Here is a 72,089-nt window from a genome sequence, read left to right on the forward strand (position 1 = left end):
CATTTATATTACAGAGCTCGATGGTGCATGATTTCCACAGATTTGTCAGAGATTCCATCTGTTGCAGTAAACTCGCGCATTGCTGGACTAGCATCAAAAAATGATACTACTCCAGCAATGCCAGAAGGCCTCTTTTGAGAAAAGCCCTCCCTCAGTTTAATGCCTGCTCTGAGTGGGCAGTAAAATTCTGACACAGTGAAGTCGCAGAATGACGCAGCGAAATTTTGAATATTTCACTGTGTCAGTTCTGCATGGCTTTTCCCATGGGAATGCCTAACTTTCAAACATTGTACACGGTGCAGGTATAATGTGACACAAGGCTTTACAAACTGGTGCATTGGGCCCAATACATCAGTTTGTAAATTTGGAGCTGTGTAGAGCACTGCTTGCGCAACCGTTGCATAAAAAAGTAACACAATGGTTGCACTAAGGTCTTGTAAATGAGGCGCCTAATGTGGCTTGGGTGCCTGGAGAAAGTCAGCTTCTGTTGTGCAGAGGGCGAACATGGTGTGCATCAGGGGCTTGCCCACCAGTGCCTGGATGAATGCCCACATGAGGTGATCTATCCACGAAGTATTCAATACAGGCCCAAGACAGTACACAGGAAGAGCTTGATTCTTATTAGGAGGTTTGCATGCCTGAAGGTTCATTTATGACTTATATGATTCTGATGCTGTACTGAATTATGGATTAATATAAACAGCACTAGTTTGGTTGATTTCATTAGTGATGTAATCAATAATGTCATTTGAGATGTCATCAGCAATCTTACGTTTGACAACCAGATATCCAAACCAGCAGGGGAATGTTTTGGCGGTCTTAAAATGCTACACAAGATCTTTGATCTCCTTCCAGAACCACCTAGGAAAACAATAATCCAAGCACTCATGTTCTCCAGATTGGACTACTGTAATGTAGTATACCTGGGTGCTACCCAAGGTAGAATGAAAATACACCAGAGAGTATAAAATGCAGCAGCCAGCTGCAGCTGAATAGCCTTAGATGCTCTCCTCAAGTACCAACGCTTATGAAATTGCACTGGCTCCCTATTAAGAAAAGAGTGTCATTCAAAGCCCTTTGTTTCTGCCATAAAATCCTGACCACCCAAGGCCCTCTCTACCTTCATACTCTGATTAAGGCTTGCAGTCGTAATAGGTGCCTCAGCTCTTCAGAAGCCAGGCTAGCGGTTGTGCCAAGGGTGAAAAGAGCTCAGATAGGTGGCTGCTCTTTCAGTCTTCAGGCCCCCAAATTGTGGCACTCCCTCCTTCTTGACCTGAGGCAGAAAAAATCACAACTAACCTTCCTCAAAAAAAGGTCAAAACTAGGCTCTTTAAAGCATCTTAATAGTCTATTCCTTTGTAGTTCTGGAAGCCTGACTAACCAGCGAGGGGACACAATGTTTTGAAGTAACCAAGTGCTTTATAAACACTATAACATAGCACATAACATAACATCAGTTATGTCATCAATGATATCATTAAACATGTCATGGGTGTTTTAATATGTGAAGTCATGAGCATTGCATATTGGGGCGCAAGTTATAGCTAGCATAGTAAACTATATTTGGTGAATTTCTGTGGGGTTTTTTAAACAATGATTTTTGTAATTTTGAAAGGCCTAACTATAACACACTTTAACCTTTGTTTTTTCAGTGAACGTCTAGGATTTTGTAATGTATTCTAAATTCCTGTTACCTCAACTAACTATAACATAGCTTTAACCTCTTTGTTTCTGTGAATTTCTGAGGTTTTTTTTTAGCATAAATTAAGATATTGCTTTAAGACTTACCTATAAACTCACTTTAACTTTTTTTTTTTCAGTGAATTTCCAGCTTATTTTTAGCATAAAGTAAGATCCTATTGCATTACTAATTATAACGTGACTTTAACCTTTTTTCAGTGCTTTCCAAGGATATTTTGATCATATTTTCCCAACTCCTTTACTGAGCATACCTTTTGACTGTGCGCAGTAGAGAGTTGAGAGTTGGATGGAGCACCTACAAGGAGGGTCTGGCCCAAAGCCCCCACAGATGGCCAACACCCCACCGCACAATGGAGCTGGGGGCAGGACCATTTTTAAAATCATGTTTTCAAGGCCTGCTGTACTCCTTGCATTTCTAATTATAACGTGACTTTAACCTTTTTTCAGTGCTTTTCTAGGATATTTTGATCATATTTTCCCAACTCCTTTACTGAGCATACCTTTTGACTGTGCGCAGTAGAGAGTTGAGAGTTGGATGGAGCACCTACAAGGAGGGTCTGGCCCAAAGCCCCCACAGATGGCCAACACCCCACCGCACAATGGAGCTGGGGGCAGGACCATTTTTAAGATCATGTTTTCAAGGCCTGCTGTACTCCTGAGGCACTCCTTGGGTACTCCAAAGGGTGTACCTGGGGGGGGCGCATTGGCTCCTGTGGGCTACCCACTGAACATTGACAGTGTGTCTCTTAACAATGCCGTGGGACCAGCAGGCCTTATTAATTTTAACTCAGTGCAGATGTGCTTCCCAATATTCTTTTTTGTACTCAAATTCAGGAGGTGGGGACAGAGTCCTGATGTCATGCAACGGCATATAAAATATTTCTTGCTCAATGTTGTGGCTAGCTAATAAGATTTCTTGTCTGCATTACCAGGTGGCCTTCAGGAAAAAGGGTCCTTTTGGCCAATCAGAATGATCTATTTTTTAATTTGCTGACTCTGGAGTCCCAATTCGCCTGTGGGACCATCCATCCAGAGATCTCTAGCTTTTGAACTTTAAATTCCTCAAAACATAAATCCATTAAGTAGCTTTTGAGAAGACAGGCATCAAAAATATTTTCATTTCTGGATGGTTGGGTTCGAGAGGCTCTTGCTAGGGTCCCTTAAAATCAATTTAAAGAAATAGCGTGTTCTGGCATAGGGGGCTTTTTTCCCTTGGCCATCCTGCTTTTGCAGGACTTAGGCTCTTGTGGGAGCGAGCACTCTGATTGGTTGGCTGCCAAATGAGATAAAATGTTGTAGGCTGCCATTACATGAATCCGGACTTGTCGGGGTGGGGGAGAAGGGGCTCTCCCAGGTCCTAAAAAAAGAAACTTGATTTTATATGTCACAAAAACAAATGTTAAAGAGATGTTATAGTTAGGTGAAAATTTCATTTCAAATATACATTTTAAATTAGGAAAACCACAGAAATTCAGTTATATTGATGTCAAGGTGCCTTAAGGTAACTATAGCTCGTGTCTTTGCCATGCACTGTTAATTACCACACATATTATATCACTCATGAAATGTTTTTGACCTCATTGATAATATCACTGCAATATTTGTTATTGCATCATTGATGGCATAACTGTGTATTGCGGGGGCAGTTTAAAGCCAATGGATGCTGCTGTTTTTTGGCACAATTAGGTAATTTTTGATGGATCTATTTGTGTGTTGGTCCTGGTGTGGCGCTGCAGCCACCAAGAGTGGTCCTTTTGGGGGTTCTGGCCTCTTACTTTATGTGATTTCTGGAGCTGATATTTCCACTAATCCCCCTCTGATGATACAGAGCTGAAAGCCTTCCCTTTTGCACATTATCCTTTCACACCCATGACCTGCTCCTCTGTATGGCTCCTGCTACTTCTCTTTGGACTGAGGTCTTCCTCTACAGCACTATGCTGTCCTGTCTCCTCTCTGTGGCCACTCCCCAATTCCACACCCTAATGGCCACTTGCAGGATGCCTGTGCCTCCTTTGGGGGTAACTAACTTACAGGGCCAATCCACAGAATTTCAAGTGATCCATCCCATCCCTTACAAGTTCACACCACTGTCCATCTGCTGAAGGTTGAAGGCCAATGTCAATGATCCTATAGAGGAGTATCAACCAAGTCCAAGTCTGTACCAATCCAGAGTGTCTCGCACTCCAAGCAGGGGTACATTTGCAAGTACTCCACTTCGGTCCCACAGAATCCCCAGTTATCCTGCACAGTATCTTAAGACTTTTAAAAATGGTAACTTCAAGTGACCACCTTTGGCAACTCTTTGAGAAATCTAAGTCCAACCACTAACGGCCACTGACAAACTGCTTTTTTCCGTGGAACACCCGTACACAGAGTTTTGGCTTCTCCCTTATTATTTCTCTGGGATGGGCATGGCCAGGTCCATTAGGCAATTTGGGTGTAATTAACATATGCTGATTATGATTCCCAAATCACTCCTACTACCCTACAAACAAGCATACTCCCTTCCAGAGGAGCCTGTTAAGTGGGGGAAGTCTTTTATCTACCTGCAGTCCAGCAGAGCAAATACCTTGGCTCAACAGGGTAGTTTGATTCCTTAATCTATTGAAGAGCTGACTCAATGAAATACAAACCAACATAAACTCCGTGAAGAAGTGCACATATAATTACAACAATATTATTTTACACTAGTCCTGGGAGGAGGTCTGTGAAGTTACCTAAAATCTCTGTGAGATTCTGAAGAGTTCAGCTACCTGCAGAATTCTAGTATGCTATGCTCATACTTATTTTTAGCACAGGGAGTTTGTCCACACTGTAAAATCATGATGAAGGACACCACGCTGCATGCCAGAAGGCACTACTTCTATCTGCCACCCAAGTGTATTTTCTACTCGAGCAGCAGCTTTCTCAACATGAGCAGTAGATTTTCAATGAAAGCTGAAGCGACCTGTCGTGACCACCTACTTTGAGAAATCATGCCAGGAAATGGTCTACCTCTTGATTTTCCCACTTACCAACTTAACATTGGTGAACCTTACACAAGAATAAACTCCACCACGTGGCAGTTGGTGGAATTTTTCAGAAACTCAACCCTCCAAGTGGAGCATGGAATGGGCAAAACACTGCGAACTCTGCCGGAGGAGCAGAATTTATCACCAACCTCTACTCTGGTCCCATGTTTAACCAGGTGGGCACTTGTTGCACAATCTCTAGATGCTGATAATGTGCAGATGTAGTTCCATGCAGCTTTTGCCTGTCATGTAAATACAGTTAAACACTAGAGACTCACACTATAGTTGAAGAGAAATGGGAACATTACTTACATTTTGAATGCAAAATTCAACTATGAATTATAAAAAAAAGTGATGGATGCAATGCTTGAATTAATCTCAGCCACTGGTAATCGCTCAGGCCACATCCCAATCCATTGTTATTTTGCCCACCATGCCACCTCAGTTTGGACCCAGCAATATGCAAATCAGTCTTGACCCTGCTCCTGTAGTAACAGTCCAGCCTGGATTCCATTAGAGGCCAAGAGTAAGCCCACACATGTGTCCCTTGCTCACGGATCCACTGGAACTAAGCTACACTCAACTGAATAGCCCCAACCAGGGCTAAACTAGGCTTGGATTGCTTGTGTTTTGGTTTAGAGAGGACCCGGCTTGGCAGTTCAGGCTGGATTGTTCCTATTGGAGCAGAGTCAAGATTGATTTAGACATAGCTGGACTAACCTGAGGTGGCATGGTGGTCAAAAGTACAACACGTTGGAAAGATACTCCAAGTGATTGCAAGCGGTTAGACTTATTGCAAGCATCTTTCCATCATCACCTTTTGTGTGTATGATTTTAATGCCTTAAGTGACCAAGGATATGCCCATATGTGGTTCCTTTGCTCACTGTGGCACAGGAACAAAGTTACACTCAACTGAAGAGCCCCAATTAGGACAAAACCAGTCTTGGTTGGCTTGTGTCCTGTTACAGGGAGGACCTGTCTTGGCAGTGTTGGCTGAACTGCTCTTATGGGAGCAGTGTTAAGGCTTATTTACATATAGCTGGGTCTCATCTGAGATGGCAAAAGAACAATAGGTTGTAATGCTACCCTGATTGATTGTCACTGGTTAGATGTGTTGCAAGCATCCTGCAATCATGTTTGTGTTTTATGTAACATACTAGTAGGCTTACGGTATTCCCAGTTTTGGGACCGTTGCTCAATGTGCCACTGGAACCACACCCAACTGAAGAGCCCCAATCAGGGCAAAATTAATCTTGGGTTGCTTGTGTTTGGGTTCATAGAAGACCAGGCTTGGCAGTTTGGCCTGAACTGTTCCCACTGAAGCAGGGTCAAGACTGATTTGCATAGCTGGGTCAAATCTGAGGTGGCATGGTGTTCAAAGAATGATAGCTGCAATGCTATAACACAAGCAATTGCTAGTGGTTCCACTTGTTGCAAGCATCCTCCAATCATTGTTTGTGTGTTTTAATATAACACCCTAAATGGCCAATGGTATGCCCAGACACGGGTCCATTGCTCACTGTGCCACTGGAACAAAGCTACACCCAACTGTAGAGCCCCAATCAGGGTGAAAATGGTCTTGGGTTGCTTGTGGTTTCGTTTAGAGAGGACCTGGTTTGGCAGCTTAGGTTGAACACTTCCTATTGGAGCTTGGTCAAGACCGATCTGCAAGCAGCTGGGTTTAAACTGAGGTGGCATGGTGGACAAAAGAACGTTGGGTTGGAATGCTACCATAAGTGATTGCTAGTGGTTAGACTTATTGTAAGCATCCTTCTATCACCTTTTGTGTGTCTAATTGAACACCCTAATTAGCCAAGGGTATGACCAGGCGTGGGTCCCTTTGCTCACTGTCCCACTGGAACTAAGTTACACCTGACTAGAGAGCCTCAATGAGGGTAAAACTGGTCTTGGGATTCTTGTATTCTGGTTCAGGGATGACCTGGTTTGGCAGTTCAGGCTGGATTGCTCCTGTTGGGCAGAGGCAAGACTAATTTGGATATATGATGGGTTGGAATGCTACCCCAAGTGATTGCTTGTAGTTAGACTTACTACAAGCATACTCCTATTACCTTTTGTGTGTTCAATTTAACTATGAAGCATGCTCAGAACATAAACAATTTATTAATGGACCCATAAGCAACTGGCTCCCTGGGTGTGTAGATATCGGGCTGAGTTAGAAAGTAATGCCACTCGCTTACACACATGTGTGTAAATGCGTGTCTGCACACAATCACTTATGACCAGTCCAGACCTTGTCACCAAAGCAGTGCAGCAGCAGATCTGATTTTAAAAGGCGGGTAGTGGTAGTTAGCTCTCTAAAACCATTTTACCATAGCTTATAGAGTGTGAATCTCAGTTAGTGGGACTCACTCACAGCATAGATCTAAAAACCAGGTGATCCTAAAAGTAAACAATTTGGGGGCTAACTGAGCTGAAATCCATTTCTCACAATCACACAATGACACTTAGGCCCTCATTACAACCCTGGCGGTCGGTGATAAAGCGGCGGTAATGCCACCAACAGGCCGGCGTTTTTAAAAAAAAATTATGACCACAGCGGAAACCGCCAACACAGACAGCCACTTTAACACTCCGACCACCACGGCGGTAGCAACAAGCACCACGCCGGTAACCGCCAACAGCCAGGCGGAAGACAATGTACCGCCCACCCTATCACAACAAACCAATCCCCCACCTTTTCCGGGGCAGTACCAAAGCCATCATAAGCACAGCAGAAACAGTACACAGCAGGGAAAGACTCACCTCTGGACAATCAGGGAACAACCACGACGCCATGGAGCCCGACCTGCAGGTGTTACCCATGCTGGTCTACCTCCTCCTATACCAGGAATACCAACGCCAGCGAAGATGACCACGGTGAGTACCGCACCTAGCACACTGGGGAGATGGGAGGAAAAAGAGAGTGACACACACATGCAGCACGCAACACCCCCACCCCCAATACCATACACACAAACAGATGCAGTAACATTACATATACACCCATACCCCTCAGGAATAATGCAAGGACAAAAGGAAAGGAATAAAGTGAGTGTAATGAGCTACAATAGTAGAAATAAGTGATTCAAAATCAAAACAGTATATACATATATTCAAATGGAGGGACACTGCCTAGTCCATAATGTCCGTGGGCCACAGGGCCATATCACATAGGCCATGGCCCCACTTGACTCCTGCCTCAATACGGAGTGAACACTGCTGGGGCATCAGGTTGAAAATACACAGGCACCTCAGGGGGATGAGGAAGGGGGGCACCTCAGCTGGAAGATGGTACAACGCCACTGCTCCTGGAGGGGGCTACATGCCCACCGCTTGGCCCTGGGGAGTGCAAGGCCACAGTCTCTCAAGTGGGTGGTTTGCCCACTGCCTGGTCCTGGGGAGTGCAAGTCCACAGTCTCTTTAGTGGGTGGTTTGCCCACTGTTTGGTCCTTGGGAGTGCAAGGCCATAGTCTCTCAAGTGGGTGGTTTGCCCACTGCTTGGTGCTGAGGAGTGCAAAGCCACAGTCTCTCAAGTGGGTGGATTGCCCACTGTCTAGTGCTGGGAAGTGCAAGGCCACAGTCTCTGGAGTGGATGGCTTCTCCACTGGTTCTGGAGGGGGCTTTGTGCCCAGTGTGCTTCATCCTGGCAAGGAGGGGGTGAGTGGGTGACTTCTCCACTGGTTCTGGAGGGGGCTTTGTGCCCAGTGTGCTTCATCCTGTCAAGGAGGGGGTGAGTGGATGGCTTCTCCACTGCTTCTGTAGGGGGATTTGTGCCCACTGATGCAGTGTTTGGGGAGTGCCAGGTCACAGTCCCTCACCTGGGTGTCAGACCCACGAGATTTGAAGTGGACAGGATCCATGACACTCCATGGAAGCAGGACTACAGTCCATCTGCCGGTGGCTACGGCTGCACAGTGGTGGTAGTGCCTGTGGAGGTGCTGGCAGTGGTGGGGGTATGCTCCAGCCCTTCGCCTGCAGCCTCGGACGGCTGCCCACTGGGGCTGCTGCTGGCAGTGGTGCTGACAGTTGTGCAGGTGGTGCTGCAGGTGACGATTCAGCTGGCGGTGCTGGTGGCGGCGTAGCTGGCGGTGCTGGTGGCGGTGCTGGCAGTGGTGGGGGGAGGCTCCATCCCTTCCCCTGCAACCTCAGACGGCTGCCCACTGGGGCTGCTGCTGCTGGCAGTGGTGCAGGCGGCGCTGCAGGTGACGGTGCAGCTGGCGGTGCTGCTGGCAGTTCTGGCGGTGGTGGGGGGAGGCTCCAGCCCTTTCCCTGCAGCCTTGTATGGCTGAAGTGCCATGGTTGGTGTTGTGTGCTCAGATCCAGCTCCAGCTCCAGCTTTAGCATCAGCCCCTTATCCATCCTGCCTGCAGTGGCCGGCCCTTTGTCTTTGCCCTTGGCAACTGGTGATCCCTTCTTGCCCTTAGCAGCTGGTGGTGCCTCCTTGCCCTTACCAGCTGGTGTTGCCTCCTTGCCCTTGGTAGCTGGTGGTCCCTTCTTACCCTTGCCAGCCAGTGGTGCCTCCTTGCCCTTGCCAGCTGGTGGTGCCTCCTTGCCCTTGGGTGCTGGGGGTCCCTTCTTGCCCTTGCCAGCTGGTGCAGGCACGCTGCCAGTGCTGACAGGTGTCTCCTTGGAGCCTTTCACACCTACAGTAGCTGCCGAAACTATAGAGGCCGTGGGCTGGGTGGTTGAGGTGCTGGCCTGGGTTCGTCGTACCCTGGCCCAAATTAAAGGATGGGGGAGGGGAAGGGAAGAGGTCAAGGGTGGAGAGGAAAAGCTTTTTAGGGGAACTGGTGCGGGACGAGGGTGAAGGTTTGGGAGTAGAGGAAGAGGGAGTGGTGGTTGGAGGTGTCTGTCTGCTGTGTTTGGGTGCAGGTGCATGGGCTGGATGCTGTTGTGAGGGGGATGGCTGTTGGGTGTCTGAGTGCTTGCGTTTGTGTACTTTGGGAGGGGGGCACACACACAGTGGGAGAGGACACAGGGGACGTGTGAATGGATGTGGGGGTGGTGACTGCCAGTGAGGGGTGTGTAGTGATAGGCGTGATGGTGATGAGGGTAGTGGATGAGGATGTAGTGCATACAGGTGTGAGTGTAAATGCTACTGGGAGGGAGGTGGCCGACGAGGTCGTGGATTCGGCCTCCAGGTCCATGTGGGATGCAGGTCCCTCCGTCTCCGGTGCCTCTGCTCCTCTGCCAGATGATGCTAATGCACAGAAGGACAGGGTGACAAAACAAAAAGGGGGAGAAGAGACAGAGGATACACTTGATCAATGCCAGCAACAACACCACCGTTGGCGTACACAACACACAGGGGACAGCCCAATGCACTAGGCAATGCACTACCAGTCACAATGCTAGTCATCAGGCCATGGTGAATAATGCCTAACGTCAATAGCAGCGTACCTGAGACCCACAGAACCCTGCCCAGTAGTAGATGCCCACTAGAATGTGTGGGGGTGGAGTGCAACAGACCTTGCCCAACATGGAACCTACCCTGCAATGTTCGACCTGGCCTAGGGGCACCCACAGGTCCACATACTCCACCCACATAACACCCCACCACAAGCAATTTGCAGAATTGAAAACTGTACTCACCCCCTTGTGGCTGCTGTGATGCCCTCACGCTCCCATCCAACTCCGGATAGGCCAGCGCCAGTATGTGGAACATCAGGGGGGTCAGGGTTCGACGGGCACCCCTTCCTCTTTGGGAGGCCATCCCCAGCTGGGCCTCCGCCGTCTTACTTGCCCAGTGTCTCAGGTCCTCCCACCATTTGTGACAGTGGGTGTTCAGCCTGTCGTAGACCCCCAGGGTCCGCACATCCTTGGCGATGGAACACTATATACCCTTTTTCTGATGGGCGCTGACCTGCAGGGAAATAAACATAGAATAATGCTATAAGTCATACCGTCCGGCCTGTTACAGTTATGGCCCACCATATCCCTCCCATCCCCTAACGCACATACATTGCCCACCATACATGCAGCACTCTGCCCAGGACCCCTCAACCAGCCCTCCCTTTACACGAGGCCTTCACACACATCACCCCATGCATCGTTCACACATTGCACTCACCTCTTGGTCTGGAGGCCCATATAACAATCGGTACTGGGGTAGGACCCCATCCACCAGTCTCTCCAACTCCTCTGATGTGAAGGCTGGGGCCCTTTCCCCAGAGACTCGAGCCATGGTCACTTCCAGACACAGGTCACAGCAGCACTTGTAGTGTAGGTCCTCTCCTGTTGAAGGTCAGGTAGCAAGTGAGTGAACAGATAATAAATGGCGGTCACGTCAGCTGCGGTGCGTACTGTCACCGCCGGCGTACATCACCATTGGCTACTGGAACCCATAGGGCCCAATGATAACCAATGAGGAGTTGCATGGCGGTTCTTGGCCGCCTCCCACAATGGCGCACAACGTCAGTGGAATTACCTCATTTCCTCCTGTCCCTCCACACAGGACAGGCGTCTGCCATTTCAAAGGGGGCATGCAATGGCACCTAACTGCATCACAGCCGGCATAAGGACATTTTGGGAATGAACATGAACATACTGTTTCTGTCACAACATGCAATGCATTGTACAATGAGGAAATGTTGAAATGTGACCAGATGATTATCGTTTTTACCCCTAGAGTACAACCACTGAGGATGATTAGGAGATGGAGACATCCCCCGTGTACAGGTCCCTGGTGGACTTGGCAACAATGGAGGACAGGCACATTATCCTTACCTACAGACTTGATAGGGCCACAATCCAAGAGCTGTGTAATCATCGGGGAGCAAGACACAGCGCCCCCAACACAAGAATTTACCCAAAAGAACTGTTTTGTTTATAGGTACGTGACCTTTTACTTTTAGAATTATGCCATATTGCTTATGCTTGTCACTACTTCCTTAGTATAGCATTCTTCTCTTCTAGATCGCACCGTAAAAGATTTTGGATCCATACGTGCTGACTTATGAGTACTCCCTCATGAAGACTCGGGGATAATAGTGTTTTGCCACGTCATGTGATTCCCACTACTCTTTCTCTATTGATCGTACATTATCTTGAAGAGTTTTACTTGATTAGGATAAGCCATTTATTCATGTCAACACCTTACTTCTACTTTGCCCTGAGGAAGTCAATGAGATTAATTTCTCGGAGACGAAACACGTGTTGGCTGTTGGATGTTGTTGTGATGACCACATATGGAATCTTTCTGATGTGATGAACATGTATGAAAACCTCGCACAAGAATAAAGACACTGAACTTTAACTCTGTTTGGACTATATATTGATTCTCAGAAGACCAAGAACCTAACTGCACAGACTCTTATCTTATTTCATACGAGTGCCCTGGCCTTTTGAATCAGTTTGGTTTTTCCTATTGGAGAAACACTGGAGGTGCTGGGAGGACCCTCTGTTCGGGAGCACCGTATTTACCATCTATTGTTAAAGAAATGTTTTGGTGATATTCTGTTAGCGCCTATCCCTATAATTTCCCCCCCTTTTCTTCACAACTTTTGAGTTGGTGTATGTGGTGATGTTTTGGGGTTTGTGCTGTGAGGTGCGTGGATGGTGTATGGGTGATGGTGTTCTGTGGCTCTGGTTCTGTGGGTGCTCTTGGTGTGTCTCTCTCTCAGTTGTCTATTTTTTTGAGTCGTAAAGGGTTGTGGGTAATGTGTGTGTGTATTTTATAGTGTTGTGGGTGTGGTGTGTGTATGTATGTCAGGTGTGTGTAGTTTGAATTGTCCAATGTGGTGTTGTTTTGTATGTGTATGTGTATTTTGAGCATGGTGGTATGTACCGCCAATGGTTTAGCGCCATTGAACGTCCGCCGTGGTGATTCGCAGGTCATAATGCTGTGGGCTTAGTTCTGTTGCCGTAACGGTGTGGGTTTTGGTACCGGATATTTTAGCACTGACTTTTGGGGTGGCAGACTTGTGTGTGTGTCTGTATAGTGACGGATTTCTATGTGTGGGTCATAATATGGGTAGCGCTATACTGCTGCGGTCACGGTATGTTGGCGGCAGTTGGCATGGTGGTAAGCGGGACTTACTGCCAATGTCATAATGAGGGCCTTAATTTCTTCCTCTCCTCTAACCGATTTCTCTATGTACATGCAGAACAGGTAATCTTTTCTTATAAAGACTAGCCCATGCCTATGATAGATTTGACAAATGTTTATAGACATTAGATTGTGTATGTACCAACACATATCTACAATGAACAGGTCAACTTTCATCAACACCTGCTCTCATATCTTATTTGAATGTAATTGGCCTTCGTTTGGGCACTATGTTAACTTTTTTACTTAAAATTACACTACTGTATGTTTATTTAATTATAACTATCATTACGAAATTAGACCTGACAATATTGCTGCAACATTAACTAAGGGACGTAGGACCCATCCAGATTGCTTATTTTGGATATTATATTCAGATATGTAGTAATTCTTTAATGGTGCCATCTCCTCTGTTGGTGTTTAATAATACTATATTTGGATCATTTTACAAAGAGGAAAACACACTTGGAGAAATCAAGTCAGCGTTCTTTTTGAGCCTCCATAAAGCTAATGAGGTCATACTTTTTGGGTTTTGCCTACAGCACGCATGTGCTGTCAGCAAAAAGTATTGTTATATAAAAAAAGCTTTAAAATGAGCTAATAGCCCACCCATTAGCAACCAGTACTTACCATTGGTTGCCTTCCACATCACTCTTGTTTGCCTCCTTCTTACTGGTCACACTTCCTGCTTCCTGTAGACAGCTCATATCAGGGTTTCTATCCCTGCTGTGGAGCATGGAGCTAGCTCAGCTTCCTGTTTTCGGCCAGTGTCCTTCCACTGGGTGTGTGCTGCTCCAGGTAGATAAGAGTGTCTTGCCTCTCCACCGACCTCCTCCCGCTGTCTGTTTCCGCCCCATCCCGCCAACTTCCATCTGTCCGTTCTATGTTTTCTCCAACCCTCCCTACTCCCGTTTTGTTTCCTGACGCTCCTCCTGCTGTCTGTAGTTTCCACCGTACCCCGACCTCCTCACTCTGTCTGTTGTTTCCCCACCCCCTGCTTTCCTCCCTTGTGCTGTTTGCCCCATAGTTCCCTGCACTGTTTTTAGACATAATGAACAACAGTGCGGACTGAGGTGCAACATGACTTAAGGTGAAATAAAAGTGCTATGACATGGTCATACTTTTTTTTTTTTACCTAAAGCCATTTTGAACAGCTTGCACTAGTGTGCATCATGTCTAAAAAAACATAGACAAAACCAAAAAATCTTGCATTTGCAAAACCAATTGGCTTTGCCATTGCCTGTTTCACATGGGCACTCTGAACTCCTATTACTGATAGTAATATACTTCAGATCCGTAGTTTTCTCAGTACACGTGGAATTTCATGTGTCGGACATTACCCTCACTATTTAGGTATACATTGTTAGAAGAATGTACATCAATACTGAAGTGTTTTCACCTTTGTCCACTTTGTATGGTCACATCTTGAGCAATATAACACTTCAGCTTGAGCAATTACTTCTTTTACAGTTTATACAGGAGACACTGGACGGAAGAGGGCACAAATCACACTCAGGGGCATATTTATACTCCGTTTGCGCCGGAATTGTGTCGTTTTTTTTTACGCAATTCCGACGCAAAAGTAACTCCATATTTATACTTTGGCGTTAGACGCGTCTAGCGCCAAAGTCCATGGAGTTTGCGTCCTTTTTTAGCGTGGACACCTACTTTGCGTTAATTATATGCAAGGTAGGCGTTCCCGTCTAAAAAAGTGACTCCGCGGCATGTGCACCGTATTTACACTCCCGGGCAAAATTCACGCCCGGGAGTGGGCGGGTCCAAAAAAATGACGTACGGCCGCTTTTGCGCCATTTTTTTGCGCCTGGAAAAGGCAGCCGTTAAGGGACCTGTGGGCTCGGAAGGAGCCCAGAGGTGCCCTCCCATGCCCCCAGGGACACCCCATGTCACCCTTGCCCACCCCAGGAGGACACCCAAGGCTGGAGGGACCCATCGCAGGGACATTAAGGTAAGTTCAGGTAAGTATTATTATTATTATTTTTTTTGTGGCATAGGGGGGCCTGATTTGTGCCCCCCTACATGCCACCATGCCCAGGGGACAGAAGTCCCCTGGGCATGGCCATTGGGCAAGGGGGCATGACTCCTGTCTTTGCTAAGACAGGAGTCATGTCAATGGGGGTTGGGAGTAAAAACAAATGGCGCAAATCGGGTTGCGGCGCAAATTTTGCCTCAGCCTGACTTGCCCCATTTTTTTTTCTCTACGCCGGCGCTGCCTGGTGTACGTAATTTTTTTTAACGCACACCAGACAGCGCCGGCGGCTAACGCCGGCTAGCGTCATTCAATAAATACGGCACCCGCATGGCGCTTCAGAATGGCGTTAGCCGGCGCTAATTTTTTTGACGCAAAACTGCGTTAGCGCAATTTTGCGTCAAAAAGTATAAATATGGCCCTAAGTGACTTGTACCTTAATTGATACTTCCACCTTTGTGCCGCCTTCAATTTTTTTCTTGGATACTGGTGCATGCGTTCCAATAGCCACGTTTCAATTGCTTGGAATTATGAGCCTTGGCGATCCTCTATTTACAGCAATAATTATCTATGCACATATTGCAATTGAGTACTTTAAACTTTTTCATTTCTCACAAACCTATGGCTCTTGGGTCTTGTAGTTAATCTTTAACATACTCTTCTTGTTATTTTGACATATTTAATATTACTTAATTCATAATTAATTATATGAGGTTTGAATTAGCCTGATCACTTGCTGGGAAGTTGGTCTGGCTTTTATGTTTTAGAATATGAAGCCTTTATTGTACATTTCAACAAGCATTTTTAAATATTCAGATTATTCTTAATTTTGACCAACCCTTTTATATTTTTGGTTTGCTTGGCCTTCTTGTGTTTTGATAATGGAGATTTAGCATATGTGTGTGCGCAACATAGGAAATAGGTTTTTGCTGGCGAATGAGCAACGGTGAGGGGCAATTTATTTATGATACTCTATGACCGGACTGTTTAGTGCGTAATTATATATTCACACATTTTCCATTATGTTTAGCACATTACTGGTGTAATCTGCGTTATTTGTAGGCAAGTACGGAATTGAAATCGCATGATTTCTGGTATTTCACGTAACCCTTCTAGTGTAAAGTACCTGACATTTCACCATTACGCTACTTTACACAATTATGCACCACTCATTGTAAACATTTACCACAAAACGTGCCCTTCATGGCAAAAATGTACCCCAAATGTATATGGACAGCGGAACGCATTTTTTGTTCTGAGTTTTGTGCATTCTTGCTCCAAAAATTGATGCAATGATACATGTTGTAATAAAATACAGAGCAAAATGAATAACTTGTATTTGGCATAATTATGTGCAATGTCGCAGACGTTTGCTGAAATTATGAGAAACCAAATTGTACCAATTTGGCTCATCTAGAATTTTTTTCATAGTTCACAAAAATGTTGGTTCAATCTCAAAGGGTTGAAACTAATACTGCCACACAAATTACTTCACATTTCTATTTTTGTCGCATAATTTTAATACCCATTTTACATTATTTGGTCCTTCGTGCCACACATTCCATTAACACTGACTTTAACAATAAAACTCACAGTTCACGTCTGTATATATATATATATATATACACACACACACACACATATATATATATATATATATATATATATATATATATATATAACCCTTTAACCTTCGTTTTTTTTTCAATGATTTTCTAAGGTGTTTTTTAAATACCAAACTATAACTGTCACTTTAGCCTCTGATATATATACCTATATATATCAGAGGCTAAAGTGACAGTTTGGTATTTGAAAACCACCTTAGAAAATCTATGAAAAAAACAAAGGTTAAAGGGACCTTATAGATAGGCGAAAATGTCAGTTAAGAAATAACGGTTTAAATTAAGAAAGACACTGAAATTCATCATTTATAGTTATCTCAGTTAACAATAACGGTCATGCACTGCTGATTATCTCACCTATTACATCACTCATGACATGTTCTATAGCTCTATGACATCACTGATAACATCACTGCAGCATCAGAGAAAATATCATTCATGGCAACACTGTCCATGGAGTGGGGTGTGTGTGTGTGTGTGTGTGTGTGTGAATAGCTATTCACTAAAATAACAAAGGTTACAGGGGACATTATAGTTAGGATCAGAATTTACACACACACACACAGCCTTAGTTATAATTATCTCAAGAAACTATAACCCATGCCCTAAGGTAACTATAACTCATGCCTTCGCCATGCACTGCTAATTACCCCCACATATTACATCAGTAAATGCATCTTCTATGACATCATTGGCTACATCATTGCAGCATTTGCAATAAAAGTATTGATCTGAAAACTGTGAATGATGAGGGTTTAATTTATAGTTACCTTAGAGCACAAGTTATTATTTCTTGAGATATCTATAAATGATGATTTTATATGGTTTTGTGATTGTAAATGCTGTTCGTAACTTTAACAGCCTTGTAACCTGTGCATTTTTAGCCAGTGTTTAAGTTTTTTGAAATGCTAATCACTAACTATAATATCCCTATAACTTTTGCAATTAATTTCTATGTTTTTTTAGTGTAGTGGGGGTTGGCTGCCGGGTCTGGCCTTCAGCCAGGCTTGAGCGTACACTGAGGGGAGTTGGCTGCAGGGCCTGACCGGAGCCAGGCCCTGGGGCCAACCCCCCACATATATCTAACACCATGCCTCTAAGGAAAAGCAAGGAGTAGGAACTCGAGAAATGAGGGAAAAACAAGGAGAAAGCAGTGAGAACTAGGAAAAAGGAAGGCGAAGACACACAAAAAACAAGAAAAATTAATGGGAAAGCAGTGAAAACGGGAAAAGCAAGAAGAAAGCACACAAAAATGGAGGAAAAAGCAGGAAGAAAGCAGTGCAAATTAAGGAAAAACAAGGGGAAGGCACACACATAAAGGCAGAAAAAGCAAGGAAAAAGCAGGGAAAATGAGGGAAAAGCAAGAAGAAGGAACACAAAAACTGGGGGAAACAACAGGGGGAAAGCAGTGAAAATGAGGGAAAAGAAAGGACATGGTACACAAAAATGACAGAAAAGGCAAGGAGAAACAGTGAAAATGGTGGAAAAGCACAAAAATACATGTTAACATTAGCCCCCAGGGCTTGACACACCCTGGGCCTGCAGTATAAGCAAGTGCAGAAGATTTTGCTTGTTTTTTTTCATATTTTTGCATGGATTCACAGATCCTCTATGAATTTGTGGCAAAATCTTTTTTTTTTTTTTTTAATTGTGGCCCCAGCGGCCTAGGGAGTCAGGGTATTCTTACCCATCCCCTTTTATTTTTGTTTTTTTACGTTGTTTTTTGAGTCTCCGCTGAGTCCGTGTCCCAAGATGTCTGCCAACACTTCCTGGTTGAAGTGTTGGCAGCCAATCAGATCTTAGCATGAGATTTGTTGGATCTGGACGTGATTTGCATCCCTAGATATCCATTTTTCTTTTTCCTTTTATATCTCCAAAACTACTGAACTGATTTACACCAATTTACAAAAAGCACCATTTCTGGACAATGATCTAGCTTTCTGCCAAATTTGGGCTAATTCCATTCAGCGGTTCGGTCTGTATTCGTGTCTAAAATACCTATGGGAAAATGCATGGGGAAAATGCGTCTTGATCCCCACCTGACACAGTCCATTATACCCAGGGAAAATATATTTTTTTAAAACAGGAGTCCCTTAGGGACCCCATTTGCCCCTAGGAACACCACCACCTGGGGTTATACTGAATTTGGAGCGGGGGCCCAAGGCATCTATATACATACATGCGGGGGCCCGTGGCCCATCCACACCCCGGGACCACACCCTCTGGACTACCTTAACATTGGAGGGGGACCACGCGGCATCCCTTTTAGAGCCACTGATGGCCCTGGAGACTGCCAGGGTCAGCTCTGGTGTGATAGACAAAATACAAATACTACTATGCCCCCCTCGTTTTCTGAAAAAAACCTTAATTCTTACAATCTGTTAGACTTTTTTTCATCCTTGATGTGGTCTCCCTTAACCTTTAGCCTCTGTTCCCCAGGTTGTTGATGTGTGCTGGACTCTGATTTTGCTGTTTTTTTTACTCTGGGCACTTTACCACTGCTAACCAGTGCTAAAGTGCAAGTGCTCCTTTACAAAATGTGTATGTAATTGGCTTGTCCATGATTGGCATATTTCATTTACTAAGTAAGTCCTTAGTAAAGTGCAATGGAGGTGCCAGGGCCTGGAAATCAAATGCTACTAGTGGGCCTGCGGCACTGATTGTGCCACCCTCATAAGTAGCTCTGTAATCATGTCTCAGACCTGCCACTGCAGTGTCTGTGTGTGCAGTTTTTAACTGTAATTTCGACTTGGCAAGTGTACCCACTTGCCAGGCCTAAACCTTCCCTTTTCTTACATGTCAGACACCCCTAAGGTAGGCCCTTGGTAGCCCCAAGGGCAGGGTGCAGTGTATGGCTAAGGTGGGATATATAGTAATGTGTTTTATATATCCTGACAGTGAAATATTATTAAATTTGTTTTTTTACTGTTGTAAGGCCTGTCCCTCTCATAGGTTAACATGGGCGGTACCTTTTAAATCTGATTAAAGTGTAGATTCCCTTTGGGAGGGGATGGACATGTGAAGTTTGGGGTCTCTGAGCTCACAATTTAAAAATACATCTTTTAGTAAAGTTGATTTTAAGATTGTGTGTTTGAAAATGCCACTTTTAGAAAGTGGGCATTTTCTTGATCATACCATTTCTGTAACTCTGCCTGTTTGTGGATTCCCTGTCTGAGTCAGTTTGACAGTTGGGCTGGTTGCACCTCACACTAGACAGTGACACAAAGGGAGCTGGGGTGTAGCCTGCATATCCTGATGAGCCATCTGTGCTAGGAGGGAGGGGAGGAGTGGTCACTCACACCTGAAAGGGCTGTGCCTGCCCTCACACAATGCAGTCTCCAACCCCCTGGTGAGTGTCTGGGTCCTGGCCTGGGCAAGGCAGGATTTCACATTCAAAGAGACTTTACTTTGAAGTAGGCCTACTTCAAAGGAGAAATTGGGTATACGAAGGACAATTCTGGAAACAAGAGGAACATCTGCCTGGAGAAGAGCTGAAGAGTTGAGGAAGAAGAGCTGCCCTGCCTGTGACTGTGCTTTGTGGAGCTATCCTGCAGTTGCTGCTTCTGCCAGAGTAAGAGGACAAAGACTGGACTTTGTGTGGCTTCCATCTTGAGAAGAACTCTCTAAGGGCTTGATTTAGAGCTTGCCTCCTGTTGTTTGAAATCTCAGGGACAGCAAAGACTTCTCTCTGCCAGCACCTGGAGTCTCTGGAGAGACTCCTACTCTACTCCGTGGTGCCCATCCAGTTCCTGGGACCCTGAAAGGAGAAGCTGGCAGCCTAAAGAAAAGGAAATCCATGCGCCGCCAGCTCCATGGTTAAGAATCGACCCTCGTCGGAAACGTGGCCAAAGAATCGATGCATGGAGCAGGAGAAACCACGCGCAGCATCGCTGACAGAGGCTGGGAGATCGCAACCCTTGCTGCGTGGTTTTCGGATCATCGTGCAACTGGATTTCCGACTCAAGTACTGCTCGGTGTGTAAAAACAATGCAAGGCCTGCCCGGACCCGAGAGTGCTGACCGGATCGACACATTGCTCTCCTGCAGAGGGAAGAAACGATGCGCCCGACCCGGTGAAAGGAGAAACGACACAAGGTCCTGCTCGTGAGTGGAATCAACGTATCGCAAGCCCTTTTTGATGTGCACTCGCCTGTGCAGGGTTATTTTTGACGCACCCAAGGTACATTTTCACGCAAACAGTATTAGTGTGTGTTTGAAACTACTTAAAGACTGTTTTTGATTTTTAATTGATAACTCGACTTGTGTATTGTGTTTTTTGTAATTTTGGTCTTGTTTTGTTTAGATAAATATTTCCTATTTTTCTAAACCTTTGTGGTGTCATTTTGTAGTGTTTTCATTAAGTTACTGTGTGTGTTGGTACAAATACTTTACACCTAGCACTCTGAAGTTAAGCCTACTGCTCTGCCAAGCTACCAAGGGGGTAAGCAGGGGTTAGCTTAGGGTGATACTCTTTTAACCTGACTAGAGTGAGGGTCCTTGCTTGAACAGGGGGGAACCTGACTGTCAACAAAATACCCCATTTCTAACACAATCCCTTCAGTATTAGGAATTGTAATGTTCTGTTTTTTAGACCTGGGATTCAATCCCAGACCCAGTAACCTTTTACATCAAAAATATATTTTTGTGCAAAACATTTATTATCATTGTGACATTTCTCCAAATTAAAGTGTTGTTAACCTGATTTTGCAGCTGACTTTCTTCAGTTTGGAAATTCATCACATTGACAGAATGCCCAAATAACACATGGTTTCTGGTACATATGTATTAATAAAAACACATTTGCTCATTTATTACTATAGTACAAAGGTAAAATTTCTCATTTTTATAAGCTCATGCGACCTCGATAAAACCTGCATTACACACCTTCAAGCGTGAAGATATTTTTTGCAATCAAAATCCATATATCTGTATGAACATACAAAAATCATACTTGAAAGGTTTGCATTTTGCATATGCAACTATATCTTTCTTTACCAGTACACTGTGCACCAGTGACTAAATAGAAACACTGTGGGCACAATCTTTGCCTTTACTTCTGCCATTGTATTCATGGTTTGGTGGGAGAGGCAAGTTGTGTCATCTACTTGCTTTACTGGCTACACTATTGGCTTTTTCTTGTGTTTACAGTACATTGATGATTTGTTGTTGATTTGCAAATATGAGATTAGCAGCAGGAGAGTACAATATTTGGACTTAACAATATTGTTCTGACTAGACTTTTAGAAATGGAGCTTTTCCACAGATTTACAGCTAGAAATTGTGCATTACATGCAAAAACAACAACCTGCTCACCCTCAAATGGAGCAACCCTTCTGGCGAGCTGTTTAAAGGTGACAGAAATTGTAGCAATGATGCCAGGTAAATCAAAAACACAATAAAGGATATTTGCTAGGTTCAGGGAGTGTGGATTTTCCAAACGTGTACTGCTAGAATACACGAACATATCAAGCATGTCAAGAAAGCAAACTTTTTTACACAAATCAATATGTCCACTGAGAAAGTGGCCCTGAGCTTTATCACAGCTTATAATGTACATGCTCAGAGAGTTAGGAACATACTGAAAAAAATTAAACATTTTAAATACAAAAGACACCTGTGACTTCCAGAATGCCTAGAACACCATCATTTAAATTCAGAAAAAGTAGGGTTCTCCTTAATGGGGTTTTGGAGTAGGGCAGTGCAGCAAGTCACCTTGCTGTGTTGCCCTGTGTCAATGTAAAAGGGAAGGAATGCACTGTATTTATGCAATATGATGCATTCCTGTCCTTTCCCCCTGCGCTGGCTATGTTTTGGCACCCTAGCACCAATGCAGGCACCCTTGCACCATGGTGCAAAGGAACTTGTGTTGTTGGTCGGCTGTTTTTGTGCAGGAAGGGGTACCTTTCTTTAATTTTTATGGTCAAGACAGTGTTAACAAATGAGTAGTCTTAACCTCCATTTAGCTTTATTATTTTAAGGAATTTCATTGGTTTGAGGGTTTTTCCTTGTGCCTGTTCACATATGGTGTTGGCAGCATGGACGTATGACAGAGGGTAAATTGACGTATGAAGTAGGTGGAGGGGCAGGTGCCTGTTGCTCACTTGTCCATGGCTTCCACAGTCCTGTAGGTCATTGAGAAACAGGACAACGGGCACTTGCACATGAGCCTCATTTGCAATTGTCGACAGGGTGCAGGAGTAAGTGCTATTAGATCCGTTTCTCTGTGGCCCACAGAGTGCAATCAGTGAAAGAGAAGCAGGCGAGCTGCTAGCTGCCTTAGTATGTAAATCCCTCCTCCTTGGTCTGGACACTCTGGGTTTTCTCAGTCATTTGGGATGTGGCAGTGGTATTAGGCAGGAAGCCGCTTGCTCCTCTTTGACCACTGAGATAACATGCTCAATAGGCAGTTGTGTTTCATGAAGCCTGAAAAAAGAATTGATGTAAATGCCACTATGGTGCTGCTTGCAAATGAATGTGAGTGTTGCTGTGGATTGCACTTATAGCCCTGTGCGCTCAGCACAACATATTTTGGTGATATTCAGGGGCTTCTTGTGCTATGTAAGTCGGTCTTTTTCATTGATGTGTTCACATAGAAAACATTCCGGGGTGAACTGTTAAAAATATATGTGTACTTTGTCGTATACTATTTCCTGACATTTCATTTTCTTAAATAGTCTTTCATTTTTTAAGTGAATTGCAATGATTGACTTCCTGCATTGAGTTGGAGGAGGTTTCCAGGCTTAATTCCCCATGTCCCATAATTGACTAGTTGTAATATAAGGACCCATTCAGATTTTATGAGTGCTATAATTTTGCATGCAAAAATATCGTTCATGCACAAATTCCGGATGTAGTATTTTTAATGTGGTGATATATTATACGTACTCTTGGAATTGTTTGCTACCATTCTTAAATATGCAGTAAAACCTTGTTCACTACACTTTGATTGACTGCAGGGCTGGGAGGGTTCATTCTGCTCCTCTGACATTTTCCTGTGAGTTTGCAGGCTTCGGGATTGCTTTTAGAACAAGAAGTGATGCAATGAACCAACTAAGCCCTCAATACCCCATAGTAGGCTATTTTTCCTGTAAAATGTGGGGCTGGTTTGAAAATTAAATGCTACTAGTGGTCCTGCAACACTGATTGTGACACCCACCTAAGGAGATATATAACCAAGTCTCAGGCCAGATACTGCAGAGCCTGTGTGCAGGTTTAAACTGCCACGTCGACCTGGCAATTTAAATCTCTTGCCAGGCCTAAACCATCCCTTTTTATACACATAAGTCACCCCTAAGGTTGGCCCTATATGACCTACGGGGCAGGGTGCAATGTATGTACAATGCAGGACATGACCATTTATGTTTTACATGTCCTGGTAGTAAAGAAATTGACAATTATTTTTTTCGCTACTGCAAGACCTATCTCTCTAATAGGATCAATCAATCAATCATGGATTTGTAAAGTGCGGCTAATCACCCATAGGGTCTCAAGGCGCTGTTTGTTGGAGTGCTGCTCAGTCAAAGAGTCAGGTCTTGAGGTCCTTCCTGAACTGCATCAGTGATGCGGTCTGTCCAAGCTTGAGTGGTAGCATGTTCCATGTACGGGCTGCTAGGTAGGAGAAGGATCTTCCTCCTGCTGTGCTTTTCCGTATCTTGGGGATGGCTACAAGGGTGAGCTGGGAGGAACGGAGATTTCTGTTGGGTACATAAAAGGCGAGGTGGTGGTTGAGGTATGCTGGTCCTTTGTTGTGCAGTGCCTTGTGGGTGTGGATCAGGAGTTTGTATGCGATGCGCTTATTGACTGGGAGCCAGTGTAGGTCTCTGAGATGGGAGGAGGGTTGGCTGTGTCAGAGGATATCCAGGATGACTCTGGCTGCTGCACTCTGGACTCTTTGAAGTACTGATTGAAGTTACTAGGTGATAACATTGGGATTGCCCTATTACAGCCTAGAAGTGTAATTCACAATCTGAAAGAGATAGGTTTGTCAAGTTTGAAGCCTGAAATCACAATTTAAAATCACAACGTATGGTGAATATAAATTGCAGTTCTGAAAATACCACTTTTAGAAGTTGGCATTTTCTTACTTTAGCCATTTGGTGCCCTCTGCCTGTCTCTGGTGACAGCTGGGCTTGTACAATCCCTCAACATAGCCACACACAAAGGGAGCTTAGATGTGACTGATAGGCCATCAACATCCTGATGGGCCATCCTGGGCAGGATGGGAGGGAGGGGCTCACACTTACACATGAAAGGGCAGTGTCCTGCCACACACGAAGAGGTGCGTAGCCCCCTGTAGTGAGAGTGGAGCCAGGGCAGGAACCTGAGGGCCTCTGTGCACTGCAAAGACCCTTCTTTGAAGTCTCCTCCACTTCAAAGGCCCAACTGGGTATAATTACTGGACCTCTGACATCACCAGCTCAGTGCACTTCTGGACCTGTGGATACCCTGCCAGGAAAAAGGACTACTGTGCTGCTATAAGGACTGCCACTCTGCTGAGCGGCTACTTTGCTGGACTACTGCTTAGCTGAGTTGACCTGCTGTCTGCTGCCCTTCTGCCCTGGGAATGAGAAGGACTGGACCTGCATCTCTCCATTCCAGAACCAAAGTGACTCAAAGGGCTTGCTGGCTTACCACTTGTTTGAAGTCAGAGGGGCATCAAAGACTTCCCTCTCCCAGCTGTGAACAGCACCTGGACTTTACTTGCTGTATGTCTTGCTCTGCCAAGAGGTGCCAACCTACTCCACGACCCTTGGAGGTAAGTGTAAAGTACTGCATCTACCAGAACCTGTGTATCGTCACTGTTGCACCAATCGAATTGAAACCAATGCATCCATCGCCTGCTGCGAGATCAGAATCAAAGCATCACCAATGCTGTAGGGAGTGAACCAGTGCATCACACTCAGAACAGCTGCATCACATCCGGTACCACTGCTTTGGAAACAGCGCATTGCCACCATTGCGTGGGGAAGATTGTTTCATCGCCACTCCGGCTTTGACTGACCCAGTGCATCACATTTGAAACTGCTGCACCCAGATTGTTAGAAATTGGGTTTGTGGTTTTTTGAGTATGCATGCTGTACAAGCAGGAACCACAGTCCTAGTCGGGGTAAGTCTAATACATACTAAGAAATTTTCTGTGCTAACCCTCTGGTAGTCTGGCACAGAGCAGTCAGGCTTATTTAAAGAGGCAATGTGTAAAGTATTTGTGCAACACACACACAGTAACAGAATGGAAGCACCACAAAAAGACTCCACACCAGGTTAGCAAAATGGACAATAATTTGTTTAACGAAATCAAGACCAAAACGTCAAAAATCCAATAAGTATAAGTTGAGTTATGAATTTTAAAGAATAAAAAGATTTCTAGTGCTTAGAAGCAATAAGTTCCAATTATGGTCGCGCTGTACCGGGGCAAAGTCAACAGTTCAATCTGATTGCAATGGAGCACAAGCCGGTGAGAAGAGCTACGCAGACCCGGTGAACAGAGTACATTGATCCAGATCACAACAGTGACATGCGGGGTGCAAATGAGCATTTGTGTCTGGCCCGCAGTCGAGGTGGTGGATTGATTTTCTTCCCGTAGTGGTGGTAATGCTTTGGTTCCAAAGATGAAGCACTGAGTCGAGATACGTCGATCTCTCAAAGCTGCTGCGACAGCGATACATGGCTCAGAGCATTGGGCTCTCAAAGCAATGTGTTGGTTCCAAGAGTGATACATCAGTTCTACTCCAGCAACAGGGTAAATGCGCCAGTTCTACACCAAACAGACTGGAGATGAATTGATTTCTCTGGTGCAAGTATCTCAGTCCCCTTCCAGTGACCAGGCACAGGAGCAGAGGTACAGACATTGATATGCCTGAGTCTCAAGAAACAGGAGACGTGCCAGCAAGCCCTTGGAGATCACTTGAGGTGCAAAGCAAAGTCCAGCTCTCCTTCACTAGGGTCAGAGAGTAGCAGGCAGCAGGACAGCACAGCAGAAAAAGTCCTTCCAGGTAAGAAGTTCAGCAGAGTAACAGTCCTTGATGCAGCACAGCAGTTCTTCTGACAAAGTTGATTTTTAGGTCCAGAAGTGTCTGATTTAGTGGGGTCAGAGACCCAGTACTTATATCCATTTGTGCCTTTGAAGTAGGGGTGACTTCAAAGAATGGTCTTTAAACTCTTTAAACTGCTCAGAGGTCCTTTCTTCCTAGCCCTATCTCCAAACTGTCAGTAGAGGGTAGCCAGTCCTTTGGGATAAGCACTGCCTATTAATTTGTAAGTGTCAGCCCCTTCCATCCTCCCTGCCCAGGAAGATCCATCAGTATGTAACCTTCCTTAGCCTTCCTGTGTTTGTGGCTGTTTAGAGAGAATGCACAAAGTGCAGCTGTCACCCACCCCAGATGTGTATTGGAGACAGGCTGCAGGTACTCAGAACTGTAATAGCAGAGAAATTTCCACTTTCTTAAAAGTGGCATTTCTAAAATAGTAGTGTTAAATCCAACTTTACCAGTAAAGGGGATTTATCATTACCTTTCCAATGATATGAAACATGACATAGCTTTTTCTTTTTAATCAGTAATTAAGGCTTAAAGGTGTAATAAGGAATTCTCAATGTTAACCGATGAGAGGAGTAGGCCTCACAGTAGTTAAAAACAAATTTGAGTGTTTTTCACCACTAGAACATGCAAAACTTAAACGTAGAATCCCTATCATTTTCTTAAACAGCACCCTGCCCTTTGTGCCATATAGGGACTACCCTAGGGGTATAATAAAAGGGGAGTTTTTAGTGCTCAGCAAAGCGTTTTAAATGCCATCGAACTGGCAAGAAAACTGCACACACAGGCTCTGCAGGGGCAGGCCTGAGACATGTTTGAAGTGCTACTTCAGTGAGTGACACAAGCAGTGATGCAAGCCTCGTAGCATTTAATTTACAGTCCCTGGCTACAGGGTATACCACTTTACAAGGGACTTACAGGTAAGTTAAATATGCCAATTGTGTATACACCAATGTTACCATCTTTAGGGGAGAAGGACATGCACTTTAGCACTGGTCAGTAATGGTAAGGAGCTCAGAGTCTTAAGGCCAACAAACACAAGTTTAGAGTAGGAGTAAGGCAAAAAGTTTGAGGTGATCCTTCAGAGAGGGCAATTTCCCAACATGTATTTACTTATGTATTTATATTTATTCATTTGGATTGAAAAACTCTTGCAGTGTGGCCTTTTAGAGAGAGGTTGGGCCCTCTATAAATGTGTTTCATGCTCCTGCTGATGGTGCACTTCACTTTAAGGGCCCTCTCCCCTTTCTGAATGGTAGGCCAATTTTAGTAGTTTCAAGGTGAGACAGGAAAACCTCTTTCTAGAGACTCCTCTACAGGTACCTTTTCATTAAGGCTAAATTTGGTTGGTTTCTGAGGTTTGTGCTAAGCAGGATCAGTGCTGTAGACTCTGGATACAGACCAGGTGCTCAGATACCAAACTAGGCCTGGCTCCAGGACATCAGGAATAAAAGGCCTCAACCACCACGGTTGGGTCCAGTAACTCCTGCTTGCCTGTGGCACTCTTAACAGGGTTCTGACAATTGTAAAGTATTGTGCTTTAAAGCAGTGCATCTTCAACACTTTCTTTGATTGGGTCAGGATTACAGAGGTCCTGATGAATGGGGTGATGCTGTTCCAGATCTTGGATACCTAATTAGATAGGACCTATTGGCTTGTTCTTTTCATTTTCACAATTCTTTTTCACAAGTTTAATGGTGTTGTAGCTGATCTAGAATGTTGTGCTGACTCCTGAACCTATTTAAACTTAAGGCTCTGTCACAGTTTGAAGGTGATGCAAAGAAATTTGAATTTTACATCAGTAACCTGTGAAGTACAGTTAGGGCTGGATAAATATGGGTCAGTGTCTTCAATTTCAAGCAGAGTGTGACTGCTTGATTTTGAGTTTACTAGAGTTTCAACATTTCTTTCTAAAGTTCTTCTTGGTAAACAGTTTTACAGAGATTGACAGGTCAGTGACTCCAAGACTTTTGTAAATTTAATTTGGAATGCTATGGAAGTAGGACAATCCTTGTCTGCATCATGGGACAGTGATTTGTATCATTTGTTACTTCAAAAATTAAGATTGCAAAGGAAACATCCACTAGAACCAGACTCCAGCTCTTTTACCGTTTGAGCTGGACTTATAGTGAGACCTCATTCTTCGGATAAATTGACTGGTGAGTATTCTACCTTAGGTACTCTCACAACAAAATAAACATATTTGTTATTTGAAGTGAGCCTGAAGCTGGCCTGAGTTTGATTATTAGTTAGTTTCCTTATAGCCCTCTGTACATGTCTCATTTAGTCTGCTGTTAAATAGTTGGACGCACATTTTTATAATACCAGTGTGTGAGAATTTGGGTGTACTATATAATATGGCTGGGAGGCCTTATCGTGCAGCACACTCACAAATACCATCTTGATTCCAATCAGGTATGTTTATTTACTTAACCTTAAGCTCAACCCTGGTTACCTGTGCCTGTGAACACTAAGGCTTAGTAAAGGAACAATGTGTAAGGCATTTAACAGTACCAAACAACGAAATAAGAAAGTCACATGACACAAAAGGAACATGACACCAATGTATAAAAATAGATTATATTTTTATAAATTTTTGGAGACCTTAAGCATCAAAGTCCACCAGAGGGTTCTGGAGATGAATATTTTAGAAGCAATAAATAACTTTTATATCAATCGCAAACAAGCATTGGCCAACAAAAAGTTTGGAAACGTTTGAAAAGTTGGAAATAGTCATTTCAGCAATTCCAAACTGAGTTGGGTGACCAGGTTCAGGAGAAAAGAGCTCTAGGGGGCCAGGAAAGATACTTTGGACAGTTAGCTGGCCACCAGAATGTTTTAAAGCAAGATCCAAACTTTACAGGGTGATGCCATAGACATCAATGGAGTAGTCCTGATGCTGAGAGATGCAGGCAAAAAGATGCTCAAAGGATGCCCCAGCTGTGGTGCGGTTGACGGGGTGCCTTTGTGGGTGCTCCTCAGCGCACAGGTGAAGTGGGGCCAACTTAACCACAGAGGTCAGTGTCCTGCGGAGTCCTCCATGTTGCATTAGCAGGCCGGCGGGATGCTGGACTACTGGTCAGTGAGCACCGCAGTTGGGGAAAAATCCATACATGGAGCTAGCGTCCCTTGGGTAGGATTCATCCTGAACTAGATAGCACCTACTTGTCCTCTTAGGTGCCCAGTGACTGATAGTGGCAAAACATCTGCAGTGGCTACCAAATTGTCAGTTTGGGCTCTTTTAGCTCTTGAGTCCCTGAAGCTGGTTCCAGAAGATCAACCAACTGACCCTTGGAGTCAGTGCTATTGTTAGACATTGGGAATCAACTTTTCCCTGAGCCAGGAGCCACAGGCACAGTCCAAACTTTGCTAGCCCAAAGTGCAGCAGATGCAGTCCTTCCGAGTCTGCAGCCTCTCTTTGTGTGGGGCCAAGGGCAGCTGGGCAGTCCTTCTTTGGTCCTTTCTCCAATTCTAGCATTATCTGAGGGTGAGGGTGCCAGAGGTGCCATATGTATCCAGGGAAGGTGATCTGAGGGGATCATGCAGTCACTAGCCAATGGACTACTGGGCCCATTCCTACCTACTGACGAAGTTCCTGTGATGTGTGGCATTTGTCTATCCCAGAGTGCCACATTCTTGTCCCTTTCAAGATGGCACAACCCTTCCTCTGTTGTCAGGAGATTGGTAGCCCACCACAGAAGTGTGGCTACGTAAGGGCTACAAGTCTACGATAAAATCACTTTGGGGCGAGTTTCCCCTCTCTGGCCTTGTCTCTCTGCTGTCCACAGGAAAAAAAGACATCCAGCTCAGGGGTGTTGGGCCAAGCAGCCCATCAAAGGCAGCTTCCCCTTTGAAGCTCACCTCTGGGCTAACCCCTGAGTGGCCATCCTGGCAGAGGAGGTGACACCTCACTGCTGTGGCACTGCCTTTGTTCCTTAGCCTAGGAGTCATTCACATGTCTCCCCAGGTGGTCAGAATGATGTCTGTGTGTGTGTGCCTTTGTGGGGCTACTAAACGAACAGAGCACAGAGTGGCAACTTTCTAAAGTTTCCTACCTTTAATAGTGACATTAATTTTGCCCTGCTCATCAGGTCGCATTTAATGCTATGATTAATTTGATACCTTACATGACCCAGTTAGGCAGTCCCATTGAAAAGTTAGCTGAATTGGGATGTCACCCTGTAGTTCTGTATTGGCCATTGGGGCTACTAACTTTACCCACAGCAAAACGACAATTCAGAAGCATTGCTCGCAAGACATATCAGAAAAAAATGTATTTCTTAACAAAATATGGCTATAGAACTGTGCAGAACTTTCTTAGGGGAGACGTCTATATAATGTTCAGTGAAAGAGTGGCTTTGCCATTGGGTTGAATGGCAAAGTTGAACTGGCAGTGAAAACACTTCCCTTCCAGTCTTCAATGATAGGCTGGGATCCATCTTGTACCTTGTCGCATGAAGGGTGGGACAATCTGCTGCCGCCTTGAGTGGACACTCTGTCTTACATACCCTGGGTACCACATGCTAGGGAATTATAGGTAAATCAGGTTTTGCTGATTGGATGTATCCAATTTGACATGTAATTTGTAGAGTGTTAAAACACTGGCACTGAGGTCTGTTTAGCAGACCTCAGTACACTCTCAAAGTCAAAAAACCACAAACATCAATCCAAAAATGTGGGGAAGAACATGCAAAGAAAGGCATTTCCTTACACAGTGAGTCCCAAGGAAAATGTGTTTTGCAGTTACCAGTTGTAGACTATAAAGTGCAAACTGCAAATCAAATGGTACTTCTTGAAGGGGAAGGAGATGTTTTGAAGGAAGTATATGCTTCAGTTTTGTCTCAGTGGCATGTCATTAACCCCTGCAGACCCCGCGGTGTGGGGAAACTCCAAGCTTCAGGGGGACCCATCTACAGTGAGCCCTGGCCGGCACTGTACACTGTCTCTTGATTGGGTCGGAGGGGCTTAGGGCCCCCCTCCATTGCTTTGCGGGCAGACAGGTATTGTTACATAACTTTGTTGTCTTCCTCTATATTTCCAATTGTTGACATATTTGAAGCTACTGCTCTGCATTACAGAAGTTTAAAAATAAAGAAAAGTCAGTACCTCAGGGCCTCATTTAGTTTAGTGAATGTATTACTCTGCCACAAAGTGGTGGTTATCCCGTTCCACATATTACAAGTCTGTTATACCCTATGCCACTTGTAATAAAGTAGGTGGCATATTCTTCACATCTATATTGGAGTGACCCATCCGACAAACTCTAAATCAAGACCAAATCTCTTTAGCTATTCGCCTCAAATGGTATTTGATGAGCAGAACTTAGATGAGATCAAAACATTATTTCTATTTGAGTGCTGTTTAATACTGTATCTCGGCAAAGAGTGTGCAATTTTGAAATATTTTTCTTTTGCAAACTTCCCTTAATTCTCACAAAGAGGACAGATACTACTCATAGTTTGCAAGGTTTTCCACGTGTGGGTTTTCACACTAAAATCAGGAGTCGCTGTCCATTTTAAGCACACATAAAACGATTGTTTATAGTCACGAGGAAAACAATTGCGAAGTCAACTCACAACAAAATACAACATGAATTTCCAGCACCAGCTAGTACTTTTGCGGGAATATTGCAGGCTGTGTAGAAAAACAGCAGTACATAGAAGTCGGAAGTGGAAAACTTTGCTAGCAATAGGTATACTGATACACACGACTTTGTTACTGCAAGATAAAAAAGTCGTGCACCCTAATTTGAGCCCGTTGGGTTGCACGTACGCTGGAATTTTAAAGTCAAATGTTCACTAAACATAGCCCAAACAATGTACCTATTATCGTGCCTTATTGTGAGGTTTCCTGTAATTTCTCATTACTCTATGGGCCCTTAGGAGTCCCCCATGCGACTCCCCCTATAAGTAACTCTGGGGGCAGAGCTACCAGATTTAAATTTGGGGACCTTTGAATGGGGCTTATTATGCATAGTGGTGAAAATAAAAGCAAAAAAGAAACATGTTTGTAATATACCAATATAAAAAATAATGTTTTTTCAGATCATTGAGTAAACTATTCCCTTCAAGCAGTGCAAATGTTTTATTTTGAGTAATAGTTTTACAGCTGATTCCCTGTTCCTTGACAGCTATCCATTACAAATTCTTGTTTGTTCTCGAGATGACCAAACCTATCCTCCACGCCGTCATCTTGAGGTTTTCCTCCTGCGTACTTTGTGACAGCAGTCGTGTCACTCGTCAACACAACAAGATACACTGGGGTGGCAGTAGTGGAAGGACTAGGGCGTCATTTTTCTATCCCCCAACCTTCTTTCAGTTTGTTCTAACGTCCTTCAGTTAAGTTAATAACCTCCGAATACAGTCAGCATTGCCGGGCAGTTAAACACAAGTGACACGTTTGTACGGTGCTTACAGACGGCAGGACTGATCCGCAAGCCTGGGGTGATGAAGGTTGTCATATTCTCCAGTGAAGCAGCGCACGAACCTGGAATCGATGTCTTAATCAGAAGCAGCTCCGGGCCACTCGGATACATCACGGACTAACGGATCTCTAATTACATTTAAGAAATACATATCATACATATATAAACTGACATAAATATCGCCGTGCCGTTGTGGAGCGTCAAGTGGGATAAGTGTCATTCCCACCGCGGCCGTCAACGGGTTCAATACCTGCTACGGAGGTGCTGCGTGCAGCGTTACACAGCTGATTGAGTTATGACAGCTGCAGCCCAACAGAAGAGGCGGGCGGGAAGGGGCCAGGCCGGGCCGCAGACTAACGATGATGAAGCGATCACTTTAAAGAACCATCTCCATAATATTTCATGCTCACTGCATGGTGCAGCGGCAGCCCTGACTGCGGGGCTAACGGCTCTATCAATGGAGGTGATTCACGGCCTCGGCTACTCCCAGTCCTAATATTTCACACAAATGGATAACGTGGGTAGAAATGATATCTGCATCAATATTAACCCTGAAAGGACTAATGGACGCGAGCTATAATTTCCTGGACATCTTTATAATGCATGTTGACTGTTCTTGGCAGAAGACGATGTTTCTTTTCGTACATTTTAAACACTATATAGTTCATGTGGCCATCTTTTCTGATGGCCAGAGGGATGTTGACTATCTGTCCTGGTATATCAGTCAGTCGCTCAACATCTCATTATCGCGTTCCTGAAATGACGCACATTTTAACGGCTGGTTTCAGCAATAATACAAGTATGAATTGCACACTGGGTTTGATATTAACAATAGTTTAAAACTGAAGAAAGTAGTGACAACTTGGTATCAAAGGCCTAGGTTTTCAGTCCCAGCTTTGGCACATGACACAAGGTTGTGTGATTGTGGCCAAATAGCTTAATTTCCCTATGCTTAAAAAAATAAATATATGACTTGTAAGCAGGTGAAATAGAATTCATTTGTATTATTAAAACGTGCAATTTCTCACTGATGTATATGGTCTTGTAAAGTTTTCCAAATTTTGCTCCTCCATTAATGTGCAATGCTTTATTGATCTCGAGGTATGTTCTTATTATCTAAATAGCAAAACATACCTTTTTAGGAATGAACGTATGACTATATTGCATACTCCACAAACAGATATAACATTCAGCTACTGTGACAGCTAAAGAAGGGTGAAGCACATCGTTTGTGCATTACTGGCTTAACAAACATTGATAAAATAAAATCCAATGCATGATTCATGAAATTGGGGGAGCCTGGTGTTATTTAAACTTGTAGGAAAGTCATCCTTTTTGGCCTCATCACTCCCATTTTGTTTTCACTGATGCTGGTGGTTACTGACTCTGAAAGTGCCCTGAGTTCTGCATAGCAGGCCCAGGGCCAGATTCCAGTCCTCTAAAAATATATGGTAACTGGTATAATTCCAATTGGAAAAGACAACCTGTACATCCCTGATATATGGTAGGGCATGTAGGTTCCCAGTGGACGTAATGCCTTAAATGTGCACTGCTGGTGTGTCTTGTGTCCTTTTAAAGCAAAGCCTACCTTGCAGGTTAGTTATAAAATTAAACTAAGTCCAAATTCGACTTTGGAATTCAAAATACTTCCAAAGTCCATAACTACCTTTTTAGCAATAGAGAAAGTTGCAGAGCACATAGCTATTTTCAGCAAAATGTCCCAGCACTAAGGTCCAAACTCCTGCAGGCCAAGTTTGCCCCTGTTACTGTAGAATCAACTCAGTCTGAATAGCTAGGTTTTTAATTTTTTCCTGAAGAGGGATTCGGAGGGGTCCTGATGAACTGAAAGAGGAAGAGAGTTCCAGAGCTTGGGCACTAAATAGCTAAAAGAGCTGCCACCGATGCACGCTCTTTTCACTTTGGGGATGCTAGCCAGCATGGCATCAATGAATCTTAAGCTCATAGATGGAACATAAGGTTTGATAAAAGAATGCAGATAACATGGACCAGTATTTGCAAAAACTCTGTAGAAATAGTGCAAGGCTTTGAAGGAAAATGTCTGCTTAAGGGGAAACCAATGTAGCTTGTTGAGCACACCCCCTATTGAGGCACATTTAAGGAGATTCAGCAGAAGTCAAACCACAGCATTCTGCATTCTGAGTCTCATCACATGGGTATGTGACACACCTAGATACAGAACATTACAGTAGTCCAGCCTGGACATAATTAGGGCCTGGAATACTGTTTCTTACAGACTCTGTCAGGAAGCAGAATTATTTTTTAGGGTCTTTAGAAGCCCGAAATGTTTCCCTGGAAGATCAGTGATTTGGCTTTCAAAGGAAAGCTTCTCATCAAACCAAATGCCCAGGTTTTGACCAAATGCCCTGGTTTTGAGAGAGGTGAAGGACCAAGGGTGCCAGTCCACCAAGCAGTAGACCAGATGTTACGTTGTTTACCCAGGATCAAAACCTCGATCTTCCCTGCATTCAGCTTGAGACAATTTAGATCAATCCAGGAGTCGACCTCAGCGAGAAAGCAACTTAGGAGGGAGGCTATGTGGATGGAGTTCTGTGAAAGGGTGATAATGAGCTAAGTATCATCCGCGTGTGATGATAGTGAATCAGTGGTGCTCGATGACCTCAGACAGGGGTGTATGTATATATGATATAAAGTTGAGCTCAGAGAAGAGCCCTGCAGCACTCTCTGTATCTTAGAGTGACAAGGTTCTTGAAACACCTGGAAGGTGCGCTCCTGCAGAAAGGAGGCAAACCACAACAGGGCTTTGTCCGACATCGCATTCCCACAAACCTTTGATTAGGATGTTATGGGACATAGGCGGTCATTCTGACTTTGGCGGGCGGCGGAGGCCGCCCGCCACAGTCCCGCCGTCAGAATACCGCTGCGCGGTCAAAAGACCGCTGCGGTAATTCTGAGTTTCCCGCTGGGCTGGCGGGCGACCGCCAGAAGGCCGCCCGCCAGCCCAGCGGGAAACCCCCTTCCATGAGGATGCCGGCTCCGAATGGAGCCGGCGGAGTGGAAGGGGTGCGACGGGTGCAGTTGCACCTGTCGCGATTTTCAGTGTCTGCTTGGCAGACACTGAAAATCTTGGTGGGGCCCTGTTAGGGGGCCCCCGCAGTGCCCATGCCATTGGCATGGGCACTGCATGGGCACTGCAGGGGCCCCCAGGGGCCCCACGACACCCATTACCGCCAGCCAGGTTCTGGCGGTCAAAACCGCCAGAACCACGCCGGCGGTAAGGGGGTCGGAATCCCCATGGCGGCGCTGCCTGCAGCGCCGCCATGGAGGATTCCCCAGGGCAGCGGGAAACCGGCGGGGCACCGCCGGTTTCCCGCTTCTGACCGTGGCTGTACCGCCGCGGTCAGAATGCCCATGGGAGCACCGCCAGCCTGTTGGCGGTGCTCCCGCGGTCTTTGGCCCTGGCGGTCCATGACCGCCAGGGTCAGAATGACCCCCATAGTGTTTGAATGTGGTACTGAGATTTAACATTAGAAGTGTTACAGTGTTGCCAATGTCCAGAATTTTGCAAATGGATTCTGTGGCTAGCAGCAAGGCCGCCTCTATGCTGTAGGAGGGACAAAAGCTCGACTGGATCCTGTGAATAGGTCATTAGCCTCAATAAAGGTAGAGAATTGCTGATTGACACACTTCTCTGTGATCTTATTGAAGAATGTTAACATTTAGATGGGACAATAGTTTTTGAGCTTGGTAGGGTCCAACAAAGGCGTTTTGAGAAGAGGGATCACCATACCGTGCTTCCACCTGGTAACCCAGCCATAGCCATAGAGCTGTTTAATAGCTTGCGGAGCATGGGATAGACAGCTTCAAAATCCATTTCCAAGATGGACAGGGATACTGGCTCAAGCCGGGAGCCACACTTGACTGAAGCAAGGAGTAGGGTCAACTCCTCAGATTGAATAGGCTTAAAATACAGCAGTCTATAGCTCTCGCCTGAATAGTCAAACCAGGTGTTTAGGCAAGGAGCATCTCCATACTTCACAGGAAGCAAGACATAAATATTTGCCACCTTTTCCAAGACAAAAACTGGGCTAGGGCATTGCAACCATCCTCTGTTGAGAAAATGGAAGCTGAGTCTTGGGACAAAGAAGAGAATGACTTAACAGTAGTGAAGACTTCTCGCAAAGAGTTCTGGTCAGATTGAATTTTATTTGAACAATTGATGGAAATGGCCCATTCTGCAGGTTATCCTCAAACTTGTTGCCTTTCTCCTCTCATTTCTCTAACCCTCTTTTTGTTGGCATTAGGACTCTGGGCACTTTACCACTGCTAATCAGTGCTAAAGTGCATGTGCGCTCTCTCCTACAACTTGATATAATTGGTTTACAAATGTTTGGCCTATTTAATATACCTATAAGTGCCTTGTAAAGTGGTATACAATATACTTAGGGCCTTTAAATTAAATGCTACTAGTGGGCCTGCAGCGCAGATTGTGCCACCCACAGAACAATACTTTTAAACCTGTCTCAGGCCTGCTACTGCAGAGCCTGCGTCCTCAGTTTACTGCCTATTTGACTTGGCAAGTCAAACTACTTGCCAAGGCCTAAATTCCCTTTTGCTACATCTAAGCCACCCCTAAGGTAGGCCTTAGCTGTCCCTATGGGCAGGGTGCTATGATTTGTAAAAGGTAGGACATATGTTTTTGTGTTCTACATGTCCTAGTAGTGACAAACAGCCCATTTAGTTTCTCAATACTGTGAGTGCTACTTCTCTCATAGGACAGCATTGTAAATGCCCTGATATAGGTCTAAGTGGTATCTTCTGATCTATGAGGAATAGAGTAGGCATGTTCAGTAAGCTTGGAATGGTAATGAGAAATCCTGCTTATTGGTGTAGGTGGATTGGTGGATTTTTTATTGCCATTGTTGAAATGCCACTTTTAGAAAGTGGGCATTTCTCTGTGCTTAGAACTCTAGTGCTTTTGCAGACTGACTCCAATCCACGTCTGGGACAGAGTGACAGCTCCACTTGGTGCATTCTTTCTAGTTAGCCATCACACAGGAGGGGCTGGGTGTGACAGAAAACGCATCTGCATGATGATAGTCTTCCTGTCCTGGGGAGAGGGAGAGTCGGTCACACCTTACATGTGAACAGGCTGTGTCCTGCTCTCACACAATGGACTGATTACCCCCTACTGATGCCTGGAGGCAGGGCTGGGTTGAAAGGTTGTTGTGCTTGACTTGAAAGGATTTGAAGTTACCCACCTGAAAACATTTTTTTTGGAGTATAGGTAGAAGAGACTCTGTCCCTGACAGGAGAGTACTTGTGTAACCGGAACTGAACCCCTGTCAAAGGGACTGCTGGATTGCACCAAAGGACTCATCTGGACTGCTCTTCTGTTTGTTGCCCTCCTGCCTGGTGTCTGCTAGGTGGCACAAATAACTCATCTGGATTGCTTTTATGCTTGTTGCCTTGATGCTAGCCTGTTCTCTGGACTCGCAAGGTTCCATGGGACTGCTAGGAGAAACCACCAATATTGCCCCATGTGCTGGCCTGCCTGCTTTGCCCCCACCTTGTACTCTCCCAGGGGCCAGAGTGTGATCTCTGATGTTGGCTGGCTGCTCCTTGTCCTCTCAATATAGCGCCTGTAGAGGGCTGTAGTTTACGCCTGCTGGTAGCACTTGATGTGCGCTTTATTTTCCTCTTCAGTCCCCCGCTGCTGACCATAGGAACTCCCCTCCCACGAGGCCCACTGTCCTTCGGGACAACAGCACTGAGAAGACCCTCACTGAAGGAGAGCATGGGGTGGGATGATCTCCTCCCTGTAGTCGTGCAACGAGGATTCCCCCTAGACGTTCCCCCCATCCTCTGGCCACGGGGATCCTGCATTTGCACCACCAGTGCGATAGAACAATTCAAAGGAATTGCAGCTGCTCCAACCCGTGACCGCTGCCTCTGGTCTCTGGGGTACTTGTGCTGACTAAAGCCATGCGTCTGGGCACCCTGAGAGGCAGAGCACAGCACCCCTTCTTTTGACATCCCTGACCCACGCTGCACAGGCTGTGAGCTGCGAGGCCACGAGCTGCCTCCTCCCCGGAACGCATTACCAGGGAATCCTGAAACTTTATCACAGCAACCAGCACCGTTTCACCCCACCGCCTCAGGGGGCTGAGACCAGCATGGCGCAGCCATCGCTCGTCGGTGGCTCTGGTAGAAAGGAGTCTGCCCGAGCCTCGAATCACTGCGTCCTCCATGCGCCGACAAGTAGACCCTGATCGTCAGCCAGCAGGGCCCCAGTGAAAAGACAGCTACAGATTGCTCAGGCTGGGTGCTCACTGCAGAGCCAGCCTTTTGTGCTTGCTGCACGCACATGGTATTATGAATCTCCTTTGGAGGGCACAATTGTTGTCCTTTATTTCCTGTAATGGGTGCATCAGTGTTTCCATGCTCAACACTTGTCCTGACAACTGTGGTGACATCTGGTGGAAATTCATGGGTGATCTGCCTTATATGCAGCTGAAGGGTGTGTTTATGACATATGCAGTTCATTTTTATATAACTTGTTGTGGAGTCTGCATTGTGGAGTATATATTGTGTCACTAGTGCTGTGTGTGTTGTCGCACCTTAGCTGAAGTGCAGACAGTGAGAGAGCGAGAGTGAGCAGGAGCCAAAGCACCCAAGACTGCTGCCAGCCACGGACCTGAGGATGCCCAAACCTGAGCCCAAGCTGCTAGCCACTGGCTCCGTGCCCAGAGCCCTGAGAATACAGAGGCTGATGGAGACACTGAGATGTGGAGCATGGAGCTTTGGATGCTGTGGGATGCTGCAGTGTGGACGTTGCAGGTGAGGCCTGCAAGGGCTGATTGGGATATTAGTCTGCCACCTTCTCCACTCCTCCTTTCTGCAACCATAGAGAAGACTACGCTCTGCCTCCCTTTCACTTGCCCATACTCCCTGCATCTACCAAAGCAGAAGTGGAGGACTCTCCTTCTCTCACATTGCAGCAAAAACCTGGAACAGCCTCCCCACGCACCTCCGGACCATCAACTCACTTCCAGAATTCCTTTTGGCCCCCAAGACCTGACTGTTCCAATGAGCCTCCGGGACCTGCAAGCACCTGGATACTCTATCGGGTGAATAGCCGCACTTTATAAGTCCTGATTGATTGATTGATTGATTGATTAGTGGAGGGAGCGAGGACAGGGTAGTTTGAGCAACACTGCGAACACAAGGTGGGCCAAGGGAGGAGCACAGTTCTGTTGGGGGGGTTGGTGCAGTTATAGGAGTAAGCAAACGTGGTGGCAGTGTTAGTCCTGCAGCCCTAGGATAGAGCCAGAGTGGGGCAAAAGCAAGCAGGCTAGGATTCCAAGTGCGGCTTGCACTACTCCGTGAGCTCCCCCGCCCTATTACTCCTGCCCCCGCACCTGCTTGCATCCCCTGATCCCCTTACTGAGTATAGTCTAGCAAGATCCACAAGCTGGTTAAGACCTGCACCAAGTGTTTGCTTCAAAGATCTACTTCTAGTCCAACAGAGTCAAAAGAAGTGAAGTGTAAGCTGAGGGAGGAATTTCCAACTCACGGATGAGAAAACAACTCGGGGGCAGACTGAGTTTTGCCAGCATCTGTAAGACCAGGTACAGGGAGGGCCTCAACTTACACAAAGCAAATGAGTCAGATCCTTCATATCATTTTTATTAGGTTGGAAATTATCGCACAAGGCTTTCCTCTGTAGACATTCAAGTGCCACAGTGAAAAAGAAGTGGCCAGCGTCAAGCAAACCACAAGCTGGGCAAGTCCCAGCCCCAGCCCCAACCACATCCCTAGCCCCTGCTCATATGACCCATACTGCATCAAGTTCACCAGTGACTGGGCAGACTAGTACAAAAGGATCTTGGATGAGAGGGGGCAGCCTGAAGAGGCCCAATTGCACGTTGTGATCTACTGCAACCGCTTTGCATCCAAGTCCAAGCAATGTTGGTGACAAATACCTGCTCTGTATGGCAAAATCAATTTAATTGTTCTTCCAGAAGCACAGGTGTTCCCAATTTGGAATTCTGGATCCTTCAACTCAAGTGCTCCCTGTACACCTGTAGCACTCAATCTCAGCCACACCCACAGATTCTACCCAAGTAGGGCCATGTGGCTGGATCTCTTCTTGCCCCACCTCATGCAGGGACACCTCCATCATTGAGCTGTCATCTAACAGTATACTAAGTGCATTATTGGAATGTGACTCAAGAATAACAATGGGGAAATGGTCCACACTTACTGCAAAGGCTGGACACACACTCAAAGACAACACTAACACCCCCAGAAATCGAAACCCTTCAGCATCCATTAAGCTGTATCTCCGCACTCCCAGCATTTCTTTGGAGACCCAAGCAAAGTAACTAACCCAAGGAACTCCTGTTCCTCTTCAGATTAACAGGGTGAAGGCATAAGCACTGAATCCTATAAAGGAAGCTGTGCTCCTTGAGAGGACGCAGGATTGATTTGATTTGAAACCTCCAACAGAAAGCAAATGAGGTTTGATGGCACTATCTCTCAACAAAGTGCAGCCACCCCAAAGACAAATTTTGGCAAACACTCAAATCTCCACATTGAGAGATGATTGGTTCCCTACAGCCCAGAATTTTAGGAAGACAGAGTTACTAACCAGTGGATGGGACCAGACCACTTCCTCCTTCTCACTGACATAGACCATGGGAATTTACTAGCCTTTATTAGTTCTACCTTCTCCGCCATAATAACCATTCTTACCTGGCAGTCTCACAAACTGGAACGCCAATTGGACTTAATAAACATTAATAACTGGGCTGGAATGTAAACTGGACAACCTGAATTCAAGTGTGCAACTTGCTAAAAAAAACTGTGAAAGGATTAGTCTTTGAGCCAACAGTTCCTTTGAGCACCGTCATAAATTAACCATAATCTGCTTAGCCATACAATGGCGAGCAGTATTAGAAGGAGGTAATGAGAGTGGTGCCAAGAGCGTATCGTCCATCATCATCGTCATTATATGGCCTAGCAGATTATGGTTAATTTATGACTGTGCTCAAAGGAACCGTTGGCTCATTTTTAATATTATGATGCTTTGTATAGTATCTTTATATGAGATTTTGTGATTTCCGTTTTTTGTCTTCTGAATATCTTTGATGTCTATTCTGTTTGTTAGTGTTATATAGATGTTTGAGCGTGACTTGTAGACACTAAGCACCAACTAATCCTATTTAATTTGATTAAATAAATAATTTTTCAGTGAAGAATTTAGGTTTTCACTTTGATATTTAGTTGTGAATTTATCCCTACTGGATATTTGTATTTTTGTTAGATTTGAAAGTATGCACCGTCAAATCGAATGATGAAATGCTCCACCTGGTGCCACATGAAGGCCTGCAAATAAATGGCCAAAATGTGAAGATTCTGGTTGTTAATGTATACATAAACAGTTTTGGCCAGGACTCCTAGTAAGGCTGACTCAGTTCAGTGATTCACTTGAATCCATTCTGTAAGAAAACACAATTCATGAAGCCGTTTTGTGCAGTGATTTCAACCAGCGATTCCTGGGTGTTGACCAGACTATTTTGAAAAAGGGATGTGAAACTGACAGTTTTCTAGCCACACTTTTTCAAGCCCATAGCCTAAATTCCATCCAACAAATAATTGAAAACAATTCACCTCCGCATAAATTCCAAAAATCCTTTGAGGGAATAAGCACCCTGGATTATGTGATTACCTCAGATTGGATTTTGAATGCAGTAGCAAGATTTCGCATCCTGCCTTGTTCAGTGAGTGAACATCTTCCACTAGTCACTTCCCTTGAGGTCAGCTCCAAAAGGCTCAGACATCTCAGGTTATTAGCAAATTCTACAGGTGAGGTAAGATACACTTAATCAGAAGGCTCAAATGGGGCTCAGTGAATTTGCAGAAACTTAAAGCCTGAGAGTCGACCAGAGGCATATGCCTCAAGATCTAAAGTAGCGAAACTCTATTGGACAACTGTGACTCAATGGTCAGTAAATTACACAGTGTGTGTGGTGGCAACGTACGCTGTAAATCTGATTTGGCCAAAACTATCTGAAAAGTAAACAACCCTCACACCACTGCAAGTAAATTTGGTTATGTAGGCTCCAAAAATCTGTCACAGGGAACATAGAGGCCCTCGTTAGGACATTGGCGGTAAATCCTGCTTACCACCACGCTGACGGCTGCCAACTTACTGATGCAGCGGCGGATATCCGTTCACCATATTATGACACACACACACCAATCCGACAGAATACAGCCACATACACAAATCCACCAGTCCAAAGGTCAGTGTTAAAGTGGCGGTATCAAAACCAACACCGTTAAGCCAACAGAACAATGCCCAACACATTATGACCCACGAATCACCACAGCGGACATTCAATGGTGGTAAACCATTGGTGGTACACATCGCCGTGCTCACAATGGACGCCCACAGACAAAACAACTCCATATTGGGCAATTCAAACAACACACACCTGACATCCATACACACACCACACCCACATATCCACACCACTATAAAACACACACACACATTACCCACAACCCTTTACGATTACAAATCACTGCCACCAGAGAGACACCAAGACCACTGAGACAACTACAGCCACACACCACTCACACCCATACACCACTCACGCACTCCACATGACACACCCCAACACATTACCCAACACACCTCACATAACAGCCATGGCACCACAAAGACACCCCCGGTGGAGGAAATTGTCAGGGTAGAGCCGCAACTTTTTAGAGCACAGATGCAGCAAATATCTATAGCTAGGAAGATAGATTTATGGCGGAGAATTGTGGACAGGGTCAACACCGTGGGACAGCACCCAAGAACAAGGGATGACATCAGGAAGAGGTGGAATGACCTACGGGGGAAGGTACGTTTCATAGCAGCAAGACACCAGCTTGCTATACAGAGGACTGGCTGTGGACCCCCACCTCCTCCCCCACAACTCACAGCATGGGAGAAGCAAGTCTTGGCAATACTGCATACTGAGGGCCTGTCCGGAGTTGGAGAAGGACTGGACTCTGGTAAGTCAACTTTCTACAATTATCACCCCCCTACCTGCATGCCATCACATACCCTCACCCACACTCCTATCACTCCACTCCATCCCACACACTCTACCATCACATCTCACTAATCCCAATGCCAAGCCCTGCATGCTGTACCAATGCATGGACACCCCTCACAGCCCTGCATTGTCACCCATCACTAAAGCATGCACAGCAAAAAGAACTTTACACTAACAATCAAAAGTGAAAGCTGGCAGGGAAAAACCAACCATAGAAGGGAAGCCAGGGATGTACAATATATCATACACATCAACCATAACACATCATTTACATCCCCACAGGTACCCCAGCCAATGTCACTGGAGAGGAGGTGCCAGCACTATCCATTCCCCCAACTGAATAGGCCCACAGTGATGGCAGTAACTTTGGACAATCTCGATGATCTACCTGGCCCATCAGGGACCACTGGTCAGCCGGTTACCCAAGCCAAATCACAGACCACCACAGAGCCTCCCCCTCCAGGAAACACCACCACAGCACCCACCCAGCGTACCCCCACGTCTATCCCCAGGACACGTCAATCAGCAGTGTGTCCACTTGTACAGGGACCCCAGGCCACACCTAATACACAAGACAATCAGCGACCTGGGGCCAGCGGCAGTGGGCACACTGTTCAGGGGACCGAGGCACAGGCCAACAGGGAAACTGGGAGGACAACTGTGCACCAGGGGGAGGACAGGACCAGGGAACCGACTCTCCAGGAGGCACTCTCCGAGATCCTGGGAGCCTACCAACATTCCCAGGACACAATGGGCCAGATCCTGGACAACGTGCAGAAAAACAGGTGGCTGCAGGAGGGACCGTACCAGGGGATCAGGTAGGACTTGCAGGCCATCAACAACACCCTGATCTCCATAGCAGGGGTGCTGGCAGACATGGCCAACATTATGAAGGAGGCAGTGTCACACCAGCGGGCCCCTGCCACTAGCCAGTCATCTGAACAGCCATCCACTTCCGCTGCTGCTAGTGGCCATGGAGCCCTGCCACAGGACTCACAGGCCACCAGCACCCCTCCCCATGCAGAAGTGGAACCACCCCGCAAACATTCCCTGCGATCCAGACAGAAGCCAGAGACACTTGCCAAGACCCCCACCAGTAAACGAGACTCTCCTGATTGTCCCCCTTTTGTCCCACTCAGTCACTCTGTCCACCTTGAACTGCTATTGCTCCCCTTCCTCTGCCCCCTTGGACAATGCACCTGTGCTACAAACAGACTGGAACAATACCCTAGACTTTCCTCCATCATCACCCCATCCCATTGCACTTTCCTCCTATATGTTAACAACCTTTGACAAAAATCGATTTCGAGTATGTCATATCAAATATGTATTGTTTGAAACAGGTACAACCAGTGCAAATGAACTGTACATAGAATGAGGATAGATGTAATGACCTGTAGCTAGCTGTAGTGATCACACAAGGAGTATTTGTCATATCACCAACATCTGCAAAATGAATATCCAGAAGGAACAGTAAGTGGGCATTGAATTGGGAATTACCAGCATGCCAATACCACACAGAATACAACAAAAGTCATTGAAATGTAAGGTTACACTGTCTTACCTGTGTGTCATTGGAAGTTCTGACGGATCACAGATGTTCTGTTATCCTCATCTTCAGCCTCTGCCTCCTCATCCTCACTGTCCACAGGGTCCACTGCTGCCAAAGGGGCATCTCCAGTCTCCTTCTCCTGCAGAAAAAGGACATGTCATCTGAGGGCCAGGTTCTGCAACGTGCAGCATGCCACCACTATCTGGCAGACCTTCATGGGTGAGTATCACAGGGACCACCTGTTAGATGGGGGCACCGAAAACTAGCCTTCAGGAGGCCAAAGGTTCTCTCAATTATCCTTCTGGTTCTCCATGTGCCTCATTATAACGTTCTTCTGCCCTTGTCCTGGCATTCCTCACTGGGATCAGCAGACATGATAGGTTTGGGTAATCAGAGTCACCAGCAATTATTGAGGGACAATATTTAGCCACACACTATCCTGTATGGCCCACACCATACTCATACACCAACACATACTGGGTGGGAACCAGGGCTCACCTATAAGCCACACCCGGTGCCTCAGTAGCTGGGCCATCGCATTTGGGATGCTGCTATTTCTTAGGACAAAGGCCTCATGCACCGACCCAGGATACTTAGCATTGATGTGGGAGATGTACTGGTCCACCAAGCACACCGTCTGCACATTCATGGAGTGGAAACTCTTACGATTCCTGAACACCTGTTCATTCTGGCAGGGGTTACAAATGAAATATGTATTCCATCAATCACCCCAGTTATATTGGGGATATGTCCCATTGCATAAAACTCGGCCTTCACAGTGGCCAAATCCTCAACCTAGGGGAATGCAATGTAGCTGCACATGTGTTTTATCAGTGCAGACAACACTCTTGTCAGCACTACTGAGAACATTGGCTGTGACATTCCTGCTGCCAAGCCCACTGTTACTTGGAAAGAACCAGTTGCAGGAAATGGAGTACTGATAGCAGTTGCACAAGAGGGGGGATCCCAGTGGGATGACGGATAGCAGATTTCAGGTCAGGCTCCAATTGGGCACACAGCTCTGTTATTGTGGCCCTGTCCTCTCTAGAGGTGAGTATTATGTGCCTGTCCTCCAGTGTAGCCAAGTTCACCAGGGGTCTGTACATGGGGGAATGTCTCCCTCTCCTATTCAACCGCAGCGGTGGGAATCTGTGGGACAAAAGAGTGAGGAGCCTGTCACAAACTGAACAATGGAACCACAACAGTAGTTTGCATTCTGTGAACATGTAATGGGTCAGTGTGATTTGTCCAGTATGTGCCTATGTCTTCTGTGATGCAGCATCATTCCATAGGGCTCCCGTCCCCGAAATGGCATCCGCCTGTCCTGTGTGGAGGGACAGGTGGAAGTGAGGTAATTACGCTGGCGTTGTGTGCCGTGGCGGGAGGCAGTCGGGAGCTGCCGTGCAACTCCTCATTGGTTAATATTGGGCCCTATGGGTTAAAGTGGCCAATGGTGATGTTCACAGGCGGTGACGGTATGCACCGCCGCGGACGAGACCTCCATTTTCTATCATATTCCTCACTTGTTACCTGACCTTCCATAGGAGAGCACCTACACTGCATGTGATGCTGTGACCTGCGTCTGGAACCTACCATGGCCCATGTGATCGGGGAAAGGGCCCCAGCATTCACTTTGGCGGAGTTGGAGCGACAGGTGGATGGGGTCCTACCCCAGTACGGACAACTGTATGGGCCTCCAGACCAACAGGTGAGTACACTGTGGGCATGATGAATGTGGCATGGATGCATGGAGATGTGTGTGAAGGCATTGTGTAAGGGGGGATTATCTGTTGGCGGTGTACATGTTGTGATCTGGACTATGTATGTGCCAATGGTGATGGAAAGGGGTATGGTGGGCCATGTGTGTGACAGGCTGGACTGTTTGTCTAATGGTGTTCTCCTGTCTGTATTTCCTCTGCAGGTCACCGCCCATCAAAAGAAGGGGATATGATGTGTCATTGCCAAGGCGGTGCGGACCCTGGGGGTCTATGGCAGACGGAGCACCCGCTGTTGCAAACAGTGGGAGGACCTGAGATGCTGGGCACAGAAGACCGCGGAGGCCCAGCTGGGAATGGCCTCCCAATGAGGAAGGGGTTCCCATCGAACCCTGGCCCCCCTGATGGCCTGCATACTAGCGGTGGCCTGTCCAGAGCTGGATGGGCACTTGAGGGCAACACAGCAGCCACAAGGGAATGAGTACAGTGGCTATCACTACAGCTTATGCCTGGTGGGGTGGTATCCAGGTGGTGGGTGTGTGTCCTTGTGTGCCCCTAGGCCAGGCCAGACATAGTAGAATAGGTCCTCTGGTGGCTAGGGGTCTGAATGGAAAATGATCTACCTAGCTTTTTAGCTCCACTTATGGTCAGGGCTGCGTGGGTTCCAGGTGTGTTCCAGTTGGCGGTGTGTGCTCCTCCTCATGCCTTGGTGGCTAGCAATATCACTGGTAGTGCAATGCATAGTGCGTAGGCCTGTTCCCTGTGTGTGAGGGTGCTGTGTACGCCAACAGTGGTGTTGGTGCAGTCATTGAACCAGTGCATCCTTTGTCTCTCTCCCTCCTTTCTTGTTTTGTCATCCTGTCCTTATGTGCATTAGCATCATCTGGCGGAGGAGCAGAGGCACCGGTGACAGAGGGAGCTGCATCCCATAGGACCCAGGAGGCAGAGTCCACTGACACTGAGGGCACCAGTGGGATGGAGGGCGAGGGGAGAACCACAGAGGAGACTGGAGGGGACAATACAGACTCTGACACCTCCTCCGATTGCAGCTCCCTGGTGGTGGCGGACACCTCTGCAACCACCCCAGCTACAGGTACAGCCACCACCCCTGTACCAGAACCGCCCTCCCAGGAGACCCTCAGCGAGTTTCCCATGCCCATTCACCCAGGAGGGTGGGCATCTCCTTCACCCCAGGCACCTCAGGCCCTGCCCCAGTGAGCCCTGTTGCCCTGAGTGCGGAGGCTATTGACCTCCTGAGATCCATTTCTGTAGGGCAGTCAGCCATTGTGAATGCCATCCAGGGGCTGGCAGCCCAGATGCAACAATCTAATGCATTCCTGGAGGGCATTCACACTGGATTGGCAGCTCAACAAAGATCGAGTCAGGCTCTGTCCTCCTCTCTGATGGAAGCCATTGTCCCTGTTTCTACCGTCCCCCCTCCAACTTCTACATCCCAGTCCCATTCTCCTCAACCCCAACCCATCCAAAGCACACAGCCAGATGAACATGCACACAGGACAACACCCAAGAGTGTCACAGACAAATACAAGCACCACACTTCATCCCACAGGCACTCACACAAACACCATCCAGTAGCAGACATACCAACAACATCCACTGTTTCCACTGTCTATCTCTCTTCCTTGTCCTCCACCTCCCACCCAGTTATGTCCACACTCACACCTGCAAGCACTACATCATCATCCACTACCTGCATCATCACCACACCAAGCACAACACACACCTCACTGACGAACACTTCCACAACAGCCATGCACACGTCCCCTGTGTCCTCTCCCACCGTGTCTGTCCCCCCCTCCTAAGGTACACAAACGCAAGCACTCAGACATCCAACAACCATCTACCTCACAACAGCATACAGCCCATCAACCTGTACCCAAATCCAGCAAACACCTCCTGTTGGAAAATGGGTTATTGGTAGGGCAGGTAGGTACCTACACCTAGCAACAAGCCACAAACCTCCACATAAGTACAGTTAGGTCTCAGTAAATTAATCCCAGCTCTACCCTTGGTAGCTTGGCATCGAGCGTCAAGGCTTAACTTAGGAGACAAAGTGTAAAGCATTCAAATATCACAAAACAGTAAATAAATAAAACACAGGAAACAGTTTAAAAATCCAAAACCACTTTATAAAAATAGCGTATATTTTTATCTTTAAAATGACACAAAAACAATTAAAATCGGTTCAGGGGAACCGGAGATATGAATTTTTAAAGTATTATTATTTTCTAGCGCTTAGAAACAAAAAGCGCCAATCGGGTCATCTGGTTGCACCAGGACCGGGGCAAAGTCAAACTTTCAGGCCGACCGCGATGGAGCCCTGCTCGGCTACAAGTCGCGGGAGGCCTCGGTTAAAAAGTTACCTTCTGACTTAGTCTCTTTTTTGATGTTTTTCTTCCCCGGGACGAACCTGCCAGTTGAATCCGACCTCCTGGAGCCCTTGTCCGGATACGCGAAGTCGGTTTCCTCGGTGGTGATTTTTACCTTCGGACTTAGTCGTTTTTTCGAGATGAAAATCCTTCGACCGGGGTAAACCTGGATCTTGATCCGACGTCCGTGGAGCCCTTCTCGGATACGATGGCTGGAAGGTCCCGGTCAACTTTTTACGTTCGGACTTAGTCTCTTTTTTGGATGTTTTTCTTTACCGGGACGAACCACGAAGTCAGGCCGGGTCGCGGTTGAGGCAAGCCGGCTAGAATTTCCGCGTCGGGTCGGTCACTTTATGGAGCTTTTTTTCAAAAATTCTCCAATCTTTTCCAAACTTCGGGGCTTCACCCAGATGTTCTTTTGGGGTCCACAGCTCACCCCAAGGGTCCAGAAGTTCTGTGATGGTCCTTGGGAAGTGCGGACTTCAACTCCCAGAATACACCTGGCGCAAACTCCTTTTTGGCCACTGGACAGTGGTCAGCTGGTCACTTTTTCAGGAGTTGGTGCAGGGGACTCTGGATAGCAATTTTTCACCTGTAGCAAACAGGGAGTCCCCCCTTGAACCAGTGGAAGCCAGGCAAAGTCCTTCTTGTGGTGAAGCCCAAGTGTGCAGCTGGTGCAGTCTTTCTGAGTGCAGGGTCCAGGTGCAGGCCAGGGGTCCAGCAGGGCAGTCCTTCTTCTCCTTGTAGTTCCTTCTCCTTGAAATTTGGTGGGGATCTGAGGCGTGGGTGCAGGTCTGCCAGTTTTATCCTTGCTCCTGGGTGAAAAGCAGGGGGGCCCTGGTTCTCCAATCAGGGACAGGGTCGTCCCCCTGTGATGACCACTTCCTGGGAAGTGTGGCAAAAATCCATCCCAGAAGGTAACAGTCTCTAAAAATCCAAAATGGATGAATCTGATTTTTGGAGGAGAGATCTGGCTGAGCCCACCCACTGGTGTGGCTAAAAATCATAAACACACCCCTCTCCTGCCCTCTCCTAATCTAATCAAGGGGGCACCTAGCTGTCTGGGGTTGCAGGATGTGGGGGTGTTGCTGGGTGCTCCAGATGTCCTTCTCTGCCTTTGAAGACCAGTTTGGCAGCCCTCCCCCTTCCTGCCTCACCATCTGCTGAGGGGAGATTCTCTCCCCCAAGCACATTCCTTTGTGTGAAGCCAGGCCACTTCACACCTCATTAAAGTAGCCTGGCAGAAGCTGCTGCAGGCTGGCCAATCAGAGCACAGCAGCAAAAACAATGCAGAGCTGAAATTGGCAACTTTTTAGGTGAAGTCTAAACTTTTTACCTGAACTGGTTATATTAAATCCAACAACTGGAAGTTGTGGGATTTATTATAACAATCAATTTGATACCAAATTCTTGGTATGTAACATTTAAGGAGACTTTAAAATTTAAAATAAAGTCTGCCTATTCTAGCCTATGAAGGCCATTTACTTCAATGAGGGAAAAACAAATTTGGCTGTTTTTACCTCACCAGGGCTTATAAATCTATTTTTATAATGTCCCTGCTTATAGTTACATGGCACCCAGCCCTAGGGGCACATAGGTCACACCTTAGGGGTGACTTATATGTAAAAATAAGGTAGTTTAAGACTTTGGAAGTACCTTTAATTCCAAAGTCGAATTTGCATATAACTTTAATTTAAAAGCAGCCAGCAAGGCAGGCTTGCTTTTAAAATTACACTGGGCACCTCAGCAATGCACCTAGGTGTGCACCTCCTATGCTGTGGTCCCTAAACCTACATGCCCTACCATATACTAGGGACTTATAGGTAGGTTAACTTAGCCAATTATAATTAGCCTAATTTGCATATCCATTTTACACAGAGCACTGGCCCTGGGACTGGTAAGCAGTACCCAGGGCACAGCCAAGAGTCAGTAACCACCAGTACCTATCCAGAAAGAGTGGGGGTGATCAGGCAAAAAAAAGGACTTTCCTACACTGCCCCCCCCCAGATGAAAGGTGATGGGTACTAACCTACACCCTGGTAGTCCTCATCAGCTAAGTGGAAAAACCTGGAAAGGCCATCTGCATTGGCATGAGCAGTCCCAGGTCTGTGCTCCACTGTGAAGTCCATCCCCTGTAGGGAAATGGACCACCTTAACAGTTTTGGGTTCTCCCCCCTCATCTGCATCAAAAATCTGAGAGGTCTGTGGTCAGTTTGTACACGGAAGTGAGTGCCAAACAAGTAAGGCCTCAACTTCTTCAGGGACCAAACCACAGCAAAGGCCTCCCTCTCAATGGCACTCCATTTTTTTTCTCTGGGGAGTAGTCGCCTGCTGATGAAGGCAACTGGGTGATCATGGCCCTCTTCATTAACTTGTGCTAACACTGCCCCAATCCCTTCCTCTGAAGCATCTGTTTGCACTACATATTCCTTGCTATAGTCAGGGGCCAGTAACACTGGTGCTGAACACATAGCCTGTTTTAGGGTGTCAAAAGCTTTCTGACACTCTGGGGTCCAAATGACATTCTTGGGTTGTTTCTTGGAGGTAAGCTCAGTCAGAGGGGCCACTATGGTCCCAAAATTCTGAACAAACCTCCTGTAATACCCAGTCAGGCCAAGAAAGGCCCTTACCTGAGTCTGGGTTTTTGGAGCCTCCCAATCCAGGATAGTCTGGATCTTGGGCTGGAGAGGTTGTACATGGCCTCCACCAACAAGGTGGCCCAGGTACACAACAGAACTTTGCCCTATCTGGCACTTGCTTGCCTTGATAGTCAGGCCTGCTTGAAGCAGGGCCTGAAGCACTTCCTTCAGGTGGACCAGGTGGTCCCTCCAGGTGGAACTAAATACAGCTATATCATCCAGATAAGCTGCACTAAAAGATTCCAACCCAGATAGGACTCTATTCAGCAACCGTTGGAAGGTGGCAGGAGCATTTTTCATCCCGAAGGGCATCACCTTGAACTGAAAGTGGCCCTCTGGTGTGGAAAATGCTGACCTCTCCTTAGCTCTTGGACTTAAGGCAATCTGCCAATATCCTGAGGTCAGATCAAATGTGCTCAGGAATTTGGCAGCCCCCAACCTGTCAATGAGCTCATCAGTTCTAGGTATGGGGTGAGCATCAGTCCTAGTGACTGCATTTAGACCTCTGTAGTCCACACAGAATCTTAATTCTTTCTTCCCACCTTGGGGATTAGCTTTGGGCACCAGTACCACTGGACTGGACCAAGGACTATCAGAGGGCTCAATTACCTTCAGGTCCAACATCTTAGCCACTTCAGCTTTGATGTTGGCCTTGACCTGGTCAGACAGCCTGTACAGCTTGTTCTTGACAGGCAAGCTGTCACCAGTGTCAACATCATGGACACACCAATTGGTGAGTCCAGGGGTCAGGGAGAACAGACTAGCAAACTGTCCCAAGACTTGTTTACAGTCTTGTTGTTGCTGATCTGTCAATTTGGGAGAGAGTACCACTCCCTCCACTGACCCATCTTTTTCCTTTGAGGACAGGAGGTCTGGCAGAGGTTCACCCTCCTCCTCCTTCCCTTCATCAGTGACCATCAGCATGGTCATGTCTGCCCTGTCCTGGTGGGGTTTCATCCTGTTTACATGTAGGATCCTTTGAGGATTCCTGGGGGTGCCAAGGTCCACCAAGTAGGTGACCTCACCTTTTTTTCTCTAGGATTGGATAGGGCCCAGTCCATTTGGCCTGTAGTGCCCTAGGAGCCATGGGCTCCAAAACCCACACCAGCTGTCCTGGGTGATACTCAGGCATGGTAGCCTTTTGATCATGCCAGAGCTTCATGAGCTCCTGACTGGCCTCCAGGTTTCTGCTTGCCTTCTTCATATACTCAGCCATGCGAGACCGCAGGCCTAGTACATAATCCAGCACATTCTCCTTGGATTCCTTGAGAGGCTTTTCCCAAGACTCTCTCACCAAGCACAATGGGCCTCTTACAGGGTGCCCAAACAGTAACTCAAAGGGGCTGAATCCAACCCCCTTCTGTGGGACCTCCCTGTAGGCAAACAGCAGGCATGGGAGGAGGACATCCCATCTCCTCCTGAGTTTGTCAGACAAACCCATGATCATGCCCTTCAGGGTCTTATTGAATCTTTCCACCAGACCATTGGTCTGTGGATGGTAGGGTGTGCTGAACTTATAAGTAACACCACACTCCTCGCACATGGCTTTCAGATAGGCTGACATAAAGTTTGTGCCCCTATCTGAGACCACCTCCTTTGGGAATCCCACTCTGGTGAACACACCAAGTAGGGCCCTAGCCACTGTGGGAGCAGTGACTGTCCGGAGGGGTATTGCCTCAGGGTACCTGGTGGCATGGTCCACTACCACCACAATGTACCTGTTACCTGAAGCAGTTGGTGGGTCTAGGGGACCAACAATGTCAATCCCCACCCTCTCAAAGGGAGTCCCAACCACTGGCAGTGGAATCAAGGGAGCCTTTGGCTTGCCCCCTGTCTTGCCACTGGCTTGACAGGTGACACAGGAGCTGCAAAACTCCCTGACTTTTTCTGACATTTCGGGCCAATAAAAATGGTTGACCAGCCTGTTCCAGGTCTTGGTCTGTCCCAAATGACCAGCTAAGGGGATATCATGGCTTAAGGTAAGGAGGAATTCTCTATACTTTTGGGGGACCACTACTCTCCTAGTAGCCCCTTCTTTAAGGGCCCTTGCCTCAGTGTAGAGAACTCCATCCTCCCAGTAAACCTTGTGGGTACCACTGGTATCCCCTTGTTCTTGCCTGGCAGCAGTCTGCCTCAGGCCCTCAAGAGTGGGACACTCTCTTTGTCCCTGGCACAAATCTTCTCTGGTGGGCCCACCTGCCCCTTGCAGTTCTGCCAAGTCAGGCAGAGTTTGCAGGGAAGGTGTCCCTCCCTCAGAGTTCAGATCCTCCCCCTCAGGGTTGGATTCTTCCTGACCCTCTGTACTAGTTGGGGCTGGCAAGCCAGACCCAGTGCCTTTTCTCTTTTTCTTGGAGGCTTGGCCCTTTGTTCCAGGGTCCAAGTGTCCAGCATTCCCCTGTTGTGCCGCCTGTGACCTGGTCACAGCACACACCCATTCAGGGAGGTCCAGCATCTGTGCATGGACCCTTCTTTCCACTTCTGACCACTCAGATGCTTCAAGATCATTCCCCAGTAGACACTCTACTGGGAGGGCAGGAGCTACAGCTACTTTTTTAGGGCCAGTCACACCTCCCCATTCCAGACTCACCATAGCCATGGGATGGAGTTTGGTTCTGGTATCTGCATAAGTCACCTGGTGGAAGACACCAGGTAAGACCTGCTCTGGAGAAACCAGCTTTTCTGCGACCATTGTCACACTGGCTCCTGTATCTCTCAGAGCTTCCACTTCAGTCCCATTGACTTTAGGTCTCTGCCTATACCTCTCCATGATGGGAGGTAAGGTGGCCATAGTTGCAATGTCCACCCCACCCACGGATACTAAGGTGACCTCAGTGTACCCTGATTCCACCCCTGGGCCAACTTCCACCCCCAACCCTACACTAGCAATCCCCTGGGATTGCCCACCAGTTGGGGGCTTCTTGGTGCAGATAGCATCTCCTCTTTTATGTCCTGGCTGATGACAGTCAAAACACTTGCCGGCCTTAGCAAGCTCCTGAAACTTTCCTGCTTTAGCAGGATCATAATTCTTTCCCTGATACCCTTTCCCTTTAAAAGTGAATTGGCGCGGGGCTCCCCCTCCCTGAGAAGTTTTTGGGGACTCTTGTGAGGACTCTTTGGGTTTTTTGTTATCTTTCCCCTGGTTCTTCCCCTGAGAAGAACCATGTCCTCCCTTTTTCTGATCACCCCCTGGGGGTTTCTGGTTAACCCTAGTTCTTAACCAGTCATCTGCTGCCTCCCCCAGCTCTCTGGGGTTGGTCAACCTAGAGTCTACTAGATACTGGCGGAGCCTCTCTTGGACACAATTAGTTAGAAGGTGCTCCCTCATAATCAAATTGTACAGCCCCTCAAAGGTACTTACCCTGTTGCCCTGTATCCAGCCCTCCAGTGCTTTTACTGAAATGTCCACAAAGTCCACCCAGGACTGGGTGCTTGTCTTTTGGGTGTCCCTAAACTTAAGCCTATACTGCTCTGGGGTTAGACCAAACTTTTTAGTCAAGCAACTCTTCATACTGGGGTATGAGTCTGCATCCTCCCCACTCATGGTTAGGAGCCTATCCCTCCCAGAGTTGGGAACTAACTCCCAAAGGAGTGAACCCCAGTACTGAGGCTTGACTTTCCTCATCTGGAGGGCCCTCTCAAAGGCCCCCAGCCACTTATCTATGTCATCCCCCTCTACATAGGCAGGAACCACCCCTTTGGGTAATCTGGGGGCAAAACCCCCACCCAGGGACACCTCAGTTTCTTTCTCGCTGCCTCCATCTTTTTTTTCTTTGCTTGCCCACTTTTTCTTTTCTAGGGCCAGCTTCTCTGCTTCCAAAGCTATGTATGCTAGCTGGGCCTCCAGCTCTCTTTCTCTGATGGATGGGTTCTCTCCTCCTGAAGGGACCCCCTTCCTACCACTAGCTTTGGGTCTGCCCCTAGTGACTGTATCTACTGAGGACCGTTCTTCCTCTTCCTCACTTAGGCTCGGATGCCTTCCCTCCCCTGAGTGGTTAGAGTTAGCATCTTCCCCTTTTTCTTCCTCCTCTGGAGCTTCCTCTGTCTCTACCTCTTGGGCCTCAGCCCATGCTGTCAGGGATTTAATCAGGATTTGCTTCCTGAGATCAGTGGTTGCAGGCAACCCTCTCTCAATACACAACCCCCTAAGCTGGACTACTGTCAGTGTGGGTAGGCTAGCCAGATCAAGTTCCATGGTTCCCTAGTTTTGTGTCAACAAAAACTTTTTGCAAAAATTGGTAACAAGAATTTAGAAAAATTACAAAAATTCAATAATTGAAATAAATCCAAATTAATTAAAAAAAAAAAAAAAAAAAAATTAAAAACAATTTTTGCACTAGGACAATTTAAAGGATTTTTAATTTGTTTTATCTAAAACTGTAACGTGATATTGAACACAAGTACAGGATCCCGTCGCTGCTTCCAATTATGTTGGAAAATGGGTTATTGGTAGGGCAGGTAGGTACCTACACCTAGCAACAAGCCACAAACCTCCACATAAGTACAGTTAGGTCTCAGTAAATTAATCCCAGCTCTACCCTTGGTAGCTTGGCATCGAGCGTCAAGGCTTAACTTAGGAGACAAAGGTGGTCATTCTGACCTCGGCGGTAAAAGGCGCCTACCGCCGGTCAGAAATCCTCCATAATCCCGCCGCGGTCGCGGAAACCCGCCACGGTCATTCTGACCCGCAGAAGGCAAACCTCCGAAAATCCGACCGCCACAACAGACCGCCAGACCAGCGGTCGGCGGAAAAGTGGAGGTGACAAAACCTCCACCGTCACGCCAACAGAAATACGCCCATGCCATTACGACCCACGAATCCACGCGGCGGTCATTCAAACGCGGTATTCCATTGGCGGGACACACCGCCGCGGTCAGAATACACACAAACGAACAAAACTCAGCCACATTGGACGATTTGAATCCCACACACCTGATACACATACACACACCACTCCCACACACACAATACAATATAAAACACCCACCCACATCACCCACAAACCCCTACGCTAAAAAATTCTGAAAGAAGGCCAGAGCGAGACACCAGCATCCACAAACTAACAGCCACAGCCACTCAACACCATCACCCACACACTATCCACACACAAAACAACACACACCACCACACTCAACTCACTTAAATACACATACTCCACCCCACACATCATACACACCACCCCATGGCACCCCAAAGACAACCCCGCTTCACAGACGAAGAACTCAGGGTCATGGTGGAGGAAATCGTTCGGGTAGAGCCCCAGCTGTTCGGCACACAGATACAATACACCAGCATTGCCCGGAGGACGGAGCTATGGCAGAGGATTGTCGACAGGGTCAACGCAGTGGGACAGCACCCCAGAAATCGGGAAGACATCAGGAAGCGATGGAACGACCTACGGGGGAAGGTGCGTTCCATGGTATCCAGGCACAACATCGCCGTGCAGAAGACTGGCGGAGGACCCCCACCTCAACCCCCACAATTCACATCATGGGAGGAGGAAGTCTTGAACATCCTGCATCCTGACGGCCTCGCAGGAGTCGGCGGAGGAATGGATACTGGTAAGTTGAAGCTTCAATACTGCTTCCCCCCCACCTGCATGCCAAATCATACCCCAACCCTCACCCCCATCCTCGAACCCCACCCTCACCCCCACCCCCACCACCATCCTCACCCCCACCACCATCCTCACCCCCACCCCCAGCACACCTATTCCCCGCCAATGTCTCACCATCACAACCCACACATCCCAAAACCTAGGCCTGCATGCGTCCACTAAGCATGGACACCCATCACCAAAGCATGCCCAATGCATATACACATCCCCCCCACAAGCCACCCTCACCAAAGCCCCCACACACGAATGCCAGCACTTGGGGACACGAGAACCCATAGATACACCCATATGCCACACATTGAAACTATAACCATACCTCTATACCCCTGCAGGACCCGACCGTCAACACACCGCGGCGGAGGGGCCAGAATTATCCACATCCCCCACCCAAGAGGCCGTCAGCGATGACAGCAGCTCTGTCGACCTGGACACCGATGACCAGCCCGGACCATCGGGGACCTCTGGACAGTCGGTTCCCCTCACACAGGCCCAGGCCACTACAGACCCAAACCCCTCTGGGAACACCAGCACAGCTCCCACCCAGCGGGCCCATGCCTCTGTCTCCAGGGCGCGTCAATCTGCGGTGTGTCTACCACTACAGGGCACCCAGGATAACCCACCACCCCAACAACAACAGGGACCTGGGGGCAGTGGTAGTGGGCACACCGGCCAGGGGGCAGAGGCCCAGGGAAACAGGGCAACTCGGAGGGCAGCTGTGCGACAGGGGGGGGAGGAGAGGCCCAGGGAACCCACTCTCCACGAGGTCCTCACCACCATCATGGGAGCATACAACCGCTCCCAGGAGACGATGGCGACGGTACTGGCCCGGTTCCAGGAGATCCAGGTACTGCAGGAGGAACACTATCGGGGGTACAGGGAGGACATCAGAGCCATCAACACCACCCTGGTTACCATGGTAGGGCTGCTGCAGGACCTCGTCAACACCAGGGCGGACACTCAACAACACCCAAGGGCCCCTGCCACTAGCCTGGACCAAGAACAGCCAACCACCTCCGCCGGCGCTAGTGGACAGGAGGCCCCCGCACAGCAGCAGCCCACCAGACCCCCACCTCCTGCAGGAGAAGAACCACCCCGCAAGAGGGTCCTGAGATCTCGCAAGAAGACAGAGTAGGATGTCAAGACCCCCGCCAGCAATGGATACCACCTGATGTCATCCCACTGTCCCACATTGTCACCCTGTCCATCCTTGAACTGCCCATGCTCCATCTCTCCACAGGCCTCTGGACAATGCACCTGTGTGACTGTTACTCTGGACTCTGCCATGGACATTCCTTCACCATAGCCCCCACTCACTTGAAACCACCCATCCCATTTTGAGCACTTAAATAAACACCTATTTTGCACCAAAATATCTGGAGTCTGGCTGTGATTTCAATATATTGTAATTGACATGACAGTGCAAATATGTCCTTGTACATGGTGAAGTCAACAAACAGCTGCCACAAAGCTGTAGTCCATGGGGAAACGAAGCACAGGACTCGTAGTGGGGACCCCAGATCTGAAATAGGGAGGGAAAAGCCAAAACTCAGTCATCATACACTGGGGCAAATAGACAGGCAGCAGAGATGCAGGAGAGTAGTTAACATTTACTAAATTATCTTTGAAATGTTACCTGTGTCCTATTGGAAGTACTGTTCAATGATTCTGTCCCTGTTGTCTGTTTCAGCCCCGTCGTCTTCCTCCTCGTCACTCTCCTCAGGTTCCACCGCTGCCACAACACCACCGTCTCGACCATCCTCCTGCAGGAAAGGCACCTGGCGGCGCAAAGCCAGGTTGTGAAGCATGCAGCAGGCCACGATGATGTGACACACCTTCTTAGGTGAGTACATTAGGGATCCACCTGTCATATGCAGGCACCTAAACCTGGCCTTTAGGAGGCCAAAGGTGCGTTCGATCACCCTCCTAGTACGCCCATGGGCCTCATTGTACCGTTCCTCTGCCCTGGTCCGGGGATTCCTTACTGGGGTCAGTAGCCACGACAGGTTGGGGTACCCAGAGTCCCCCACTAGCCATACACGGTGTCTCTGTAGCTGTTCCATCACGTAAGGGATGCTGCTATTCCTGAGGATGTAGGCGTCATGCACTGACCCTGGGAATTTGGCATTTACATGCGAGATGTACTGGTCAGCCAAACACACCACCTGGATGTTCATTGAATGGTAATTTTTTCTGTTCCTGTACACCTGCTCCCTGTCTCTTGGGGGAACCAAAGCCACATGGGTCCCATCAATGGCACCAATTACGTTGGGAATATGTCCAAGGGCGTAGAAATCACCCTTCACTGTAGCCAATTCGCCCACCTCAGGGAAAATGATGTAGCTCCTCACGGATTTCATCAGGGCAGACAACACTCTGGATAACACCTTCGAAAACATGGGCTGAGACATCCCAGAAGCAATTCCCACGGTTGTCTGAAATGACCCACTTGCCAAGAAATGGAGTACTGACATGACCTGCACCAGAGGGGGAATCCCTGTGGGTTGGCGGATGGGGGACATCAGGTCGGGCTCCAGCTGGGCACACAGTTCATGGATAGTGGCACGGTTAAGACGGTAGGTCAGGATAATGTGGCGTTCTTCCATTGTCGACAGGTCCACCAGCGGTCGGTACACGGGAGGATTCATCCGTCTCCTCGCCCAACCCAGCGGACGGTGCCTAGGAAGGACAACATGGAGCACACAGTCAAGCAACCCACAGGTACGTACTCACAGCTAGCACAGTAAACGATTCTCTATGCAGTGAATGGCGTGTCTGAGTGGCTATGCAAGGCCTAGGCCTGTGTGACGCAGTTGAAATTGAGCCATGTGGGCCCTGGAAATGGCGGCTGCCTGACCTGTGAAGTGTGACAATGGGATGTGAGGTCAATGCGCTGGCGTGGCACACCGCGGCGGGCGGCGGGCGAAGACCGCGGCGCGAAGCCGCATTGGTTAACATTGAAGCCTATGGGTTTCAGGAGCCAATGGCGAAGGGCGCCGGCGGTGGCGGGACGCACCGCCGCGGTACGCACCGCCGCGGACGTGACCGCCATTTTCTATCTACTTATCCACTTGCGACTTGAACTTTCACAGGAGAGGACCTATACTGCAAGTGTTGCTGTGACCTCGGTCTGGAAGGGACAATGGTTGCTGCACCTGGGGAAAGGGCCCCTGCCTTCACTGGAGAGGAGTTGGAGAAACTTGTGGATGGGGTCCTCCCCCAGTATGCGCTACTCTACGGTCCTCCAGACCAACAAGTGAGTTTAATTCAATCTGGATTTGGGGCCACTGGCTGGCTTGGGGGCCTGGCGGGGGGCTTGGCGGGGATGGGGGGCATGTTGGGCCTGGCGGGGGGCCTGGCGGGGGGCATGGCGGGGGGCCTGGCGGGGATGGGGGGCATGTTGGGCATGGCGGGGGGCCTGGCGGGTGGCATGGCGGGGGGCCTGGCGGGGATGGGGGGCATGTTGGGCATGGCGGGGGGCCTGGCGGGGGGCATGGCGGGGGGCCTGGCGGGGATGGGGGGCATGTTGGGCATGGCGGGGGGCATGGCGGGGATGGGGGGCATGTTGGGCCTGGCGGGGGGCCTGGCGGGGATGGGGGGCATGTTGGGCCTGGCGGGGGGCATGGCGGGGGGCCTGGCGGGGATGGGGGGCATGTTGGGCCTGGCGGGGGGCATGGCGGGGGGCCTGGCGGGGATGGGGGGCATGTTGGGCATGGCGGGGGGCATGGCGGGGATGGGGGGCATGTTGGGCATGGCGGGGGGCCTGGCGGGGATGGGGGGCGTTGGGCCACTGGCAAGGAAAATGCTGACAAACTTGAACGTGGTATTTCTCCCTCCCTGTACGTGTCACATAGGTCCGCGCCCATGAGAAGATCGGGATTTGGCGTGCCATCGCCAAGGAAGTCCGGACCCTGGGGGTCCACCATCGACGGGGCACCCACTGCCGCAAGAGGTGGGAGGACATCCGCCGCGGGACCAAGAAGACCGCCGAGTCTCTGCTGGGGATGGCCTCCCAACGTAGGCGGGGTGCCTGCCGTCAACTGACCCCCCTGATGTTCCGGATCCTGGCGGTGGCCTACCCTGATTTGGATGGGCGCGTGAGCGCAGCACAGCAGACACAAGGGGGTGAGTACAAGCATTATCTACTCTGTTGTCGCGCAGTGGAGGTGTCTGGGTGGGGGAGGAGGGCTGGGGGTCCCCCTATGCCAGGGCGATATCTGTAGGCTGGGCACCCCCGTAAGCCCCTGTGTCCCCAGCCACCACCCTCAGTAGTTTGTCAGTACAGCCATCCCTGGGCCGTGTCATCCATGGGTGCAGTTGTCAACTCTAGGCGTGTAGGGCATGTTCCACGGAATGCGTAGCGGACCCCAAGTGCGCAACTTAGTGCAGGGGGCATCTGTGTCTGTCATGTCCGCTAACTGTACAGGAGATCCATGTAATCAATATCCCTTTATTTCTCTCTCCCCCCCTTTTTGTTTGTCTTTCTGTGCTTGTGTGCATCAGCATCATCAGGCGGAGGAGAAGTGGCATCGGGGCAGGAGGGAGCTGCATCTCACATGGCCCAGGAGGGCCATGCCACAGAGTCAGACTGGACCAGTGAGACGGAGGGCGAGGGGAGCTCCACGACGGGGACGACTGGAGCCTGCAGCGACACGGACACGTCCTCGGAAGGGGGCTCCCTTGCGGGGGTGGCACCATCCATGCCCCCTGCCATTACATGTACAGCCGCCACCCAGCGCACCATCTCCGCCCTCCCAGCAGCCCCTCAGCGTTCGCCCCGTGCCCGCTCTGCCAGGAAGCCGGGCATCTCCTTCGCCCCAGGCACCTCAGGCCCTGCCCCTGTTACCCCCGCTGCCCTCAGTGAGGAGGTCATTGACCTCCTCCGAACGCTCATTGTTGGGCAGACTACCCTTTTGAATGCCATCCAGGGGGTGGAGAGGGAGGTTCATCGCAGCAATGCGTACCTGGAGGGCATTCATTCGGGTCAGGCTGCCCATCAGCGATCGTTCCAGGCTCTGGCCTCAGCACTGACGGCAGCCATTGTCCCTGTCTCCTGCCTGCCTCTACTAACTCCCTCCTCCCAGTCTCATGTTCCTCTGCCTGTCCCACCCACACCATCAGACCAGCCTGTACACACCTCAACACCCAAGAGAAGCTCATCCAAACATAAGCACCACAGATCACGCAGACATTCACACACGCAACATTCCGATGCAGACATGCCAACAGTCACTACCACCTCTGTGACCCCCACCTCCTCGTCTCCCTCCTCCCTCCCTGTGACGTCTACACTCACACCTCCATTCACCTCACCATCAGCCAGTGTTCCCATCACCAGCACACCCTCCACTCCAGTCCGCACACGTGCAGTCACCACCCCTACTGCCATTTACACGTCCCCTATGTCCTCTCCCACTGTGTCTGTCACCCCCTCTTCCACACCACACAAACGCAGCCACCCACCCACCCAACAGCCATCCACCTCACGACAGCCTATCCCTCCTGCACCTGCACCCAAAGACAGCAAACGTGACTCACCTACAACCACATCCTCTCCCTCCACTCCCATTCCCACTGTACCTCCCACTCTCCATTGTCCCAAGAAGCTCTTCCTCGCCACTACTAACTTCTTTCCTGACCCTGAGCCCCCCCTCCTTCTCGTCGGGGTAAGAAGAGCACCTCAGCCACCACCAGCCCTGCAGCCCCCTTGACAAGGGTGCAGGGGTATTGGAGCCCGCCAGCCCGCATGTCTGGATCTTCGCCCAGCAGCAAGGGGACAGCCAGCCCACCCCCTGGGAAGAGGAGCAGAAGGCGGAAGGGGCGCCGCAGGAGCCCGCCTTCTACATCCCCCCCGGACACCACCCAGAGACAGTCACCAGCCACAGCTCCAAAGGGAGGAAAGGGCCACAGGCCCACGACTAAGGAGGGCAAGGGCAGCAAGTCGGAGAGGTCAGGCAGCAGGCCTGCTGCCCAGGAGGAGCCCACAACCCCCATAGCCGCTGCCCCGGGAGGAACCGGCACAGCTGCCCCGGGAGAACCCACCACCCCCATAGCCGCTGCCCAGGGAGGACCCAGCCCAGCTGGCCAGGAGGGCCCCACCACCCACAGCCCAGGTGGGCATTGAAGGAGCACCATCCCCGCTGCCCAGGAGGGCACCACCAGGCAATTAGCAGTTGGCCATAGACCGGCCGCCGTCTCCAGAACCGCTGAACTGGGCCCCGCCGTCTCAAGAACCGCTCCGCTGGGCCCCGCCGTCTCAAGAACCGCTGAACTGGGCCCTTCAAGGCAAGGAGCGCTGAACTGGGCCCCGCCGTCTCCAGAACCGCTGAACTGGGCCCCGCCGTCTGAAGAACCGCTGAACTGGGCCCCGCCGTCTCAAGAACCGCTCCGCTGGGCCCCGCCGTCTCAAGAACCGCTGAACTGGGCCCTTCAAGGCAAGGAGCGCTGAACTGGGCCCCGCCGTCTCCAGAACCGCTGAACTGGGCCCCGCCGTCTCAAGAACCGCTGAACTGGGCCCCGCCGTCTCAAGAACCGCTCCGCTGGGCCCCGCCGTCTCAAGAACCGCTCCGCTGGGCCCCGCCGTCTCAAGAACCGCTGAACTGGGCCCTTCAAGGCAAGGAGCGCTGAACTGGGCCCGCCGTCTCCAGAACCGCTGAACTGGGCCCCGCCGTCTCAAGAACCGCTGAACTGGGCCCCGCCGTCTCAAGAACCGCTCCGCTGGGCCCCGCCGTCTCAAGAACCGCTGAACTGGGCCCCGCCGTCTCAAGAACCGCTGAACTGGGCCCCGCCGTCTCAAGAACCGCTCCGCTGGGCCCCGCCGTCTCAAGAACCGCTGAACTGGGCCCTTCAAGGCAAGGAGCGCTGAACTGGGCCCCGCCGTCTCCAGAACCGCTGAACTGGGCCCCGCCGTCTCAAGAACCGCTGAACTGGGCCCCGCCGTCTCAAGAACCGCTCCGATGGGCCCCGCCGTCTCAAGAACCGCTGAACTGGGCCCTTCAAGGCAAGGAGCGCTGAACTGGGCCCCGCCGTCTCCAGAACCGCTGAACTGGGCCCCGCCGTCTCAAGAACCGCTGAACTGGGCCCCGCCGTCTCAAGAACCGCTGAACTGGGCCCCGCCGTCTCAAGAACCGCTCCGCTGGGCCCCGCCGTCTCAAGAACCGCTGAACTGGGCCCTTCAAGGCAAGGAGCGCTGAACTGGGCCCCGCCGTCTCCAGAACCGCTGAACTGGGCCCCGCCGTCTCAAGAACCACTGAACTGGGCCCCGCCGTCTCCAGAACCGCTGAACTGGGCCCCGCCATCTCCAGAACCGCTGAACTGGGCCCCGCCATCTCAAGAACCGCTGAACTGGGCCCTTCAAGGCAAGGAGCGCTGAACTGGGCCCTTCAAGGCAAGAACCGCTGGCCCTTTGGCAGACGTGGCAGGGCAGGATCTATCTCGGGCAGGGCTGCAGGATGTCCTCTGGCCAACTTGCCTCCTCCAGTGGCAGTGGGGTCTGTTATGGACTGTATGGACTGTGGCTTTGCTCTCCCCAGGATGGCCCAGTGGGCAGGCCACCCACTGTATGGACTGTATGGACTGTGGCTTTGCTCTCCCCAGGATGGGCCAGTGGGCAGGCCACCCACTGTATGGACTGTTTGGACTGTGGCTTTGCTCTCCCCAGGATGGGCCAGTGGGCAGGCCACCCACTGTATGGACTGTTTGGACTGTGGCTTTGCTCTCCCCAGGATGGCCCAGTGGGCAGGCCACCCACTGTATGGACTGTTTGGACTGTGGCTTTGCTCTCCCCAGGATGGGCCAGTGGGCAGGCCACCCACTGTATGGACTGTTTGGACTGTGGCTTTGCTCTCCCCAGGATGGGCCAGTGGGCAGGCCACCCACTGTATGGACTGTTTGGACTGTGGCTTTGCTCTCCCCAGTATGGGCCAGTGGGCAGGCCACCCACTGTATGGACTGTTTGGACTGTGGCTTTGCTCTCCCCAGGATGGGCCAGTGGGCAGGCCACCCACTGTATGGACTGTTTGGACTGTGGCTTTGCTCTCCCCAGGATGGGCCAGTGGTCATGGAGTCCCCTCGTGGATCTGGCGTCGTGTACTCAAGTGGCTGAGGTGCCCCCCCATCCCTTCCCCCTGAGGTGCCTGTCCTATTTTCTTTCTGATGCCCCTGCAGTGTTCTCTCCGTGGAGTTCTTGTCGTGGGACTGGGCCTTGCCCCTTTGCACAGGACCCCTGTGATCCACGGACAGTGGTTGGACTACATTTAGTAGCTGTATATATTTTGTACATAGTTTATTTATTTATTGGGATTACTGGTGTACATATTTCAATATATCTGCCCGTTTATGATCTCTTCTTTTGGTCTTTGCATTATTTCGGAGGGGGGTGGTTTGTGGGTTGTGACAGTGATCTGTGGGAATGCATTGATGTGTGTGTTGTAGTGGGTGTGGGTGGGTGGGTGTGTGCCGGTAATCTTTTCCCTCCCCTGTGTCGTAGGTGCAGTACTCACCAATGTCTTCCGCGCCGCCGGGCGTGCTCCTGGTATATGAGCAGGTATAGGAGTGCGGGGATGACCTGCAACTCTGGTTCCATACTGCCGGAATCTCGCGTGGAGTGCGTAGAGGTGAGCGTTTTCCCGTTCATAGTCTGTTTCCGCCGTGTTCTTATCGGCGGTGCTCCCGCCCCGGAAAAGGTGGCGGATTGGTGGGTCGTAATAGGGTGGGCGGTACATTGTCTGCCGCCTGGCTGTTGGCGGGAACCGCCGCGCTGTTTGTTTGTACCGCCGTGGCGGGCGGAGTGTTAATACGGCGGGCTGTGTTGGCGGTTCCCGCCAGGGTCAGAATTGCATATTTTAGACCGCCGGCCTGTTGGCGGCTTGGCCGCCGCTTTATCACCGACCGCCAGGGTCAGAATGAGGGCCAAAGTGTACAGCATTCAAATATCACAAAACAGTAAATAAATAAAACACAGGAAACAGTTTAAAAATCCAAAACCAATTTATAAAAATAGCTTATATTTTTATCTTTAAAATGACACAAAAACGATTAAAATCGGTTCAGGGGAACCGGAGATATGAATTTTTAAAGTATTATTATTTTCTAGCGCTTAGAAACAAAAAGCGCCAATCGGGTCATCTGGTTGCACCAGGACCGGGGCAAAGTCAAACTTTCAGGCCGACCGCGATGGAGCCCTGCTCGGCTACAAGTCGCGGGAGGCCTCGGTTAAAAAGTTACCTTCTGACTTAGTCTCTTTTTTGATGTTTTTCTTCCCCGGGACGAACCTGCCAGTTGAATCCGACCTCCTGGAGCCCTTGTCCGGATACGCGAAGTCGGTTTCCTCGGTGGTGATTTTTACCTTCGGACTTAGTCGTTTTTTCGAGATGAAAATCCTTCGACCGGGGTAAACCTGGATCTTGATCCGACGTCCGTGGAGCCCTTCTCGGATACGATGGCTGGAAGGTCCCGGTCAACTTTTTACGTTCGGACTTAGTCTCTTTTTTGGATGTTTTTCTTTACCGGGACGAACCACGAAGTCAGGCCGGGTCGCGGTTGAGGCAAGCCGGCTAGAATTTCCGCGTCGGGTCGGTCACTTTATGGAGCTTTTTTTCAAAAATTCTCCAATCTTTTCCAAACTTCGGGGCTTCACCCAGATGTTCTTTTAAGGTTCTTTTGGGGTCCACAGCTCACCCCAAGGGTCCAGAAGTTCTGTGATGGTCCTTGGGAAGTGCGGACTTCAACTCCCAGAATACACCTGGCGCAAACTCCTTTTTGGCCACTGGACAGTGGTCAGCTGGTCACTTTTTCAGGAGTTGGTGCAGGGGACTCTGGATAGCAATTTTTCACCTGTAGCAAACAGGGAGTCCCTCCTTGAACCAGTGGAAGCCAGGCAAAGTCCTTCTTGTGGTGAAGCCCAAGTGTGCAGCTGGTGCAGTCTTTCTGAGTGCAGGGTCCAGGTGCAGGCCAGGGGTCCAGCAGGGCAGTCCTTCTTCTCCTTGTAGTTCCTTCTTCTTGAAATTTGGTGGGGATCTGAGGCGTGGGTGCAGGTCTGCCAGTTTTATCCTTGCTCCTGGGTGAAAAGCAGGGGGGCCCTGGTTCTCCAATCAGGGACAGGGTCGTCCCCCTGTGATGACCACTTCCTGGGAAGTGTGGCAAAAATCCATCCCAGAAGGCAACAGTCTCTAAAAATCCAAAATGGATGAATCTGATTTTTGGAGGAGAGATCTGGCTGAGCCCACCCACTGGTGTGGCTAAAAATCATAAACACACCCCTCTCCTGCCCTCTCCTAATCTAATCAAGGGGGCACCTAGCTGTCTGGGGTTGCAGGATGTGGGGGTGTTGCTGGGTGCTCCAGATGTCCTTCTCTGCCTTTGAAGACCAGTTTGGCAGCCCTCCCCCTTCCTGCCTCACCATCTGCTGAGGGGAGATTCTCTCCCCCAAGCACATTCATTTGTGTGAAGCCAGGCCACTTCACACCTCATTAAAGTAGCCTGGCAGAAGCTGCTGCAGGCTGGCCAATCAGAGCACAGCAGCAAAAACAATGCAGAGCTGAAATTGGCAACTTTTTAGGTGAAGTCTAAACTTTTTACCTGAACTGGTTATATTAAATCCAACAACTGGAAGTTGTGGGATTTATTATAACAATCAATTTGATACCAAATTATTGGTATGTAACATTTAAGGAGACTTTAAAATTTAAAATAAAGTCTGCCCATTCTAGCCTATGAAGGCCATTTACTTCAATGAGGGAAAAACGAATTTGGCTGTTTTTACCTCACCAGGGCTTATAAATCTATTTTTATAAAGTCCCTGCTTATAGTTACATGGCACCCAGCCCTAGGGGCACATAGGGCACACCTTAGGGGTGACTTATATGTAAAAATAAGGTAGTTTAAGACTTTGGAAGTACCTTTAATTCCAAAGTCGAATTTGCATATAACTTTAATTTAAAAGCAGCCAGCAAGGCAGGCTTGCTTTTAAAATGACACTGGGCACCTCAGCAATGCACCTAGGTGTGCACCACCTATGCTGTGGTCCCTAAACCTACATGCCCTACCATATACTAGGGACTTATAGGTAGGTTAACTTAGCCAATTATAATTAGCCTAATTTGCATATCCATTTTACACAGAGCACTGGCCCTGGGACTGGTAAGCAGTACCCAGGGCACAGCCAAGAGTCAGTAACCACCAGTACCTATCCATAAAGAGTGGGGGTGATCAGGCAAAAAAAAAGGACTTTCCTACACCTCCAACAACTACTTCCTCATCCTCCACTCCCATTACTTCTCCCTCTTCCTGCCCCAATATCCCCAAAAAGCTTTTCCTTTCCACCATTGACCTCTTCCATACCCCTCCCCCCCATCCTGCACATATGGCCAGGGTATCATGAACCCAGCCAATCACCTCAGCCACACAGTCCACAGGCCCACTTCCATCCGCACCTACTCGTGGTGGAAAGGATTCTAGGCCGCAAATTCTGAAGGGGAAGGAGCCTGCACCAGCCAGCAGAAAGGGAAAGGAGCATGCACCAACCAGCAGAAAGGAGAAGGAGCCTGCAACAGCCAGCAGAAAGGGGAAGGAGCCTGCAACAGCCAGCAGAAAGGGAAAGGGGACTGCACCAGCAAGCAAAAAGGGGAAGGAGCCTGCACCAGCAAGCAAGAAGGAGCCTGCTCCAGCAGCTGTCACAGAGCCCCCACCACCAATCGTGGTTGTGCAGCCATCAGTGAGTGCAGGGGCTGAGCAGGAGCCTCCCACTACCTCCACCACCACCACAGTGCATCCATCGCAGGGTGAAGGGGCTGAGTAGGAGCCTCCCACTACCTCCACCACCATCACAGTGCCGCCATTGCAGGGTGCAGGGGTGGAACAGGAGCCTCCCACTACCTCCACCACCATTACAGTGCAGCCATCACAGGGTGCAGGGGCTGAGCAGGAGCCTCCCTCTACCCCCACTACCACCACAGTGAAGCCATTGCAGGGTGCAGGGACTGAGCAGGAGCCACCCTCTAGCTCCACCACCACCACCACAGTGCATGCATCGCAGGGTGCAGGGGCTGAGCAGGAGCCTCCCACTACTACCACTACTACCACAATGCAGCCGTCACTGCCGGCGGATACAATGTGATCCAGCCTCCATGGGCTGCTGTGCAGCCTGTCCCCTCCAGAACCAGTGGGGGAGACACCCACCCAAGAGACTGTGGCCTTGCACTCCCCAGGCCCAAGCACAAGGCATGTTTCCCCCTACAGAACCAGTGGGCAAGTCACCCACTCAAGAGACTGTGGCCTTGCACTCCCCAGAACCAAGCACAGGGCATGTTGCCCCCTCCAGAACCAGTGGTCTTGTTTCCGCATCCAACTGCAGTGCACCCCCTTTTCCTGAGGTGCCTGCCTATTTGCCAACTGATGCCCCTGCAGTGTTCTCTCCGTATTGATGCAGGTAACAAGTGGGGCCTTGGACTCTGCCCTGTGGTCATGTGGCCCACGTGAACTGAGGACTGGGCAGTGTCCCATTTTTTTACATTTGTACATATCTGTTGCAGTTGCAAAATTATTATTTATACTGTGTTGATCTTATTACAATCACTTTAGTCAATTCCTGTTGTCCTTACATTATTCAGCTGATTTAAGGGGATTAAGTTGTTTTCTTGGGCAGCTGGTTGTGTGTATGGTGTGTGTGTCTGAGGTGTGTATGGTGCGTGTGTGTGTCACACTCATTTTCCTCCCCCCTCCCTTGGGTGCTAGGCAGAAGTACTCACTGTTGTCATCTTCGCAGGCGTTAGTGTTCGTGGTGGAGCAGAACGTAGAATATCATCGGGAAAACTTGCAGTTCTGGTTCCATGGCGGCATGGTTCTTCCCTGTGTCTCCAATGGTGATTCCTTTCACTTCTGTGCAGTGTTTCCGCCAGGCTTTTGCGGTTGTTGGTGCCGCCCTGGAAAAGGTGGCGGATTGTCTTGTCATAATATGGTGGGCGGAACTTTGACTTCCGCCTAGCTGTAGACGGCTACCGCCGTGGTGCCTGTTGTTTCCGCCCTGGCGGTCGGTGTGGTACATTGGCTATCTTTCAGAGATCTTTCCGTCATGGTCATAATTTGGTGGTAGTTACCGCTAGCCTGTTGGCGGTATTACCGCCACTTTATCACCGCCCACCAGGGTCATAATGAGGGCTAGAGTCTCAGCTAAAGCTGAACTTGTTACAAGACTACAAGCTCTCAGACAACAGCACAAATCATTGATCTGGGCTGCTAAGTGCAAAAAGATAGATGCAGAGTGGCTGCATGTTTACTCGTTCATGGGTAAACCAGGACAGGCAGATCTGTGGAGGTATCATAAGAAGAAATTATGCCCCTTAACAACAAGAGTTAATGCAGTCCTGAATCAAAATGGATTGATCATGTACAAAACATATATGCTGTTGAGAACGCACTAGCTGTGGAGTCAGAGCCCCAAATTGACGGCCCTGAAACCCCAGATTAGGAGCTGTTGTTTTTGGGGCCCGATATCTCTGGAATTTTGGAAAAGATCAGAGCTACTGGGTCACCTAAGATGAACAGGATACCTGCAGCACTCTTCAGAGGGACCTCGCATTGTGGATTGCAGTACTGTTCCTCCTCTACCAAACTTGCCAATTAACTGTGCAGGTTCCAGAGAATTGGAGGGGATCCATTCTGAATCCAATTCACAAGAAGGGTGACAGGGCAGATCCTTTCAACTTCTGCCTAACTGCCTACTTGGACAGGGAAGCTAAAGCCTACGTGTCCATCCTACTTAAAGAACTTGAAGGTTTGGCAGAAGCTAATGACATAATACCATTAATGGAATCAGGTTTAGGGCAAACTTTTCTATCTTGGACATCATCTTGGCCCTTTCTTTCCTGTCTCACACAGCAAAACATAAGAGGCATCTTCCACTCTTTGCCTGCTTTGTGGATTCTTAGCAGCCTTTGACCGGGTAGATAGGAAAAGCCTGTTGAAAAAGTTCAAAGGGTGGGGTATCCTGAATACCTTGCTTCTAGCCATTACAACTTTATACACTGCCACCTGGGTTAGAGTCAACTTAAAATCTATGACTACCTATAGGAAGGCCCTGACTGCCAACGGCCACAAGCAAGGTTGGTTGCTTGCGCCCCTTTTATTTAATATGTATACAGCAGACATGAACGCGGCGTTGAAACATGCCAACCTTATTCCTCCGAAAATCAGTAGAACCAAGACGCCCACACTGCAATATTCCAACAACATTGTCATCCTGGACCATGCGAGAATCAGCCCACA

The sequence above is a fragment of the Pleurodeles waltl genome, chromosome 12 (genome assembly GCF_031143425.1).
Source record: "Pleurodeles waltl isolate 20211129_DDA chromosome 12, aPleWal1.hap1.20221129, whole genome shotgun sequence".
Lineage (NCBI taxonomy): Eukaryota > Metazoa > Chordata > Amphibia > Caudata > Salamandridae > Pleurodeles > Pleurodeles waltl.